The sequence below is a fragment of the Eleutherodactylus coqui genome, chromosome 5 (genome assembly GCF_035609145.1).
Source record: "Eleutherodactylus coqui strain aEleCoq1 chromosome 5, aEleCoq1.hap1, whole genome shotgun sequence".
NCBI classification, from domain to species: Eukaryota; Metazoa; Chordata; class Amphibia; order Anura; family Eleutherodactylidae; genus Eleutherodactylus; species Eleutherodactylus coqui.
The window spans coordinates 256041347-256093635 of record NC_089841.1 but is presented as its reverse complement, the minus strand read 5'-3'; the positions used below and the strand labels follow the sequence as shown (position 1 = coordinate 256093635).

Here is a 52289-nt window from a genome sequence, read left to right as displayed (position 1 = left end):
CCAGGTACTTAAGGCGAACTGGTCAACTATGAGCACCATAAACTAAGTTATAGAGTCACCATGCGCACAGCAAGCTCAACTCTTCAGAAGGCTAGGTGCATCCTAATTTTCCCAGGGGACACCGCGGGAAAGGGGGAAATATGAAAAGAGGCTCCCCGGACTCTTTGTCACCTACACTACAACGTCTTATTTTATGATGCTTAGGTTGTTGATGATCGGTTCCAATTAGAAGTACGCAGGCTTTGTTAGAAGATATCCAAGTATACTCTAACCGACACCGTAAACAGACAACCCTGGAGTCTTCAATGGATATTGGGCTGTCCGCCTGTACAAGGTATAGGTAAAGATCCCAAAACACATAACACTTATTTCCATATACTTACCCCGGTTTAGCGTGAAGGTTTTCAGGGGCTCCGGCTGACCGTGAGTCAAATGGCTTGAATAGCAACAACAAAGCAGAAAAGCGGCTCCTTAAAAACACTTCCTTATTCTTTTAATACAAAAAAAAAAAAAAATCATAAAATTATAAATAGGTAATTTTATTAATTTTTTGTAATAAGAGAAGTGTCAAGGAGCCGGCTTTTCGCCTTTGTTACAGGTAAAGATCGCATCACAGTGAAGCCCGTCTTTACATTGTATGTACCCCAAAAGTGATGCCATTAATATACAAAGACAAGCCCTCATATTGTCAGGTTGATCTAAAGTGATGGCTCCCTCAATGTGATGCTAGGAAATACATTTTATAGATTAACAGCCCAGCTTTATAGGCCGCACCTCATTATATGTGTGTATATATATAGTAAATGTGTCGGACTACGTATATCAGATACAATTAGTGGAAACTAAGAGTGAAAGAACAAACAGAAAATAAGAAATGTTTTATTGGGAATGTCCATTCTAAACTAAAATGAACACTAGTTGGTGACATATGAACATATTACAACAAATAAGTCATGGAAAAACTGGCAATCCAAGACTGACTGAAACCAGTACATGACATGCCGGAGGCATCGCCCCCCCCCCCCCCCCCCGTCCTGCAGCGCTTGCATCAACTTCACTGGTGGGATTTGCCATTCTGCTGAACTTCAATCACATGTATTTCATTGTAGGAGCTATAACTTGTACTTTTAGAGTAGAATATAAGTTAATGCCGTCCAGGTCACGCGCTGGGAGCGTACTGCAGTACAAGGCGGTCAAATTCATTCTCCTGGAAGAAACAGGAGACCATTAGTAAAGTGGTGAAAGGGACAGGTCTTACAAAAGAGACAATATTCCTCATCTGGCAGACTGGAGAGAATACCCTCATTTTTCCTAAATCCAAAATTACACTAGGTAGGTCCCAAGAATTTAAAGGGAACCTCTCATGACATTTGAGCCCCTTTAAACTATGTTATTGGGTCAAAGATGAGGGAACAGGAAGTGTGGGCACACAGCCGGCTGAGAAGAGTCATGCAGTGTGCGTACGCCAACTTCACGGGGACATGGCGCTGCAAAAGATGCCCCAATGAGCAAACACCACTCTCCGTTCCCTGATGTAGTTTATAAGGTTCAAAGGTCATGACAGGTCCCATTTAACACTAGTTTTGTCTTGCCTGGTCACATGTTCCTGCTGATTTAACTCAATAAAAGCTCATTACCAGTTACATTAGTTGTGTACTTTGAAACCACCCGAAATATTATGTATTAACCCCATAACCACTATAGATCAATAGGAAATACCCCTAACCCCACCTCATTGTTCATGAGGTGCGGTTGGTGGGCATCCAGTAGTCATGGGTTTAAAATGCTCTAAGTTACTTAATGCTGAAATACAGAAAGTATTTGAGCCCTTTTACACCCAGTGATTATCATTCAGATTCTCGTCGGATCGTAAGACTCGGGATAATCATTCAGTGTAAACGCCGCCAGCAACTGAACAACAAATGATAATTCATCTAGTTTGCGCTGGCAGCTGTTAATCTAGGTTTACTGTGATTGGTGGCAAGCAGCCAGAAGCGATCTCCAGCCCGCTCCACCTCCATTCACCGACCAATCAGTGCTTTTGTATGAAGGCGCAGAAACAATCATCGCTGGGATAACGGTCAGCGCTTAAGTGCCCCACAATCGTCCCATCTACAATGCCTTTATTCAGAGCTAATCAGGTGTCCATTCCCATTCTTCCCAGGGTATATGTTGACATTGTTTCATGACACTTGGGACTGAATTTGCATATTATCCATTTGTGAAATATTACAATTATGCTTTTCAATCAGATGAGTCATTAAAGCAGGTGTCTCCAGACTAATCCCTTCAGAATGTGACTGCTATGGCAGTGAGATAATCGTGGCAGGTCGTACTTCTGCAGCCGGAAGCATTGAGATGAGTGGCCGTCCATATAATACAAGGATGGTTGGAGTCCACTAGAAGGGGTTTCCTTTCTGGCTTGTAGAGGGGGGTCCCAAGCATCATGAAACAACCTCTACAATGGAGCTTACTACCACTCTGCAAAACCATACAGGTTGTAATATTCACATTTATATTCTAAGAGCTGCTCATCCCATATAATGTTTCAGAAGCAGATATGAACACCTTGAAACAAAACAGATGATGCAACTTGCAACAACTATAAAAGTATATATGTCTATCTTGTTCTATCTGTGTTTATTTTGCATTGTTTTGTAAATTGTGACCAAACGGTTAATTTTTTTCTAAAACTGTAAGGCCTCATGTCCACGGGGAAAATCAGGCCCGCTACGGATTCTCCATAGAGGATCCGTAGCGGGTTCTTCCTGCCCCGCGGACATGAGCGCTTAAAATAAGAATAAACTTACCTCTCGCACGCTCCGGATCTTCCCCTCGCCGCGGCTTCATCTTCTCTCCGTTGCGGCCGAATTTTCTTTCTTCGGCTCGGCGGATGCGCAGGGCACGTCTGTTGCGTGCCCCGCGCATGCGCCAGCCCGAAGAAAAAAGATCCGGCCGCAACGGAGAGAAGATGAAGCTGCGGCAAAGGGAAGATCCGGAGCAGGTGAGTAAATTCGGATTTTGGTCTCCCGCGGATCCGGACGGCTTCCATAGGCTTCAATAGAAGCCCGCGGGAGACCCGCACGAAAATGGAGCATGGTCGAGATTTTTTCACTTTTTTAGTGAAAAATCACTAAAAAAAAAAAAAAAAAAAAAATCACTTTTATTGACCATCCGCGGGTATTTATCCACCCGTGGGTGGTCAATGCATCCCTATGGGGTGCGGATCCGCGGGCAGGAGAAGAGTTAAAATCCGCTGCGGATTTTAATTCTTTTGCCCGTGGACATGAGGCCTAAATACAGTGATTTTGCTGCAGTTACCAAAGTTGTGAACGCACGTGTGATAGCGCTAATTGCTGGGCTGAGAGGGTTATTGAAAAAATAAGAAATACACATGTGCAAATAATTGCTACATGGTAAGAATGAAAGGCACTTTGGAATATACATAGCACCAAAAGAACTGTGTGTAAAATTGTACAAACAAAGGGTTAAGTCTTATTTATCATCCCAGTTTCCTTGACATTTTGTTGCAAACTACAAAACAAGAAAGAAAGGAAAACAAACAAACAAAAGGATTCCCAACCAGGGATAGACAAAGGGATAACATTATAAAGAACTCAGCATGACTATGGAAATTAGGAAGGATAACAATCCACATAGTGGAATCTCATGCATACTAGGTCGGGCGTCTGCCATCGCCAGACAATCTGTCCAACGCCCCCATACTTTATCAAACTCATCAGAGCAACCCTGAGCCAGGTAAGCGTGATTTCACATCTGCGTTTGGGGTTCCACAGTCCTACCCCAGTCGATGGACCCTACTGACTATATAATGGGGTCCATCTGCTTTCCGCCCAGCTGCCTGGCTTTTGGACATAAGAAAGAGTGCTACATGCAGCGCTTGTTCTTCCTGTCTTTTGAGCCAAATCTGTAACAGAACCTGTGGCAAATTTCATAACATTTATTTATTTTTTTATTTAAACGCTAACAAGTTTATACAAGGTATGGGTATCCACATCCAGCCGGATATCACTCTCCAGTGCAGAGAGGCAGACTTTTGGATGCATAATTCTTGGAGCCTCCAATTAAGACTCCATGATCTCTCCAATAATCTTGCAAAACGCTGTGCTCCCAACACATGTGCATAACTGTGTGGTCAAGCATTGAGGGCGATTCACTGAGGAGGACAGACCCATTGCATGCAAACGAGAGACGGTATAATAAATTCTGTGCATAACTTTGGTTTGAATTAATTTATTTTGAGCACTGACCGGAGGAGGGCCAGACCCAGCCAGTATGCCCCCATTATCCTCAGAGTCTAGGTCTGGTAACATACGGAAGGAAGCCCTCCAGAAATGCAACGGAGCAAAGTGCCATGTTAAGTGGCTGTAAAAACTAGACAGCGGCTTCACTAGATGAGACATTTGGGCCAGACCTTCCAAGAGTCAGAGAGAGGGATGGTCAGGCCATAGGACTGGATCCTGACAGCATGGTGCAGCAGGTAATATCGGAAATAGGAGTTTGCTGGTATGTAAAAATGTACAAAAGGACCATCACTCATCATATCTGAGAAAGTAATAACACCATGAAGACTCCAGAATGCAGATTCTACAAAGTGCTTTCATTGGGGCAAGTGCGGATTGCATCGTAGGGGAATATTTGGTGACCATTCCAGCCTCTTCCTTTGGAGACAGATGGAGGACAATAGACCATAGTATAAGAGTCAGCATCATAGGGGCAGGCAAGACAATCTTAGGAGAAGTAGGACCCCTCAACAATAGCCCCTTCAAACTGTGATCACTGCACATAATTATTAAGAGCTCGTTCACATCTGTGCTATGGATCCCAATTTCCAGTTCCGTCACAGGGACAGGAAAACAAAATGCCTGACCAAAACGGATCCGTCCTATGTCAGAACCAAAAGGTGCTGAACGGACCCCAGTTGGCTTTAATGAGAATATCACCAAGAAAGCATATACTGCTATAAGGCGATACTTCCCCTTTAAATAGCCATTTTGTAAAACTGATGCTTTGCCATTACCTTTGCTTGGAATTCCCTAATGAACGGGTGATTTCGATGTCCGTCCTTCAACTGTGAGAGATAGCGGTTTGTAACCTTTAGAAAGATATGAAAAATCATGAAAATGACCCAAACAACGTCATCCTGTTCTTACAGAATCCCCTTCAGACTACCTGAGTGTCATTAGAGCCGCATTGTTTAGTAGTGATGTGCAGCCGCTACACAAATCTACCCTTGAATAACGGAGCTTGTCCCATTTTATTTCGCGTTGCCCATATAGCACCACCATATCCCACAGACCTGTGCAGAGGTGGGCATCTCTCAGTCTCCAGCCCTGCTCTCCGCTGAACGACTTACAAGGTGATTTAGAACCAAATAAAAGTTAATTTTTGAGTTGGCCATAAATCAGCTAATGTGGTTGTTCAGGAGGGACAGCGGGCCTGCAGACTGACAGTACAGCCGGCATTCTTGGCAGATAGCTTGGGTATAGCACAAAAATTCAGTTTATGGGAAGGCGCCACTAAAATGGATGTACAGTTATGATGAAAAAACAAGAAGCTATTAAATAGCTTCCCGTTTGTAACAGTTTCCCAATTTATACTTATGAGGAGATGCTGACTAGCTGTCCGTAAATGTTTGCTCTTCGACAGACATTGTTGCAGGGCCACTCTGGCGATTTTTTTCTTGTCAATCATTATGTAGCTATTCCCCAATATTTATTAGTGTGCTAGTATCTCCATTAGTTATTCTTTTCTATCTGAATCTCCCAGCCTCTTTCTCCTCAGATGGTCATGTGATCCCACTTCTGGTCGGCTCAGATCTGCTTGGGGTTATGGATTCACTTTCTGATCAAACACTCAGTTTGTGTGAAGGTATTGCATGATCCCTACCACATGAACTTCCTGGAGGGGAACACAGGCACTCCTATCACAGTTATGAATAATGATCACACAGCTCCTGTCACACAGTTATAATAGAGGAGATTTACAGCTCATCCTCCTGGCTGTATACTTATGGGCTGTAGCTTATTTAGATGAATACAGCAGATAATGATAAACCAGCAGGCAGAAATAGTATAGCCCCTAGCTAATGCTGTGTTGATGCATCATGGGATTGATCTGGAACTGAAAGTAAAGAATGTCACCATCATGTTGCTATCAGACAGGGGGCTGCACTGCATGGAAGTGGCTGCAATACACAGAGGAGACCTCCAGAGTGGGACGGGTAATCAGGTGAGGGGTGCAGGGATTGAAAAATGTATTTTTGCTGGAGTAGCCCTTTAAATTCCCATTGGTATATGTGTGAGCTGACTTTCTGTGGTATGTTTTACTCTTTATTACACTGTTAGCTGTGGCGAATCTCTTTTTCTGCTCCCCTGTATTATTTGAATCGCTCTCATTTGATAAGGGAAATATGTATATGCCATGAATACACATAGTGAACCGAAACGCAGGTCACATGTATGCAGTCGATTCAGCGACAAGGTACAGGTGTCTGATGTAGGAAATGTAATGCATATGGACGGTATTTTGCAAAATCTCATTCACATGCTGCGGAAGAATTAAATCAGTGTGGACTTTAGGACTCGTTACGGATTTCTCCATCCGCAGATTTCACTAAATGTAAATGTTAAACTATAAGCTGCATAATTACGTCACAGATTTTGCGGTATATTTTTCTAATTACAATATGCAATGTCTAAACATGACCTAGTGGCCCTTTTACACGGGCCGACAGTTGTTTAAAAACGACTACATGAGGCTGATGTCACCGCCAAGATAGTCAGCACTCATGCACAGCGTGTACACTGAAAGACTTCATCGCTGGATCCTGGGCTTCACCCCCTATGTAAAGCGCTGAGCGGGGAGGGTTTAGACAGGGTGAGAAGCCGGCGATGGTTTTTAAGCTGACCGAAAAGTCATCATAACAACATGTGAACAAAAAGTGACCTTTTTTTTTTGTGCATTCACACTGAACAATTATCGCTCAATTTCATTTGTTTGAATGAAATTTGAGCGATAATCGTTACGTGTCAATGGGCCATAAGGCTGCCTGAGAATAACAAAAAGATCAAACAACTCCTCTCTCACCTCCGGAGGTTTTCCAATATGTTGAGTTAATACAATGAAGTTGATCAGCGTTTCTGGGTGGCTGCTGTCCTGTAGATGAAGGAGAAACACGTGTCATGTGACCAACGTTTTTATTAAAATCAGGAAAAAGTGGCAATTATCAAAACGAACACAGCGACAGCTCTTTGGGACAACCAGCCAACATTTCATTGAAAATTGGTCTTCTGAAGGGGGTGGTCTTCACAGAGAAGATGGTCAGTATGTATAGGATATGGTGAAACTGAACATCTGTCACAAGAAATCTGGTCTGAGTAAAGGAAGTGGACTTTAGGAGAGGTTTCCCTGTACTATCCTTTATACAAAAATGGGAAGCATTCAGCAAGACTTCTGCAAGTTCATTCCCACAAACATATATTAACAATAGATAGTGGAGGGCCTCACTGATCACTAGTCCAGGGGTCACAAGTTCCATACAACTCAGAAGCAGCCCAGTGAGAGCCGCAGTCTCCCCACCCCGACACGTTTATTAGAAGAAAGGGGGGACTGAGGACCCCAAACTAGTGATCGTGGGGCTACCACCAATGTGTAACATTTATTGCCTGGCCATGTGGTTAAGAGATACATGTTTGTGGTAAAATAGGTAAACCATGAGTGAACTGATTTTTTTTTAATGTTCAATAGTTTTAGTTAATAAGGCTAACAAATTATAGTTAGTGCTGTAATTGTAATGTACATAAAGTCTGTATAGCATTAGTATGGACTCTCTTACACACACACTCATCCAAATAGGCTGATCTATGGATACAATACATATATACAGATATTTCAAAGGCAACCTGTATGTGTACATTTAAACAAATGATGTCTTTACCCCTGTGGTCCCAGTCTCCCAAGTCAGAGTAGTCTGTATTACAACATTAGATCCATTGTGTCCCATTCATCACATGTGCCCCATGTTTTAACAAGACCCCTTAAGCATAAAGATACATTCAAGAGAACACAGAGTTGCCAGAATTTTTTTAAATGGCGGTTCGGCCCCAATAAGTGACCGCACACCCTACTAATGTATTTGGTCATATGAACAAACCTGACTTTTGTCTCATCAGCAAATACTGGCGACTTCCAAGTCCTAATATACAAACAAAAAGTAACACCGACAGTCATAATAATTGGGCTAGCACAAGACCTCTACCTTGTCTAGCGCCTCCTGTAGGACTCCTTCAGCATCTTCCCACTTGCCCTGGCCCATGTAGCACGTAGCTTGCCCGTTTAGCAGCAGGACGGTGGAAGAGTACTTGTCAGACATCTCGTGGAAGATGTAGAAGGCATCCTGCAGTTTATCCCCACCCTGTTGGAATAAGACTCAAGTAAAGGAAAACTGAGCAGAGAGACACAGCGGCAACAGATACAACACAGAGTGTAAGAAGGTAAGAAGGGATCTTGGTCTATGAAATATTCATGAATTATCACATTACCTCAGTATATATAGACAGCGTCTCCAGTTATGTGATATGCACAAAGGTAGAGGGTAAGTGCCGCAGGTGGAAGAGTCTGCTTACCGGGTGGAGGGAAGGTAAAAGTAACTTTACGTTACACGTAGAAAGCAAAGAATACGATCCGGCGTCATGAGAGGATATTAATAAGGTCAGACATAAGGAAACCATTAGATCAAAACACAGGATTCTACTAGTCAACAAGGATTTAAGCCAAGTACAGCCGGTATTGGTGATCCTATAGAGCATATGATAGCATGCAATAATCTCCTCTGTGCGTATTCTTAAAAGGGCTCGTCTCATCAAACAGTTGGTTTGTCAGGCGAAAGCTGTGGCCAATCGGGCATTTCACCTGAAATGGCGTCTCGTCTTACATGTTGGCCAGTCAGGCAGCCATAGAGCGGCTTTCTGTTTTGCCTCATAGAGGTGGTAGACCCTAAAAGTGCATATGAGACAACCCCTTTAACACTTTCCAATCCAGTGTTGGACATCATCCGACTTTTAGATTTGCCTGCATAGCTCCCATGTCGAGCGAGGCCCGACACGTTTCTAAAACTATGCAGAAGAGTGCTCCGACATGGAGTTCTCTTCTGCACAGCTTTAGACCCAATGCCCACAACCGGATTTGAATTGTGGAATCCGCAATTCAAGCCACCCATAGGGATTCATGGGCGTCCGCACTACAATTAAAGCAGTATGCTCCACTTCATTGCGGTTCCCGCATAGACAGCTTCCACTTAAGTCAATGGAAGCCATCTGATCCGCGGCCTGTCCGCAGCCGACACTGTGGACGGGCCACTGATCCTGCAGGAAAGCAGGAGTGTAAAAAACCCACTGCGGTTCTGCACACATCGCAGTGAAGAAAATAGAGGACCCACACAGGCATGCAGAAGACCCGGACGGGTAAGCAGTGGCAACGGACAGGGTCGGATACGCTGCGGCCTCCCACAAGTGCAATCCGATCCGCCCAATTGACATTAGGCCTTAAAAGGCATATGCTATACACCTTGTATGCAGTTATAGGATGCCTCTGCATGGCACTATATTGCAGAGATAGATAGGATAGATTTAGAGAAATTAGAAATGGAGTCTTATATGTTATATCAATATACATATAATTACAGGGTTATTACAAATGATCTTCCCGATGTGAAACACTCAGAACTCACTTTAGTTTTCAAAAAAATTGCTAATAAAATCATGACGAAGTTCATTTTTGTACATCTATGTTGAATAATTTCAGAGAATCTACAACTCACTTTCCCACCCAAAATAAATGAAAAATGGGGAGCGTGCAGGCAGGAGAGAAACTGGACCATAAAGGGTTAGAAAAACCGAATACCTGTCTACATACAGCTAATAGCACATACTGACCATAGCAATGTTAACCCATGCTGTCGCCAGCTGGGTCAGTGTTGCATCCTCATCTGTATCCACCATCTTCTTCAGTTCCTTGCTGGAATGAGAACAGGAAAAGCAACAGAATATTAACAGGTAGTATTTAAGGAAGGCTTCTTACTCCCCCCCCAAGGGGACGTGGCATAATACTGGAACACTTCCTACTGTATATGCCTTCAACAGAACTGATATATTGTTTAAAAATGTTGCTGCCGTATTACTTGTGTACGGCTATAAGAAGAGAGCGGCCTACAGTTAATCACGGCACGTTGGCAAGTACTGCCACCCTCTTCACGGCAGCCGCTGACAGTAATCCAACATTCACACTATATTAGAAGGAGGGAGCACTATATAGTTTCCCATACTATTTAAAGTCCATTATTACAATTAGATCCCGTTAACGATACCGCTGTTTATGGATTCTATACTGCACACACAGACCACCACTGTTATCCCCTGACAGATTACCTTCTTAAAGTCTGGCTCTCCTATTAACAACATATTGGGCAGCAGTTGAAAGTGCAAAGTGCACTCAGGAGGCCCTATGTCTCCAATGGAAGGCTGCATCATTTGTAAAGGCGTATATTAATATTAGCAAAGGTCAAACTAGAACTATTCTAAGAGATCTGATAAGAGTTTTCCTGACATTTTTAGGTAAATGTGTTGTTGCTTCATGCTGAGACTATGAACAGTTCAGCTAGCAGATCCTATAGGATTGTACTATGTATTGTATAATATAGCCATTGGAGGTTGCTCAGGATTATAAAAACTTTGCAGTTTACTTCCAAAAATAGTATTCCACCTGTCAACAGACTGCATCTGGTATTGCAGCCAGGTCCCCTTTCACATCAGTGGAGTTACACTGCAATACCTGACAGAGCATGGACAGGTGTGGTGAAGAAAGCAGTTATGTACATACAAGCCTGGACAAACCCTTTACAACCACCTTACTGACATTGTGTAGATTCCATTTTGTACCATCAAAATAGCATTCATCCATAAGGATCATTCATACGGGGTTTTGTCACTGCATATTATGCACATGTACAGTATTTCCCGTGTGTAACAAGTGGTGAATGGCGGCAATGAAAGTCTATGGACTTCCATTCACACCTGCATTTGGACTGCGAGTGGAAACTGCATATAAGACGCAGGAGATATAAGAATCGTAGCGTGCTCCGTTTCTCCGTGTTTCATATGTAGCCCTTGAAGGGCGTTATGAAATGCTGTCCATTCGCAGGCATTGCGAACAGGCAGCGTTTCGATACAGAGCGGGGAATTTGAAAAAAAAAGTCACACTATGCATGTCCGTGACGTCAGAATTCTGGGCATGCTAGTGCCTATCGCAGCGCGTATGCAATCTCGTCTCGCAGAGTAAATGGTCCTTGTCCGTCACTCAGATCCTCAGGATTGCCCATATTTTGTGCATTATGTTCACAAACTGGCTGCTCACTTGCCGGCTAATATATCCCACCCACAGGTGGCACTGTCACAAGGTAATGTGATTTACTACACCTGTCTATATGGCTGATCAATGGACATTACTACTCACAGACAGACGTTTTTTACCTATAAACAAATACTGAAAAAGTTAATGTACAAATAAAAGTGCGCTTACCGAGCGAGATCAAGTCTGTCTATTTTCAGAAGGATCTGGATAATCGTTGCCATGCTGTAATGGGTAAAGTGATAGTGTTAATTTATTACTTACTCCTAATGCTATATTTACACATAGATGATGATCCCGTTCATGTGTGCACCCAAGGCTACTTGCACACAGACGATATTTAGGTCTAATTTTCGAACTGAATATTCCATTTGAATATTGGATGGATGGAGATGATGATGGGGGTGGTGGTGGTGGTGGCGATGGCGACGACGACGACTGATGATGATGGACGATGATGATGATGGTGGTGATGGTGGTGATGAATAATCTGAACTCAGAATTGTTCATAAAGCAGGCAGTTTGTATGTTACCGCCACCAGATGTCATTGTTGCTTTTGCCCAAGGCCCAACACACAATAAACAATAAACAGTTGATCTGGATTGTGCTCATTTAGCATAGCTTCAGTGGGAATTAACAGATGCTGAAATATCACACATACTTATGGGCAACTTGTCAGCGTGAACTTGGGAGTCCAAACTGCAGGCATGATGTTACAGAGCAGGAGTAGCTGAACAGATTGATATATAGTTTTATGGGGAAAGAGCCAGTAGAATTGTGTTTTATTCATGTAATCATCTGCACATTCTGAGCTGAACAGTCCAATGGGCGGAACTATAAGTGATCGACAGCTATCCCGTATGTGGTCATACACAGATAACAGTTAATGGGCATCAGGAGACCAAATATCCTCCATCCAAGTGCCTGGAAGTGGTGCCGACAGACCCATAAGTCTGTAATGATGGCGCCATCTGTCTCTGGATGGCAGACAACAATACATTTGGTGCTGCTGGTGCTTGTCAGACACTCCTCTCTACTGGTGGTCTGTAGGGGGCTTCCTAAGCCTGGTCACCTTGTGTGCTCTCATGCATCCACTGGTCCCAACACTCTCTAATAGTCTGGTCAGAGCGGCCAGTGGGGGGCAATTCATCAATACGACCATCCAGCTTCTCACATCCCAATAATGCGCCCCCCACAGACTCTGGTAAAGAGATTAAAATCTCTTCTTTGTGTCGTAGAGGTGTCTAGTGGTCAACAAGCTCTATACAAGTGGAAGAAGAGGTCACTACACACAAGGAGCCTCCAAGAGCAGTTTATAGATCAAGGGGGGGAACCACTTTTAGGGCCTCCGGTGACAAGACCGTTCATCTAATCAGCACAACTCTCAGCATTAACAGATCTGCCTGAAATGGATCTGCAGGACGAGTTTTGCAGAAAAACGACAAGTTCTAGGTTCTCTCTGATACACGGACTGCCCACACACCGACGTACATTTGCATGCCCTAATTCTCGTCTATTATACAGACTAGAACACGACACGCAATGAGCTTTTCACACAGGTCATGTCTGTGTGCAAATACCTGGGTAGTGTGTGCTGCCTCACTGAATATTATAGGTCCAGGTGTCATCCATTTTTTTCATGTCCAACATATGGATTAAAAAAAGAAAACAAAAATGCCATGTGTCAAGAGGCCTTGGGGTGATCAGTCCCTATTTGCATATAGAGGGCTCCTCTTTATTCCCGATTCATTTTTAAATTACTGCTCCCCTGAAACAGCAACTAAAATATAGTGATTTGTAACAAAGGAACTTGTCAGAAAGTCATGCTGGCCATTGTTCGCACAACATGAATCTCCCATTTATAGTCACTTGTACCGCAGAGCTGTCTGCAGAGGCACCGGACACTGGGACTCAGCTGTAGCCTTGCAAGCAGCTGTGTGGTCATCTGTAGAGAACACCAGAAAAGTTTTGTTCTTCAATATGACATGATGTGGTGGATGGCTGGCCACTTACCATTCCAGGCTGTCTCCTTGGTGAAGAGTACGCAGGGCAGCATCCGCATTGCCGTCATGGAAATAAATTGCAGCTGCCATTAACAGGAAAGTTGTGTTGGTGACATCAACGCTTTTAGCCATTTTCTTATCAAGCTCCGAGACGATCGCATCCCTAGAAAAGGACAACACATTAGAATATAAAGACGGTTGAATCATGAGAACACGGTAAGATGGGGCAAGCTGCCAACACATACAAATACTCTGCTAATTTCCAACCAAGCTGCCAAAGTTCAAGCAATACAGCCATTACCGGGAACAAGTGTGGAGATTTAATCAGAAGCTTTTATCCAATCAATTCATCACACAAATGTGAAAAGTGACAGTAGGCAGTCAAGGAGCAAATGAGACGGGATCTGAGAAAATATGTCCTCTTTCTGATGGGAATAAACCTATCACTAGAGACCCTCTTCGTGAGACGGAACGGGCTGTCACTGCGCTTTAGTGCTGCATCTACAAAACAGCTGAGCCTTGCAAAGTGGCGCTCCTGGCCATTCAACGCAACTTTTGTTTAGTTTGTCCCTGATAACACAAAAGGAAAATAAAGCTACGAAGGCCATTTCACAGCTGCACTGGAGCCTCTGGCGTAGATCCAGCACGAAATCCTGGATGAAACCGTGCAGCACACTACGCTATTTCACCGAGAAAGCCAGATACTCCACATTATAGTTAGTGGGATTTATCCGGCATGTGTCGGATTCAGCACTTCCGGTATTTTGATGTTCGGCTCCATTGATGGAGCGGAGCAATAGAAGCATGAAAGGGGCCTAATGACCAATGGCATAAAATAAACTCCCAGGAAAAAAAAAAAGAGGATTTAAGAACCAGAAGAGAGGAAGAAAAGCCAAAACACTTTATAGTTTTAATACCTATAAAGGTAATAAAAACGTAGCGTTTCACGAATCCATAAGCTGTAGTAGTTTAACCCTTTCCAATCCACTGTCTGATGTCTGAAGACTTTATGATTTAAGGCTGTACAGCTCCGATGTTGAAAGACGTCCGCTGGGGCTCTCTTACTGTATATTGCCAGCCTCTCCGCTGTTGGAGCCTATCCAACGTATCACCTCATGCAGTACTGGCTTTAGCCAGCAGATAGCGCCGTTGTATAACGGCAGAAAAAGAGTAAGCCCCCTAGGAAAACCAGGATACAAATTGGATTGTAAAGGGTTAAATGTAGTCAAAATAAGCATACCTTCTTTTGTAGCATTGAAAATTGTACCCTGCTACAATTTTCCGTCCCGCAAAATAAATAAATAATACACGCGTACGTTTTTTTTCCCCTCTTAACATCGCAGCCAATGAAAAATATATGGAAACGTACGGCTGTATGTTACCATACACTTAATGTATATTTTTTTGTGATTGGGGAGGGGGGGGGGGGTGTGTGAGTGATTGAATTGCAAAACTCTAGTAGAAAAAACAAAGTTTGCAGTGAAAATGTCCATGTTTTCTCATGAAAATACGGACCGCAACAAACTATGCAAACGATGTTAAAAACCTAAAATGTATGCTTAAAATCACATAAGTGAAAAGTGCATAAAGTGCAGTGTGGACGAGCGCCGACATACCTGGTAACCTCCTGCATGGAAAATAGCTGCCAGATTCTCAAACTACCCCACACAGAGAGCTTAAGTAGTCTGAGACCCTCCCCCTCCGGCTCTCAGGGACTTAGGTGGAAGATAGTCATCAGCACTGGTCCATCTGATAGCAGAAGGGAGGGGTCTCAGACTACAGAATCATACTGTGCATAGGGTAGTCTGAGAATCTGGGGTTTGGGATGAGGTGTACCAGCACTGAAAAAAAGTAAGTATATATTCTGCACATATAATGAAATAGTTAAAGGGGTTTTCCAGGCAGCGGTGGCTGTCAGTGCTGGGCTATACAAGGGAAGCCACTCTGACCCCTCTGTAGTGGCCGGCTCTCGCAAATGCATGCTGGGGTCCCATTGATTTGAATGGGAGCTACACCTGCAGTTACAAGCGCCGGCCACTACACAGAGATCGGAGCAGCAGCTTCCGCTCCGGCCCCGATGTATCCCGCACTGCCTGCAAAGCCACTTTAATAAAAAAGAAACAAAACCTTTAAAAAAAAAATTTAAAAAATCATTTCCAAAGCGCCTCCTCGAGGGTGAAGCACGTACCTGCGGCTTTCGCTGGACAAATACTCAGCAAACATGCGGACGGCCTGCAGCTCTGCGCTGGCATTGGGGCGGATTTCATCCAGAACTACTCCGTACTTCCTCTGTTACCAAGTAATGACGAGAATTGTTAACGAGGACGCGGCAACGAGCGCTGCGAGCGTGGAGAACGGAGGGAGCGAATCACATTACCTGTGCGATGTAGGCCTGGTAGAGAAACACGTCGCGTTCCACCTCCTTCTCGGGGCTTGAAGTCTATATAGACAAAGAGAAGAATAATAACAACAAGTGTGAGGAGCCGAGGGAAGACGGACGTCACTGAAGTACCAAGAAGTTATCTCCTGACCTGCAGTACCTGGGGCCGCCTGTAACTGTAGGGGGCGACAGCTGCAGGGCGATTACCCGAAAACCCACAATAACACCCTTTAGTTTTGAATGAATAAGAGGTGAGACGAGGGGAAGCGGAACACATCGGGCGCCGTTCGTGTCAGACGTGTAAACACACCCAACCCGTTTCCCCGCCGATTGTTGACCGGATGTGCCAATCACATCGCTATAGCAGCGTCCGTCAGATTCAGCAGGGAGCGCCATTCATTTACGTCACTATGTACAGGATGTCATGTCTTCCATCGCCCCTCACACTGTCCCCAGGGGTCATGTGTCACATGCATGCGCCAGGTCTCAGGACGTGAGCCGCCGTCCACCAGCAGACTAATGCTCCCCCTCCTGCCTACATGCCAGTCACGGCCCCAGCCGCCTCCTCACCTTCACCTTCTGCGCCTCATTGATGCTCTGCTGGTAGCTGCCGATATAAAACCAGTTTTTGACATCAAACAGCTCATCGACTTCTCCCTGCGCGGCCATGTTTACAGCAGACACGTCAGCCGGCCCCACTTCCGCCTGCGTACAAATCCTCTGCGCGCATGCGCGGGCCTGGTACGACCAATGCAAGCGCGGCGCACCGCTGTGACGTCAGCGACTGTACCGGAAGTGCTGTCAGTCTCACGTGTGGTCGGAGGAGATGGATGGGTTTACGAAGTTGGGGCTCTCCTCATGGCTTATCGAACAGTGCAAGCAACTGGGGATCCGCAAGCCGAGCCCGGTGCAAGAGAGCTGCATCCCGCCGATCATGGAGGGTGCGTGGGGCTGTGCTAGGGGTTAGTGGGGTGATGGCCCCCAGCTGTAGGCTGCGCTGGGGGGAAGTGGGGTGATGGCCCCCGGCTGTCGGGTGTTCGGGGGGGAAGTGGGGTGATGGCTCCCGGCTGTCGGCTGTTCGGGGGGGAAGTGGGGTGATGGCCCCCGGCTGTCGGCTGTTCGGGGGGTTAGTGGGGTGATGGCCCCCGGCTGTAGGCTGTTCGGGGGGTTAGTGAGGTGATGGCCCCCGGCTGTAGGCTGTTCGGGGGGTTAGTGGGGTGATGGCCCCCGGCTGTCGGCTGCGCTGGTGGGAAGTGGGGTGATGGCCCCCGGCTGTCGGCTGCGCTGGGGGAAAGTGGGGTGATGGCCCCCGGCTGTCGGCTGCGCTGGGGGGAAGTGGGGTGATGGCCCCCGGCTGTCGGCTGCGCTGGGGGGAAGTGGGGTGATGGCCCCCGGCTGTCGGCTGCGCTGGGGGGAAGTGGGGTGATGGCCCCCGGCTGTCGGCTGCGCTGGGGGGAAGTGGGGTGATGGCCCCCGGCTGTCGGCTGCGCTGGGGGGAAGTGGGGTGATGGCCCCCGGCTGTCGGCTGCGCTGGGGGGAAGTGGGGTGATGGCCCCCGGCTGTCGGCTGCGCTGGGGGGAAGTGGGGTGATGGCCCCCGGCTGTCGGCTGCGCTGGGGGGAAGTGGGGTGATGGCCCCCGGCTGTCGGCTGCGCTGGGGGGAAGTGGGGTGATGGCCCCCGGCTGTCGGCTGCGCTGGGGGGAAGTGGGGTGATGGCCCCCGGCTGTCGGCTGCGCTGGGGGGAAGTGGGGTGATGGCCCCCGGCTGTCGGCTGCGCTGGGGGGAAGTGGGGTGATGGCCCCCGGCTGTCGGCTGCGCTGGGGGGAAGTGGGGTGATGGCCCCCGGCTGTCGGCTGCGCTGGGGGGAAGTGGGGTGATGGCCCCCGGCTGTCGGCTGCGCTGGGGGGAAGTGGGGTGATGGCCCCCGGCTGTCGGCTGCGCTGGGGGGAAGTGGGGTGATGGCCCCCGGCTGTCGGCTGCGCTGGGGGGAAGTGGGGTGATGGCCCCCGGCTGTCGGCTGCGCTGGGGGGAAGTGGGGTGATGGCCCCCGGCTGTCGGCTGCGCTGGGGGGAAGTGGGGTGATGGCCCCCGGCTGTCGGCTGCGCGGGGGGGTTAGTAGGGTGATGGCCCCCGGCTGTCGGCTGCGCGGGGGGGTTAGTAGGGTGATGGCCCCCGGCTGTCGGCTGCGCGGGGGGGTTAGTGGGGTGATGGCCCCCGGCTGTCGGCTGCGCGGGGGGGTTAGTGGGGTGATGGCCCCCGGCTGTCGGCTGCGCGGGGGGGTTAGTGGGGTGATGGCCCCCGGCTGTCGGCTGCGCGGGGGGGTTAGTGGGGTGATGGCCCCCAGCTGTCGGCTGCGCTGGGGGTTAGTGGGGTGATGGCCCCCGGCTGTCGGCTGCGCGGGGGGGTTAGTGGGGTGATGGCCCCCGGCTGTCGGCTGCGCTGGGGGTTAGTGGGGTGATGGCCCCCGGCTGTCGGCTGCGCTGGGGGTTAGTGGGGTGATGGCCCCCGGCTGTCGGCTGCGCGGGGGGGTTAGTGGGGTGATGGCTGTCGGCTGCGCGGGGGGGTTAGTGGGGTGATGGCCCCCGGCTGTCGGCTGCGCGGGGGGGTTAGTGGGGTGATGGCCCCCGGCTGTCGGCTGCGCGGGGGGGTTAGTGGGGTGATGGCCCCCGGCTGTCGGCTGCGCGGGGGGGTTAGTGGGGTGATGGCCCCCGGCTGTCGGCTGCGCGGGGGGGTTAGTGGGGTGATGGCCCCCGGCTGTCGGCTGCGCGGGGGGGTTAGTGGGGTGATGGCCCCCGGCTGTCGGCTGCGCGGGGGGGTTAGTGGGGTGATGGCCCCCGGCTGTCGGCTGCGCGGGGGGGTTAGTGGGGTGATGGCCCCCGGCTGTCGGCTGCGCTGGGGGTTAGTGGGGTGATGGCCCCCGGGTGTAGGCTGTTCTGGGCAGCGACTCTCTGGCCTTACTTATCAGTGTGACTTGTGTCTATAACGGCGCCTGAATCATGGCTCGCGGGGTTTTATGTGAAGTTACAAATAGTTCAAGTTCACTAATTCCTTTTTTCCCCTGTGGTTAGAGTCTGTCCGACACGTTTATGAAGCGTTAGCGCAAGAAAGCGCCAGTGAGGACGGGCGCTAATGGCCTAATGACCGCTGGCATAAAGGAAGAGGCGTATGGCACATATTGCTGTGTTTCTAAGCGTTTGGCGCCAATCCCACGCCGCGGGCGGCTTTTCTTCTGTCTTCTGTTTTATTATCATTTTGACCGTTATTTTATATTATTAGATAATGCGGACTAAAACTTTTTTTGTGAAATACACTTCAAAATGCAAACTGGTACAGTTTTTTTGTTGCATGCAGTAGTACATTGATGTGTTTTGTGGCGCCAAATAACCTGCACGGATTGGGCGCTTTACCTCATTTTTTGCCCCTGTTTTATGTGTTAAAATCCCTAATTAGTCTTGATTAGTACATGAAGCAGAATTAGGTTTGTCATGCAAAATACATTCTGCAATACAAATTTGCGCTTTTTTTCCACACAGCGCCCGAACGTGACTATGTGCGTTTTTGGCGCCTCTTTCCTAATTTTCTTGCCGTGTAAGCCGTAACACCCTTACAGATCCGTGCCCCTGTGCCGTACATTGGGCAGTTCAAGTCCTAAAAACAATCGGAGCGACACAAACCATCCATGTAGTGACACTCACACAAAAAATATGCCGACACCAAAATGTGCCAAATACCTCTTTATTTACACCAATTGTCAGCAGTTTTTCTTTTTTTTTACCAACTCTTTATGATAACGCTGTAAACGTGTCGGGGAGGCATGTTTTCTAAAACCTTTATAAACAATGTAGGCCTCTGATGAATATTAAAGGGGTTGTCCCGCGATAGCAAGTGGGGTTAAGCACTTTTGTATGGCCATATTAATGCACTTTGTAATATACATCGTGCATTAAATATGAGCCATACAGAAGTTATACACTTACCCCCTCCGATGCTGGCGTCCCCGTCTCCATGGCGCCGACTAAAGCTGCCTTCTCCCTGGATTAGTCTGCAGCCTGCTCTTCTATTCATGCGCAGAAGACCTGTGCGGCGCGAAAACGCCGGAGCGGCCCCATTCAACAGAATAGAAGAGCGGACTGCGCAAGCGCGTCTAAACCTGCGAGCGAACTGAGCGCTGGTCGTCCCGTGTAAACGGGCCGTTAGCCCTGCTGCTTCTGTATACAGTATAATCGCTGTGATCGCGTCTGTCTGCTGATTTGTTGAACTGCTTGTATTTTTGCACAGGCCGCGACTGCATGGGTTGTGCTAAAACCGGTAGTGGCAAGACTGCGGCGTTTGTTCTCCCCGTACTGCAGAAGTTGTCGGAGGATCCTTTTGGGATATACTGCTTGGTGCTCACTCCTACTCGGTAAGAACTATCACCAGCCCTGCTACTGTGTGTGTGTGTGTGTGTGTGTGTGTGTGTGTGTGTGTGTGTGTGTGTGTGTGTGTGTATATATATATATATATATATATATATATATATATATATATATATATATATATATATATATATATATACCTACCTTGTATCTGCCTTGTTCTGAGCGCCCCAAATAGTGAAGGGGGGCACCTAATGAAAAATAACTATCTCTATCACACACGCAATGCTCACCTCCTGCTGTTGCTGCTTCAGTTTACTCACATGGGTTGTTCATGCGTCATCAGTAACATCCCATAAACCTACCTTAGGGCTTCTACTATAGAAGCCCACGTGGGAGGTGTATAGGATGTCACCAGTCCTTCTAGCTGAAGCTGCAGTCAGGTGCCACAGGGACTATTATATAGTTTTGGGCACCGGGGGGATCCCCTTTAAGTGTTTGCATTTTTAATTGTGTCTTATAGAATTTAGGCTCACTGAAAATATTCCTGCCATATTGTAAGGCTCTGTTCATATGCTGCAGTTGTGACCCGAGTGGGCAGCTAGTTACTGGGGGGGGGGGGGATGTCCTAAATAATAATCTTTATATCTCGCTTGTGTCATTGGGGGACACAGCAAAGACCGTAGGATATAGCTTCTGCGACTAGGAGGCGACACTAAACGCAAAAAAGTTATCTCCGCCCTCTGGCTATATCCCTCCTGCCGACACCAGGCTAATTAGTTTTTAGCTTAGGGCTACGCCCCACGTTACGCAGGGGGCGTTGCTTTGTGGCAATAACTCTGTGGGGGCGTGGCCTTGTGGTGTGGCCACGCCCCCACGTGACTCGGGGGTGGCGTGGGTGCGGCAGAATGCTGCCCTCATTGACTCCATGCAGGGGGCGTGGCCTCATCAGCAATGCACGCCGCCCTGTCCCTCCCCCTTCCTCCCTCAGCACAGGGGAAGGGGGATGAAGTCAGAGAAGCAGCCTATTGGGGACAGCGCGCCAGGAATTAAAAACCGCCCTGCTGCTCCACTCCTTGCTGCCCTTTTCTGCTCAGCTTATATGCTGTACAGCTCAAGCTCCAGGGAAAAAAAGCCCTTCAGCACCTGCAGTCTCCCGACCCAGCGGCTCCCTGGACCTCTTCGGACCTCGGCAAGGACCTGGGTAAGCTCTGCCTGGCGGCTAGCTCCCCTCTTTCGCTGCGTATCCCTCCTGCCGGTGGTTGGCATAGCAGAGGATAGCTCGCAGTTTTCTTTGCCGGTGAAATCCCAGCACCATGTCTGACCCCAGAGCCCTGGAGGCTGGACCAGGGACAGCAAGAGTAACGCACTTGCTTGCTCACGCTGTAACCTAAAGTTCGCATGCGGACAGGCTGAGCCCTTTTGTAGAGATTGTCATCGTGTGTGTGTGTCCCCCCCCCCCCCCCCTCCGTTCAGCCCCCATCTATGGCCGAGCCGGAGTGGGCCCGCTCCTTGTCACTGGCGGTGTCTGACCTCTCTCGGGCATCTGGCGCAATTTTGGAAAAATTAGCACAGGACGCCTCCGGTTCACATGAGGAGCGCGGCCGTAGACGAAAACGGGTCAAGCCTTTGGACTCCCGGTCACCATCCTCCTCGTCGCTTTTGCGCTCTTTTGGTACTAGGTCGCGGCGCTTGTCTGCAGAAGAGGATGGTTCGGACAAGGAATGGTCTGAATCCTCCTCAGACTCTGTCGTGGAGGAGGATCAGGTCCCAAAATTTTCGGCAATGGTGGAGAGCTTAGTGGTTGCGGTGCGTGACACTTTTCAGCTCACTGAACAGGAACCACAGGCATCTGGGATATCGTTTTCTTTCAGGCAGCCTAGACGCTCTCCGAAAACCTTTCCTCCTCATGAGGACTTTGACAAGGTCCTATCTAAGGAATGGAAGGCACCAAATAAGCGTCTTTCCAAGATAGGTTACTTGGACGGGAAATACCCCTTCCCGCAGGACTTAGTGGAGAAGTGGTCGGTCCCACCGCTAGTGGATCCACCTATTTCGCGCCTGGCTAAGCATACCATGCTACCCACGGCAGAGTCCTCCTCCCTCAGGATCGAGGAGTCGAGGCCTTGGCAAAGACCGTTTTTGAGGTGGCAGGGTTAGCTTTTAGGCCTGTGTTTGCCTCGTCCTGGGTCAGTAAGGCTCTTACTGACTGGGTAAAGCGGTTACGGAAAGGAGTCCTCGAAGGGGCGGCGCCCGAGGATCTGGTGGGCATTACACACCAGATTGAACAAGCGGGCATGTTTCTTTGTGAGGCCCCTATGGATACAGCCAGGCTCGCGGCCCGAGCCTCCGTGGCATCGGTGGCAACTCGCTGGACCCTATGGTTAAAATCGTGGGATGCGGATGCTTCCTCCAAGGGGTTGTTAATCAGTATGCCCTTTGTAGGATCTCGTCTTTTTGGCGCCAAGCTAGACGAGCTCATCTCAGAGGCTACGGGTGGAAAAAGCTCACTTTTGCCGCAGAACCGTCCAAAGCGGTCATCTCCGCAGCACAGACGTTTTCGTTCCTATCGCCGGATGAGTCCTCATAGGGTGGAGAGAGTGGGTCCACAGGAGCGGGAACAAAGGAAGGTTCCTTCCTTTAAACCAAGCTCCTCTTAGCAGGGGCCCCAGCCCACGAAGGGTACCGAAGGCAAGCCCCCCGCATGAGGGACTGCCCCCACCTGTTTCGGACAAGGTAGGGGGGATGGCTTCTCCAATTCAGCCAGGTCTGGTTGTCTCAGGTCACAGACACCTGGGGACAGGAGGTCGTGTCCAGGGGCTATGCGATGGCGTTCCCCTCACAACCGCACGACCGCTTCTTTCGGTCCAGAACCCCAAAAAAGGGACGGCTCTGTCCATCCGGTTCTGGACCTAAAGAAGCTGAACAAGTTCGTAGTGGTCCGTCATTTCCGCATGGAGTCGGTACAAGCGGTCATCGCATCCTTGGAGGCAGGGGAGTTCTGTCCTCGATAGACATCCAGGATGCATATTTACATATCCCCATTTGTCAGGCGCACCAGCGCTTCCTCCGGTTCGTGGCACGGTGTCGAGTGACCCTCCTGGAAGCAAAACGTCAGCTGCTTCAGAGGCAGGTGCGGTCCCTTCTATCGCGGCGACCAGTGGCGATCCGCCATGCGATGAAGGTTCTGGGACTGATGGTATCGTCTTTCGAGGCAATTCCTTTTGCCCTGTTCCACTCCCGCCCCTTGCAGTGGGCGATACTCTCAAGGTGGGACCGGTTAGCGCGCGATCCCTTATCGAAGATAAGGTTTCCACCAGGAGTTCAGCTGTCACTCCAGTGGTGGTTGGACTCGCCACGCATCCAGCAGAGCAGGTCGTTCCTGCCCCTGCAGTGGCAGGTGCTGGCTACAGTCGCCAGCATGACGGGCTCGGGGTGCACCAATTCCTCTCTTTCCTCGGATGCTCAGGAGGATCAGGAAGGAAGGGCTACCAGTGATTCTCATAGCCCCAGATTGGCCGCAAAGAACGTGGTATGCTGAGCTCATGGACATGGTAGCAAACACGCCCTGGCGATTACCCCTACGAAAGGATCTACTCTCTCAGGGTCCCCTCTACCACCAGAGTTTGGCTACACTGCGTTTGACGGCGTGGCAGTTGAGACCGCGGTACTAAGAGCAAAGGGCTTCTCAGACCCGGTTATCCAGACAATGATTAGGGTTAGGAAGCCGTCGTCATTGAAGGTATGTCACCGGGTGTGGAGAACATTCTTTCGCTGGTGTGAACAGAAAGGCACGCACCCGATCCTTTTTTCGTTGGCCCGTCTCCTGTCATTTTTCCTAGACGGGTTGGACTTGGGCCTGAGCCTCAACTCCCTTAAGGGACAGGTTTTGGCTTTGTCAGTTTTGTTTCAGCGACCTTTGGCTTCAAGGTCGGCGGTGCGCACCTTTTTACAGGGAGTCGCTCATACCGCACCCCCTTTCCGGTCTCCCGTGCCACCTTGGGACCTTAACCTGGTTCTGGATGCCTTGCAGGCCCATCCGTTTGAACCATTAGCGGAAGTACTGTGGTGCTTGCTGTCCTGGAAGGTCGCTTTCCTGGTGGCGGTTACCTCCCTTCGTAGGGTTTCGGAGATTGCGGCGCTGTCGGCAAAACCACCCTTTACGTTTTTTTCACCAAGATAAGGTGGTGGTGCGACCGGTGCGGTCTTTTCTCCCAAAGGTGGTGTCTACCTTCCACATTAATGAGGATATTGTACTGCCATCATTTTGTCCAAGGGCGGTTTACCCTAGGGAACGGGCTCTGCACACCTTAGACCTAGTCCGCGTCCTGAGGACATATTTGGACCAGACCGCGTCTTTCCGGCGCTCGGATTCCCTATTCGTGATACTGGAGGGTCCGAGACGTGGCCTTGCGGCATCAAAGGTGACAATTGCTCGCTGGATCCGTTCGGCAGTGGTGGAGGCCTACTGGGCTAAGGGTGAGACACCGCCATTCCAGGTGAAGGCACATTCCGCTAGAACGGTGGGGGGCTTCAGGGGCGGTCTATCACGGTGCCTCAGTATCACAGGTGTGTAGGGCGGCTACCTGGGCATCCCTGCACACCTTTTCTAAATCTTAGCAGGTACATACGTTTGCGTCAGCCGACGCTGCGCTGGGTCGAAAAATTTTACAGACGGCTGTAAACTGACCGCATCCGTTTGATTTATTTGTACCCACCCTCGGGGACAGCTGTGGGGCATTCTACGGTCTTTACTGTGTCCCCCAATGACACGAGCGAGAAAAGAGGATTTTTTACTCACTGTAAAATCTTTTTCTCGTCTCGTCATTGGGGGATACAGCACCCGCCCCTCTTTCTTTATATGACACAGTGGTGGTCCTGGTCGGACTCCGGATTCTGTAAGTCGCACATGGTGCTGCGTGTTTTTCGTTACAGTGACATTTTTTTGTTAACGTGTCATATGACTAACTATTGTTGTGTCTCTGTTCCTGCATGGCTACTCCAACTGCTGGCATGACAAACTAATTAGCCTGCTGGCGGCAGGAGGGATATAGCCAGAGGGCAGAGCTAACTTTTTGTGCTTAGTGTCGCCTCCTAGTGGCAGAAGCTATATCCCACGGTCTTTGCTGTGTCCCCCAATGACGAGACGAGAAAGAGATTTTACGGTGAGTAAAAAATCCTCTTTTGTATAGCACCAACTTATTCCGCAGCGCTTTCAGGCATGGGTGGAGGGAGGAGCAAGACATGGGGAACACAGGCAATGGGGGATTTCATGTGGAGATGTATTGTGCTGTCTAATAACCACGTGATGCGTACAGATAATGTGCTGTTTGTTAAAAAAACAAAACAATCTCCCCAGTAGAGAGGAGTGTCTGATCGTACGAGTAGCTTGAACTGTTCCACCGTCCATGAGACAGGGGGCGCCATCGTTACAACCCTGTGTCTGTCTGAACCATTTGCAGGGACTTGGCGGAAGGACATTTGGCCTCACAACCTTCATTACATGTACGGCCTTTTGCACCCACTCGCAGTCTCCTCCATTTACAGGGGTGTCGTGAGCAGCACACTGCCCTCTGCTGGCATGATGGTTTAAGGGGCCATCACATATGACAGTCGGTCACCCCTAGTAGTGGTACGAGGGACAGTGGCAGCTCAGCAATATGTTCAGGACATCCTACAGCCACATGTGTTCCTCTCATGGCGGCTACCATTTTTGGTGAGGGGCCATTCCAAGTCTTAGGGCGCCCACCCACTGGCGTTTTTTTTCACTGCGAAATTCGCAGGTTTTTTTTTTTCTGCAGGGGGTCTATGGGACTTGTAATGTAAAAATCGCGATCGCGATTTTAGCTTTGCATGTCCCATAGCCCAAAGACCCCTGCAGAGAAAAAAAACACTGCGAATTTCGCAGTAAAAAAACGCTAGTGGGTGGGCGCCCTAAATGTGTTTTGTTCTAACTCTGTCTCCAGTTTATACCATCCACAACCTGGAACCTTGTAGATTCTTCTTGTTGGCCATAACAATAAATACCCGTATAGTCCTCATCTTGTGGGTCGGTGGTGGGTTGTTCCCGTGACACATACATGACTGCTGTGATTCTCCTCTTGTCTATAGTGAGCTGGCGTATCAGATCGCAGAGCAGTTCCGAGTTCTCGGCAAGCCGTTGGGTCTGAAGGACTGTATAATAGTCGGTGGGATGGGTACGTATTGTCCGCTGCATGAAGGATGTGCGGACGGTTCTCACTTTGCACTTACACTTTATTCCTCTGCACAGATATGATTGCCCAAGCATTGGAGCTGGCCAGGAAGCCACATGTTGTCATAGCCACACCCGGTCGGCTGGCAGACCACATCCGCAGTTCAAACACCTTCAGCATGAAAAGGATTAAGTTCTTGGTAAGATATCAGACAAATGGGAGGTATTACAGGAGGGCAGGTATCTAAAGCATGCAGCAGAACTAAAGGTTCTACACGTAAGTTAAAGGGGTTATCCAGGCTGCGCCGGCTGTCAGTGCGGGGTACATCGGTGCAGCAGCCGGCACTCGTAACTGCAGGTGCAGGTCTCGCTGAAATTAGTGGGACCCCGGCCTGCAATTACCAACACCGGCCACTACACAGGTCAGAGCAGCGGCTTCCACTCCTCCGACCCCCGGTGTATCCCCGTTGTGACAGTGGGCACTGCGTAGATAAAGGTTTACTGGTTTGTAGTCATGAAGTCTATTGACCTGTCTGGTCTCGGCCCTTCCGCAATGCAGGGAGTACCCCCTCCCCCACCATAAACCTGAGATATACCAAGCTTGTCTTCTATCCTGTGTCCGTCAGCGGTCACATGACTGTAGATCTCAAGTGCAGGAATGCAAATGCTGATGGGTTTTCAGAGGGTGAAGTGTTGGAACCGCGTGCCAGTCGGGGGACCTTTATTGTAGGAGCATGGGGGCTCTATCCCTCCTTCCTGCAGGACTATGAGCGTACTGTTCCTGGGACGTGATCTGAATGGGTAGTGGAGCTACCGAGGGAGGGCTGGAGGCAGTGAGAGGGAGCCGCAGGAACCAATCCTGGGTACTGTAGTGTTGGACGTGCCTGCTGAGCATCTTGCCTGTCCAGATCACAAAGTGAGAGTCCCTGGCAAACCAGTCCTTTTTGTTTGCATAATAGCGACTGCCGACGTTTCTTCAGCTAATTTTAGCTAGGGGTTTATCTTTTTACTTGTCAAGAAACCCCTTATTAATTAAAAATAAATAAATAGGCCTTAAATGGCATTAGGAGATAAAGTGGTGCAAGGAAGGTCCTGCCTAACTTCCCTTTCCCAATTAGGCCATGTTTTTGCACATAGGTTGTTGTATACTTACTCGCACAACAGTGGCTTTTACTGTACTTTTCACGTGTGTAATTACATGTGCAAAAAACTGCATCAACGCTCTGCCATGGAAATGGCCAATTAGTTTAATCGGATCATGATTATCTTTTCATTCACAAATGTGTCACCAACTATAGCATTCTGATGCAAATTCCGTGTTTCTGAAGGGACCTTCTAAAATCAATGGGTTTTATTTATGTATTGCTCTTGCAAATTTTTTGTTCGTAAATACGCCCATGTGACATGGGCCTTAAGGGGCGATACTGATGGAGTTGGTGCCCTTTGATCTACGTAGTGTGAGAGGCACTGATTGCTAGCGATAAGCTGCCTGCCATCCCTATGGGGGGATCTGAGGCAGAGTATCCCCAGGATCCGGACTGTTCAACATGATGATGCCCTTCAGCTCAAAATGTATGGGTGCTGCAGCAAGAAGCTGCTGGACTGCAGGCCGTTCTTTAACCCCTTAATGACATGCCCCCCCCCCCCTTTTTTTCCCCTCCCATTTTTGTTTTTCCTCTCCCCCCCCCCCCCTCCCCCGTTCCTTTAAAAAAATAACAAAAAAACACGTAACTCCTTTATCTATCGACGTCGCTGTATACGGGCTTGTTGTTTTTTTGCGGGACGAGTTGTAGTTTTCAATGGTGCTATTTAATGTACCATATAATGTACTGAAAAAGGTTTACTAAATTCAAAGCGGAGTAAAATGAAAGAAAAAGGCATTCCACCATCTTTCAGTGCGTCTTGTTTCTACAGCGCACAAACTGCGACAAACATGACATAACGTTATTCTATGGGTCAGTATGTTTACTACGATACCAAACTTGTATAGGCATTTTTTTTCTTTACTACTTGTATTTTTTTTTTCAAAGACATTTCATTTTTTTTAAAATTATTTTCTGCCGCCATATTCTGCATGTAATAACTTTTATTTTTCCGTCAACGTAGTTGTGCGAGGGCTCATTTTATGCAGGATGTCCTGCAGTTTGCGTTTTTTTTCTGGGAGACAGGGTTTCTTTATATTTTTTCGGACGACATTCACCATGCGGGGTAAATGCGATACTTTTGATAGATCGGACTTTTATGGACAGACGTGGCGATATGGAACAAATATGTATTTTTCTTTTATGATTTAGATTTTTTTTTTATTATAGATATAGCAAAAGGGGGGTGATTTTAAACTTATTACTTTTTTTTCAAATTAATAAAACTTTATTAATCTTATTTTTCCTTTTTTCTTTAGCCCTCCTAGGGGACCACAACTAGAGATGCTTTGATCGCTCCTCCAGTATGACTAAATGCTATAGCATTACGTCATACTGCAATTTGATAGGCAGTCTATCAAGCCACCCCCACGGGAACGGCTTGATAGGCAGTCTGCTAAGGCAGCCCTGGGGTCTTTCAGAAGGACCCCGGCTGCCGTGACACTTTTATGGCTCTCTGCAATTGTTCGGGGGATTTAAATGCTACTGTCAGAATTGAATAATTAAAAACAACTTAGAAAAATGTAATGTTTCCTTTTGTGATTGTAATTACTAACAATATTGGCGATACATTTCCTTTAAAGGGGTGGTCTCGCGAAACCAAGTGGGGTTATACACTTCCGTATGGCCATATTAATGCACTTTGTAATGTACATCGTGCATTAAATATGAGCCATACAGAAGTTATTCCACTTACCTGCTCCGTTGCTAGCGTTCTCGTCTCCATGGTTCCGTCTAAATTCGCTGGCAGCTTGCTTTTTTAGACGCGCTTGCGCAGTCCGGTCTTCTCCTTCCAGCACGAGCCGCTTCAGTGTGCTCCCCGCTACAGCTCTTCTGCGCATGCGCAGACGAGCTGTCGCTGCTCGGGAGCGCGCTGGAGCGGCCATTCTGTACCTTCCTCTGTTAGAGGAAGGTGCAGAAACTGGAGCTGCCGTCCTGAGAAGCCGCCCAGGTGTCCAGCTGTCCTGAGAAGCCGCCCAGGTAAGTGATGGGTCGGGGGTGATGTTCACTGACAGGTTAAGGCCCCGGAGCCCAGCGCTGGGCTCCGGGGCCTTCACCTGGGCTCCGGGGCCTTCACCTGGGCTCCGGGGCCTTCACCTGGGCTCCGGAACCTAGCGCTGGGCTCCGGAACCTAGCGCTGGGCTCCGGAACCTAGCGCTGGGCTCCGGAACCTAGCGCTGGGCTCCGGAACCTAGCGCTGGGCTCCGGAACCTAGCGCTGGGCTCCGGAACCTAGCGCTGGGCTCCGGGGCCTTCACCTGGGCTGAGGGTCTAGCGCTGGTGAGCCGGGAGCGTAGCGCTGGCGAGCCGGGGGCTAGCGCCGGTTACCTGCTGCCTGGCGGTGGGTGACTGGTCGGCGGCTGCGGTGGGTCTGGTCGGCGGCTGCGGGGCGTCGTGTTGTCATGGAGACACAGCTGGCAGCGTCTCGGGAGCGCGCACGTCGGGCTGCAGCGAGCGACGGGAAAAGAGCCGGCGGCCATCTTGGGGAAACTTTTATAAGTTGCTGAAACGCTGGAACGGTAAGTACAAACCAGCTAGAAATGTCATTTACAGGGGGGCTTAGTAATGTATGCTTAATGGGGGGGACTGGGCAAAAAAAAAAAAATCACTGCTTCCTCGAGACATCTCCTTTAAGTATCTTTCCCAATTTGGACCCCCCTCAGGTTCTGGATGAGGCGGATCGCCTTTTGGAACAGGGTTGTACTGATTTCACACAAGACTTGAAGGTAATTCTTGGAGCAATTCCTGCCCAGAGACAGACTCTCCTTTTCAGTGCCACCTTGACCGACACCCTGCAGGAGCTGAAATCCATTGCAATGAACAAGCCTTTCTTCTGGGAATCCACGTCAGAGTAAGGAGCTGAATCTACGTGATGAGGCGGAAGCTTCACAACTCTTGATAGTTGGGGTTCTGCTTGGAGAAGGGCTGTATAAATACAAAGGAGATGAACACACTGAGAATTGGGATGTGAATTTGGTTCATCAAGGAGGTCCAGACGGGGCGGCTTTGCTGTGGAATTTCTGTGCGGACCCTCGATGTTTACAGTAGCAGAAAAAGGGATGAGATTTTGAAAATCATGTCCACAAGCTGCGGGAATAAACCGTACAGAACGCGTGCAGAAATTGACTTACAGTGCAGAAATTCACCTCTTCTCAATGAGAGGGTGATCTCCGCACAGAAATGCACAATAAAACCCTCTGCAAAATCCGCACCAAATGCTGCAGCTATGGAGGCAAGCGTTCTGCTGCAAATAAGCCCCCCATGTTGACCCAGCCTTATGGCTTTCCATTTATGGTGAAGTATTTAGTATAAGCTCTAAGATGATGCGTCTGCAGGCCTTTTCTCATATTTAAATGGCCGTAAGAATAGGAAGCAGAATTGTATACTTGTCTGCATAGCTGTGTAAAGAAAATGCGTTAGTTGTCCTTCTACAGCGTGTGGCTTGTTAACCTGCTTTGGAACTTGTCTGTCTCGTTTATTGATCTAGTTATGAGGAGTCTGAATATAACTGCACCGACTTACATAATATACCATTCCTACAGTAAAGCAGTTCCACAGCACTTTATGAAGATAGTACTTCGCGCCTGTTAATTCTTGAAAATTAAATTGCTGGAAATTGGGTTTCAGAATGTAAAAAAGGGAAAAAAATAATCTGTGGCCTTTTAATATTTACTGTTCTGTTTTATTAAAGTGACTTTCCAGTTCTGGGACAAAATTTCAGTTCCACGACCAGAGGGGTTATGTTACTTATTGCTGTTTTTCGGACATTTACCTTACAATCCACTGGTACCGGCCCACACCCTAATGCTTACTATGCACTGTTCCCTGATTGGCCAGCACTGCTCACGTGATCAGCATAGGCCAATGAGAGAGTGGGTATAGTGTGTCTGTAGTCTAGCAATGCACTGTGGGGGTGAGTTAGTCTGAAGTCAGCCATCTTAGATAACTGAAAATTGGGCCTGTTATTGTCAGATCAGGGAGGTGGCAGATGATGAACTGTTCTCTCCAGTTCCAGAGCACATCTTGTCCGGGGACAGGTGGGGCACTTTAAAATGAAAGTTAGCAAGCCATAAAGTCTGCAATTACAGCATGTTTTTCTCCTTCAGGGTGCGGACAGTGGAGGAGTTGGACCAGAGATATATCTTAGTACCTGAGAAAGTCAAAGATGCTTATCTGGTGCATTTGATCCAGACATTTCAGGATGAGCACGAAGATTGGTCCATTATAATCTTCACCAACACTTGCAAGTAAGCGCTGAGATATTTCATGGCAGAACATGATTTTCTGTAATGGGCTCCCAACCAAAGCAGTAAACATGGAGATCACAGTTTATCATGTTCTTTACAGATCTGTATATATTCTCCTTTTTGGTGTTTCAGGAACTGCCAAATCCTCAACATGATGCTGCGTGAGTTCAGCTTCCCTTCTATACCTTTGCACTCCATGATGAAGCAGGTAAGTTGGCAAGTTCCAATTCAAAGAGTTTTTATTACACAGCAATGGGCAACTGATTTCCTTCCACTAAACTCCTCACCATGTAGTACATCACATCTGCTGAAATTGTAGATTTCCTTTTTGAAGCAACTTTAATATATAAAAAACTGTAAACTGCAGACCCCGCCAGCCTTGTGTTTGATATGTGTGCTGTACGGGATTAATTTGAACAGGCAATGTGTAATTCAGCCAAAGGCCTAAAAGTCTTGGTATTACAGGCAAAGTCCCCATTAAAGTGAATGGAAATGTTGCCTGTAATTCCAACCCTGGCCACTACAGTGGGAACAGAGCTGTCACCTTCCTGCAGAAATTGGCTCTGTGCATGAACACAAACAGCTCTTCATTGGGGGTCCGAGGTCACTTATCTACCATCGATGGCACATCCTAAGGACAGGTCATCAATAGTTTACAATTGGAAAACCTTTTTATAGCATTCTTCTGGACTGCAGCAGTCACTTATTAAAGCTGGGGAGCCACAAATAAAGATTGAAAAGATTCCTCCAGCTTCTCAAACTACTTTTTTCTCTCGCTCATGTCTTTGGGGGACACAGCAAAGACCATGAGATATAGCTACTGCCACTAGGAGGCGACCCTAAGCACAAAAAGTGTTAGCTCCACCTGCTGGCTATATCCCTCCCTGCCGACACCCAGGTAATCAGTTTTAGCTTAGTGTCCGTAGGAGGCGGACAGTCTCGCCCGCAAGAGCTGAATGGATTTTCCAGGATGGGCCAGGGAGTAATGGCTCTTCCTTTTAACCCAACCGAGGAGGGCGACCAGAAGTTGAGTGCTCCTTCTGTTGTCTGCCCGGTCCCCTCACAAGAAAGAGGACCACACGGGTAGTCCTGTGTGTGTCCCGCCAGCCATGGTGCCCCCCCCTTCCCGTTGGTCTGGGTCAGCATCCTCTTTCCTGCGCAGGGCAGGAGATGTTTGCGGTGAGTGCCCTGCTGGAAGTGATGGCTGGCTGACCCCAAAGGCACTAGGACCCGCCAGCCATAAAGCTCCCCGTTTTTCTTCCGGACGGTCCACATCCCCTCCCCGTGAAAGGGCAGGCGATGGTGAGGGTTGAGCTCTGCGGGAGTTGAACCGTCTTAAGAAAAAAGAGAAGACAGGTGAGTAGAAAGAAGCAGGTAAGAAGAAAATGGCTTCCCTTGCTGTCCTGGCCTGTTCAGGGTTCCCTCCTGTGTCACTCTGTCTGACAGGCTGTGTATGTGTCGCATGGGGTATTTGCCGCCATACAGTGTATTGTGTTATGCCTTCACTGGCTGCTTTGGGGCCATATTAGAGCTTGCTGATGGAATCTGCAGTTTTTTAGAGGCTCAGCTTCACAGGTGGGGTTGATTGTGCTGGCTGACGCGCAGCTTTTGATGTATAGATGGCTTCAAGGTATAGACCAGCCGCCGTGCGGCTGGGTGGGTGGCTTTCAAGGTATGGCCCGGCCACTGGTTGAGGTAGCCGCTGCGCGGCGGTTTCTGTGTAGACAGGCATGTTCTGCATGCGGTCACATGGCTTGGTTGGTGCCGCCATGGGCATATATGTATTGGCTGCCGCGCGTTGTATTGTGTTTGCGCAATTCGTGTTCCCCACCCCACCAATGGCTGTGCCCCATTTTCTAGGCGCCATAGCTCCACCTCCTCCTGCAGGTTGATGGAGTAGTATTACTCTCCAATCTACCCCTATTCAGAAGGGCAAACACAGTGAACCTTAGTGTGATTCTGGTCCTACTGAGACCTGTGGTTCCTCCCATATGGGGAAGAGTACCTGCACACAGTATGAGATTTACACCGAGCTACAGGTTATCTCGTGTGGTGAACAACGGTGTTCGAGTTATTTGACCTGTGGTACCTTCTATGCCTGCTCCAGACCGGGTTGAGCCTACCATATTGGTAGCTTCCCTATTGCCCCTCCTGCAGTTCCCTGCAGCCAGCCGTAGCGCAGTGTTGAAGTCCAGGATGACACACGGACAGGGGCCGGCCAGAGCCACATACCAAGTGCGCTCTCGCCACACGATTTGCATCCAATAGAGAATACAGGTGAGCCCCGTCTGTTGCCCCTCCTGCAGTTCCCTGCAGGGATTCTTAGCGCAGTGTCCGTATCCAGGATGACATGCGGTCGGGGCTGGCCAGAGCCACATATTATTGTGTTCTCTCGCTACAGTCCAGATTACATCCGGACGGAGAATATCTTGTCTTTAGGAACGAAATAAATTGTACTTGAATAAATTGCCAGCATGACTCTCAGCATGGGTACTCTCCACTTGGAATGAGTACCCGCACAGGGAGTCCCCGGACTTATCGCTCACCGGGTGGAGTCTTGCCTGTTGGTACCTCTCCAGTTGCCCCTCCTGCAGTTCCCTGCAGGCGGCCTTGGCTCAGTGTCCGTGTGCACAATGACACGTGGAGAGGAGCCGGCCAGAGCTATGTATTTGCGCTCTCGCTACAGGCATCCAGCCGGAGAAGATCTCGTTTTGCAAACTAATTGCAGCATGGCTCCGGCCGTGCTGACACCTGTGGTATCCTTCATGTGGAAGGAGTACTTGCACAGGAAGCCTCTGGACTCAGCGCCCCTCAGGTCTGTTATAGACCAGGTTGTGGGCCTTGCCTAGCGGCTAGTTCGTTGAGGGGTGCTGCCTGCGGTTCTCGACAGGCAGCTTTAACACAGTGTCCGTGTCTGACTGCAGGCAAGAAGCACGTGCCATGTGTGCTCTCGATGCAGTACAAGAGTGCATTCAGCCATGTTCAGACTGGTTATCAGCAGTACTCTGGACTTGCTGACATCGGTAGTAACTTCCTTAGGGAAGGTGTACGGGGCATAAGAAGTCCACAAACATATATTTTTTCCCCCCTACACTCCGCAATGGGGGAGCCGTACCGGACGGCTAGCTTCCCTATGGTGGCCGTCTGCACTATCTTTGCAGGCAGCTTTAGCACTTCTCACATACAGGAGTAGACGTGGGCTGGGGCCGCCCGGAGCTGCATACTATGTGCACTCACGCCGCTATGTGGGATGGACATCCAGTTCGGATATCTCGCTTTATCTAGGTATAGTGGTAGGCTGGGGGGGTTCCTCCTCCAACAAGGAGCCTGGGGGCAGTAGATCCATCTACTAGGTCCCCTCACGTCAGCTCTGACATGCTAAACCACTATGGGTCCTTCTCTTGGCAGCCTCGGAACCAAACCAGCATCCGTTGCTTTCTGGGACTGGGGCGGCAGGCTCAGTCAGCCGTGTCAATGTGGACATGGGTCATCATGTCGAACAGGCCTCACATTCTCCCCTATTATGGATGTCTCTATAGTACCCTATAGTCAGAGCGGTCTGCGACTTCACTCCTACAGCATTTCTCCATGAAGCTTTCCTACGCAGGTAAGAGCACAGTCAGGGAGACAAAGCATTTAATCAGACTGTGTTAGTAGCGCGCTGCGATCGTCCTGTGCAACTTCTTCCTGCAGGATTGTTAGCAGGAGACTGTGCGATGGTATACACTAATACTGTTTTCAATTCTTAGTGCTCACCCTCCCGAATCCGGAGGATTTTGTGAAAAAACCAGCGCGGCTCACTACTGGCAACTCGGTCGCCTGTCAAGAGGCCCCAGCTCTTTAGTTTCATCCCCTCTTTCTAATGGTGCTAATGTCACATTCAGCTTGCCCGGTCTACTCATCTCTACTAAGCGGGATGCGCTATTGGGCGGAGGTTCTTCAGTCTCCCTGCTCTCTGCTGTTACTCCTGTCAACACTTGTGGAGCCTTGGTGTTCTGTGGTGTTTTCCTCGCATTGGCGTCGTTTCGCCGCAGTGCAGGGTTAGGTCTCCCTCACACAGGGCGTTTTCAGCAGCGTTTTCAGCCCTGTGCTAAACGCTGTACAACACTCCCATTCATTTCAATGGGGCTGCTTACACAGGGCTGAAAACGCTGCTTTGAAAAACGCTGCGTTTTGAAAGCGCTGCATGTTCTATTCTTGGGCGTTTTCAGCTGAGTCTCCCATTGAAATGAATGGGCAGCCTCTTCAGCTGGGCTGAAAAGGCAGCTGAAAGCTCGGCTGAAAAGGCAGTGTTTTGCAAACGCCCAGTGTGAGGGAGGCCTTAGGCTTCCCTCACACAGGGCGTTTTCAGCCCTGTGCTAAACTCTGTACAAGGCTCCCATTCATTTCAATGGGGCTGCTCCCACAGGGCTGAAAACGCTGCTTTGAAAAACGCTGCGTTTTGAAAGCGCTGCATGTTCTATTCTTGGGCGTTTTCAGCTGAGTCTCCCATTGAAATGAATGGGCAGCCTCTTCAGCTGGGCTGAAAAGGCAGCTGAAAGCTCGGCTGAAAAGGCAGTGTTTTGCAAACGCCCAGTGTGAGGGAGGCCTTAGGCTTCCCTCACACAGGGCGTTTTCAGCCCTGTGCTAAACTCTGTACAAGGCTCCCATTCATTTCAATGGGGCTGCTCCCACAGGGCTGAAAACGCTGCTTTGAAAAACGCTGCGTTTTGAAAGCGTTGCATGTTCTATTCTTGGGCGTTTTCAGCTGAGTCTCCCATTGAAATGAATGGGCAGCCTCTTCAGCTGGGCTGAAAAGGCAGCTGAAAGCTCGGCTGAAAACTCTGCTGAAAAGGCAGAGATTTCCGCCGGGAGAACCGCTGCGGTTTAAGCCGCGGCGGCTTTGAAGCGGCTCGGCCGCATGCTTTTCCGTTGCGGCTGGCGCTCCCATAGAGAAGAGCGCGGCTGCGATGCAAATAAACAAAAAAAAAAAAAAGTAAGCAGACATGCTCAATCTTTTGAAACCGCGGCTGCGGTGGCCCAGCCGCGGTTTCAACCAGATTTACCGCAGTGGATTAGCCGTCTCGTGTGGACGAGGTTTCTGAGAAATCTCATCCACATGGCTGGCTAATCCCGAGATTAGCGGCCGCGGGCGGATCTGCTGCGGCAAAACCGCGGCAAATCCGCCCTGTGTGAATCCAGCCTTACTGTGCCAGAGACGCAATATGTTCAGGCAGTGTTATGGCACATATTTCTAGAATGGGTCTCTCATCGGAAGCTCCTTATCGAGAGCTCCCTTTTTTCTCAGTGGTGGGCTGGTTCTCGGATGCCCTTTTTGCTCTGTCTCTGAGCATGCGGGATGCCTAGGCACCTATTTGTGGTTGCAGAGTTGATTTCCCTTCTTTACATGTGGCTGCTTGTATATTCCCACCCCTTGGGTACTGTTCTTGAACGTCTCAAGGTCGAAGCCGTGCCCCCCAATGATATGGGCGAGAGACATTTTAGGTAAGGTCATTACAAAATCTAGGTTTTTTTTTTCTGACCCGGTCATCCAAACGATGTTTATGGCTAGGAAGCTGTCCTCATTGAGGGTGTATGGGGAGGGTTCGTTCTTTGGTGCCAGGATGGGCTGGAGATGGGGTTCAGCCTCAGTTCCCTCAAGGGACAGATTTCCGCCTTGTCTGTACCTTTTCAGCGCCCCTTGGCATCCAGGTTGGCTTTGCGCACTTTCCTGCTGGGAGTCGCTCACACCGCACCCCCATTTCGCTCCCCGTTACCACCTTGGGATTTAAATCTGGTCTTGGACGCCCTACAGGCTCATCCATTTGAACCATTAGCAGGGGTACCATGGTAGTTATTATCCTGGAAGGTAGCCTTAATGGTGGCGGTTACTTCCCTCCGAAGGGTGTCCGAGGTTACCCTTTACAGTGTACCACCAGGATGGGGTTGTATTGCGTCCGATTCCTTCTTTCCTCTCCAAGGCGGTGTCCTCTTTCCATATCAATGAGGATATTGTGCTGCCGTTGCTCTGTCTGGTGGCAGTTCACCCAAGATGACGGGCTCTGCACGCTTTAGACCTAGTGCGAGCTCTGAAGATCTATTTGGAACAGACTTTGTCATTCCGACTCTCTGATTCTCTATTCGTGATACCGGAGTGTCTGCGGCGTGGTCTCGCAGCCTCCAAAAGTCGTCCTCTCACGCCGGATTCACTCATTGCTGCTTGAGGCCTACAGTTAGAACCTTTGTGTCATATTGCTTACTATTGTTTTTTTCCGTTCCCGCATGGCTGCTCCTACTGCTGGCATACAAACTGATTAGCCGGGTGTCTGCAGGGAGGGATATAGCCAGCGGGCGGAGCTAACACTTTTTGTGCTTAGTGTTGCCTCCTAGGGGCAGTAGCTATATCCCAAGGTCTTTGCTGTGTCCCCCAATGACGAGAAGGAGATTTTACGGTGAGTAAAAAATCCTCTTTTTTTTTTTTTTTTTTTCTTGCCTTGCCGTTAAACAAACCGATGCCTCCCGGGCCTTCCTGAAGTCAAGATGCGACTTAACTTTTATAATTAATGATAAATTGACATCCATTTTAGTGGATCATGTCAGCAAGTTTCTGACTCTGGCCCTTATTTTAAAGCAATCTCAGCGCAGTGCAGTCTGTGACCTCTGACCTTTGTGCCAAGGTGAGAGGTCAGAGGCTGCCATCGGATTGGAGCTGCAGGCAGAGTGAGTGTAGGGGTGGGGGGTGGGGGGGTTGTGCTATTGGCCAGTGGTTGGGCATCATTCCCTGGACTACTATGTGGGGGTCACTATTACTACTGGGGGCCCCTATGGGAGTCACTATTACTACTGGGGGCCTCTATTGGGGCTTGTTCACACAGACATAAGTGCATATGGGTCGTAAAGATATGATGCATACTTGTGTGACCAAAAATTGCGCTGGCGTTCATTTTGTCTGTTGCTCCAGCCTGTATTTATGTGTGCTAATATACTGCATATTTGTGCTGGCAAAAAAGAGAAAGACCGCCGGCTCATTGAAATGGTGCGCAAACATGCTGGGAATACACAGGTTTCGTGCCCATTTGCACCAGTCCATTCACTTCAGTGGCCTATTGCAGTGCATAATACGCACCAAGATGGGTCAAGAAGTATGTTGTTGTTTTTTTTAATTTCCCACGCAAGTGCACGTTGTGTCAAAAAGTACGCTAATGTGAACAAACCCAATTAATTGCTTCTCTTTACTGTGTATTACGCGGCGCAAATATGCTCATATGAACAAGCCCTTATGATGCAATTACAATCTGCACTTTGACACAACTGGCTGATATGGCCCTCGGTGACAAGGCGGTTGACACCCCTGCTGTCCAGGAAGGTTTATAATGACCGGTGTCCATTCTAGTAATTGGTGTGACTCTCTGAGTGCGGTCTCACAGCCTGGTGCTCCCGGGACGTACGTGGAAGTACTGGTGCTGTAGAGCCCACAACATAACAACCTTCATTTAGAAGTATCATTACTCTAATCCAGGGGGGTTTAAATTGTAGTTTAAGGCAATGGCTACTGATGTCCCTGTATTTGTTTTGTTTTTTTCCCCCCGTAGAAACAGAGATTTGCCGCTCTTGCCAGATTCAAATCCAGCAATTACAAGATCCTCATTGCAACTGATGTGGCGGCCAGGTGAGAAGATGTGCATAGCGCCTTTAATTGTTCGCTCTCATCTTGTTTTGCTGATATGAAGGGTTTAGTCAGTTTTTCTGCTTCTGTGCCACGCTCTTGGCTCTGTCCATGTAATAAGTGGGGCTGTCCTCACTGTCAGTAGGTGACCTCGGATTTGATTGAGAGTCCAACATCAGCCATTGACAGGGAATAGTGGAGACCGGCCACGTAACACATTGACATAATTGGGAACCGGATCTGCAAATAAAGGGAGGCGAGTGCGAAAGGGGGTAAAAACTGTGATAGACAGTGGAGCCATAGCCATGCAGCCAGGACCAATGACTTTACACCATGATGGGTGCTCTTTAACTAGAAGAACTGATTAAATGTGAAGTAGTGATTTCTATAGATGTAAAAGCTGATTGTAAGGAATTGGTCTCCTAAGGCCCTTTTACACACAAAGAATCTTTAAAACGACTGAAAGATTTAGCGATCTTTGTATGGTGTTAATGGCCATTAACACTTCATCTTCATTTGCATATAGAAGGACTTCAAGGAGTTGTTTGCAGAGCCCAGCGTGTGTTTAAACACCCTTCCAGCTGTGTAAACAGCTGCCGTCACATTCCATTTTTCTCCTTAAGGGTAAATGCACACGGGCGGAAATTCAACAGCGGGATTTCCTGCAGAATTTTCACCTGTGTCCACTGCCATAGAATTACACTAGATAATGCAAACCTTTGCAGACAGCCGCGATTTGACCGCATTAAAATATTGCGCGGTAAACAAATCGCGGCATGTCCTATTTCTGTGCAGGCCTTGCAGAGTGGGGAGACGCAGGGAGCAGGTAAGCCGCAGTGGTCACTGCAGGGGCACGGCATGCATCCCGCTGCGAAAATCGACCCGGCTGCCTGCAGGAGGCTTTAGGCTAGTGTAAACGAGCTGCGGGGAGAACATCCTGCAGTTTTTTGAAAGATGATTCAAATGGAATGTATTTACTCAGTCTTTCAGCGGCTGAACAGTGGATTTCAAGTGAACTGAAATCCATCATTCAAATGAAAACTGCACGATGCCCACATTGACAAGTAACGATTATCACTCATTTTCAGCCGTTTGGACGAATTTTGAGCGAAATCGTTGTGTGTAAAAGGGCCCTCTACTTGTTAACTACCTCTATTGTGTGGTTTCCTTTACAAGAGAACGGGCTCCCTATTTGTGATCATCCATTTACATTATTCTGCACTAACCTTGAAGCAGAATAGAGCCGGGTATCCATCGATTAGGACAGTGCTGGACAATCTTGTGATCTCATCGACTACAATAACTGCACAGTTCCTGAGAGACAGAAGCCTAGAGGGACATGGCGCTTTATCCCAGAGCTGGATGGGGAGGAGGAGATTCACGGTTTTATTTAATGTTTCAGGGGGCTGGATATTCCCACGGTGCAGGTTGTGATCAATCACAATACCCCAGGCCTGCCAAAGATCTACATCCATCGTGTCGGCCGCACAGCGAGGGCAGGTACGCTTCTGTCAGCTCCAAAAGTTATATTCCTATTACTTTACCAAATTAACAGAATAAAATATGATTATTTGGGCTCGCTTGCTGAAAATGCTCAGGGCTTCTGTTTTCTCCTGCTTTTTCTGTGTAGTAATTACATTCTCTATCCCCTGCTGTTCTTGTTCTTAGATTAGGTTTATTATGTACCGTCTGATATGAAGTATCGCTGCGCATGTAAGCAATAAAGCCTCCAGCTTGGAACACTTACCGTATATACCGGCGTATAAGACTACTTTCGAACCCCGAAAAATCTGCTTTGAAGTCGGGGGTCGTCTTATACGCCGGTAATACAAAAAAAAGAAAGTGTAAAAAAAAAAAATTACTCACCTCCCCCGGCGTTCGGCGGCGCTGCTGCAGGCTGTCGCTCCCTCGTGGTCCCCGGCAGAGCATTGCTTTCTGGACACAGGGCTTGAAATCCCAGCCTCCAGAAAGCTAATACTGTGATTGGCTAACACACGCTGTCAGCCAATCACAGCCATTCAATGACATCATTGAATGACTGTGATTGGCTGAAGGCACGTGTGTTTTAGCCAATCACAGCCATTCAATGATGTCATTGAATGGCTGTGATTGACTGACAGCCCTGCGTCCAGAAAGCAATGCTCTGCCGGGGACCAGGAGGGAGCGACATCCTGCAGCAGAGCCGCAGAACGCTGGGGGAGGTGAGTAATGCTTTTTTTTTTTTTTTTTTTCCCACTGTATTCCTGGCGTATAAGGTGACAGTTGGGGGGGTCGTCTTATACGCCCCGTCGCCTTATACGCCGGATTATACGGTAATTTCTGAGATGACCGATTTGAAGATGCTGCTGAAAAACGTTTAGCTTTTTAGATCTGCCACATGTACAGCGCAGGCGGTGAAGATGATGGCAGACTACATTGTATAATGTATCAACTTCCTTGCACTCAGCTTTCTTTTCTGCTACAAATTGGGCAGTGCTCTAAATTTCAGATTTCGCCTTTTTCTCTACCCATGACGTCTCCTCACATCAGCACTTTTATTTTTGTGATGTTACATTTGTCAATTGGCAGAGGGCTCTAAATCTGGCTATATGACCAAAAAGGAAAATTATTTTTTGTGTGTGTGTGTGATAACCCTTTCTGGCCATTGTACAACTTGTATATTGCATTTTTCACCAGTTTTCTTCTCTGCTGAATGCATCCTCTATTTTCTGTTGTCCCCAAGTTGGTGGGTGGAGACTGCTGCTGTCGTGTGACTGACACTGGGCACAGGAGTGGATTGTCTTCTCTTTCTATAATATAAATATATATTGTTACTGATCAGTAAAGTTTGTGGTTATAATTTTTCTCCACTTCTTTTTGCTCCTCAATTTTTGTTTGTATTCCTTTGTTTTACAACTATGTACTGATGTGGTAGGAACAGTAATTTTTGTTGTACTTTGTTGAAAACTTGGTTTATTGAAGCTGAAGAATATTGGTTGACTCCACCAGAAGCTAGCGGTTTGACAGGAAGATCGCCTCTCTCACACCCCTAGCTACCGATGGGGTCAAGGCAGGAAGGTCCTAGTAGCGTGTGGATTGATTTGTGCCAGCGATGCAGGCTTAGGCTGAAGGTTTCTTTTCTTCTTAGGCTTACATTAGTAGCTTCTGCTGTAACATGGCAGCATTAACATCTAATAATGTAAGGCTAAGTAGAAAGGTTTCCTTCAGCCTAAGGCTGCAGCACAGGCTGCACACATCAATCCACACTGTGCTGCAGCCAGCGCTGTCAGTGGAGCAGCCATCCTGTTCGTCTTGGGTAACACGGCCGCCCCCTGTGCTGTGTTCCGCACGGCTGCGTCCTGGCAGGCGGCTATCAGGTCCGTGCCGGCCGCCGCCTCTATGCTCCCTCACGGCCGTTCGCCCGTTGACCGCTTCCAAAACTGCAAACTTTGGCCATGAAGTAGGAAGGGGAAGGCACGCTTGTGCCCCACAGCCACTGGGAAAGACGGTTCTAGGCAATTTTGCATCCCAGTTGCCGACTTGCTGCTCTGTGCTGTCGTTCCACTGTTGCCAAGGTAGCCCCTTGCTGCTCTTAATCCTCAGTGGCCTTCCAGGATCTGCAGGCCAAGCAGCTCAGCAGCCAATCACGTTCAGGGGGTGTTGCCCCCCCTCCTCCCCCCTGCCAATCTTGGCGCCACCAGAAAGTCCTGGTGGAGTCAAGATACAATAATACCGAACTGTGATCTATGCTATCTTCTTTGTAATGGAAGACATAGGTTAAAGGGAACCTGCGCCCCTTATGAGCACCATAAACTAAAGTTGTGGTGCCCAGGTTAAAGGGAGTCTTGGGATGTTTGTTTTTCTACTCGCCTAGCTCTTCATTCCCACCCTGCCACCCATGGAAGTCAGCGCCAGAGGACTCCTCTCTGGGTGGCAGCGTGGGAAGGAGGAGCTGGGGGAGTAGAAAAACTACATCCCCAGACTCCTTGGAACTTAGCCTATGAGCTTCAAAACTACGTTTATGTGGCTCATAGGTGGTGTGACGGGGTTCCCTTTTTAAACTTTTTTTCTTTTTCTCGCATTTGATGATTTTGTGGTCTTTCTGTTTTCAGGGCGCCATGGCATGGCAATAACATTGGTTACTCAGTATGACATTCATCTGGTGCATGCCGTAGAAGAACAGATCAGTGAGTCTATGGTTATTTGTTTCTTTTTTGCTCTTTTTAAATGTGTGTTCTTTGATTTTAGCTCATTGTTTACTAATCTAAAGAAACATTCTGACTATTTGTATATATTTTTTTTTTTCTTTTGACGCCAACTTCTTGTTAGCACACGAGATTAGGGCTAGGTGATTTGGGCTTGAAATTTAAAGTTAGCATTTTTTACTAGTTTAGCAACAAACGAAATTAGATTTTTATTTTTTTTCACATAAGGGAATCTCATGCACAGCAATGTTTTTAACATTTACTGACTATCGGCATTGAAAAGGAAAATCCTGCAAATTATTTTTTTTACACGGAATTCACTTTAGTTCTATACACATGAAGGATTGGTTTCCACACCCCTTTTTACAGCCTGTTCCTGCAGTTCCCAGCAAGAGATAAGTCCAGTTTATCTATGGTCACCCTACCTGGTCGCCCGTCCATCCTCCGTGATCAGCAGTTTTCTCAGTATGCAGTGTAATAACTAGAAGACTTTCGCTCACAAAGGGTTGGCGGGCTACTAGGTCCTCGTTAAATAGCTTGACTCATCTCTTGGTGGGAGCTGCAAGAACAAGCTGTAAGTTCTTAAGAACCAATGCACATTACCTTGTAAGTGATGGATCACTGAAATCAACGTATCTGTCACTATTTTATGCTGCCAACCATGACAACGCGCGAAGACGTGACAGGTTCACTTAAAACAAGATTCATGTTTGCTAGAAGTTATCATCTTACTGTAAAACTCGGCATGCAGTTCCATCTCAGGCAGATATGTACAGATATTATACAGAATACAACTGTCACTGACTGGAAAAAAATGTATATTGAACCTTTTTGTTTTGGGGAATATATATTTATGTAAATTATAAACACAGACTTTGTAAAAAAAAATAAAATAAAATAAATCGTGCCTCCTAGAAATTGTCGTCATTTTGCTGCAAAACCCGGCATGCAGTTCCATCTACAATCTATACATAAATGACCCAAAACTGTTGCCGTATGCACCCTGTAATTGAAAACTACACATTATATATCAAAACGTCCAAAAAAAAATGAGGAAGCCATTCCCATACTTTATTTTAGCATAAATAAAGTTTATTTAAAAAAAACTATAGATGTAAAAAAGACAGGAAAAATAAGTGAAATAACATGTAAAAATAGCCCTGTATGTCACGGGGGGGAAACGCAGCAAAAATATATTTGGTAGCTTCAGTAAACTAGGACAGTAAAATCCCTAAAAAGTGCCTGGTCCTCAAGGGGTTAAAAGTCCTGCTGTTTCTGGTAATGGTCAGATATCCCAACTATCAGCTGATGTTGCAGATTACTTCATTCCTATAAGTATTCGGACATGGCGGCGTACCGGATGTGTAGTAGTAACATCGGGTTGTGGGTGAGAGACGTGGCGGCATACCGGATGTGTAGTAGTAACATCAGGTTGTGGGCGAGGGACGTGGCGGCATACCGGACGTGTAGTAGTAACATCAGGTTGTGGGTGAGGGACGTGGTGGCGTACCGGACGTGTAGTGGTAACATCGGGTTGTGGGTGAGGGACGTGGCGGCGTACCGGATGTGTAGTAGTAACATCGGGTTGTGGGTGAGGGACGTGGCGGCGTACCGGATGTGTAGTAGTAACATCGGGTTGTGGATGAGGGACGTGGCGGCGTACCGGACGTGTAGTAGTAACATCGGGTTGTGGGTGAGAGACGTGGCGGCGTACCAGACGTGTAGTAGTAACACTCTGCCTCTACTTCTCCCAATGGTCAGACATGAAGCTACAAGAATATCCAGTGAAGGAGAAGGACGTCCTGCAGATCCTCACGCAAGTGAACGTCACCCGGCGGGAGTGCGAGATTGTAAGCATAAAACCTCTGAAGCGCGCCGTATGTTACAGTTGGTCGCACGGATTGTGATGGCTATTCTCTCGCTTCTAGAAGCTGGAATGTACGGACTTTGATGAGAAAAAGGAGATAAACAAGAGGAAGCAGCTCATTCTAGAAGGGAAGGTAAGGGGCAACCAGGTGACCTCTTGGCATGACTCTGAAACTGATTTATATAGGCGTGTTAACAATGTAACGTGTTCTTGTGGATGTGTTTAATGTCTGGTTGGGGTCATTGTCTTGCTTGTGAACTCCCTTAAGGGCTCAGTCAGAAGAGCGTCTTTTGGCGAGCACCTATGCACGCCAAACAAAAAAACCCGCTCCAAGGATAAGCAAAATGTGCGTGACCGAAGGTCCGTGCATATGCTGCGTTCCCTGGAGCAGCTGTGCTTGTGCTTTCTGGAAGCGGGGATTTTTAAATCGTTGGCCACCAGAATACAAAACTACTGCCAGTGAGCTGCAGAAAGAAGTCGTGCCGGAGCGCTAGGTGATGTATTACAGTTTTTTGTTTTGTTTTGTTTTTTTTTTTGTCAGCAAGGGCTTCTACTTCAAGCCCTTCACCGAAAATCACTGTGGGGGTTGCCTGCAGCTTATTGCTTTCAAGGGGCCAGCTGCAGCGCCCATACCATTGAAAGCAATGCAGGAGCATTGCGGTCCTCTGCCACAGCTGGTGACAGCTGTGGCAGGGGATTCTTTAACCCCTGCGAGGTGTCCCTCTCATCACTGAACACTGACAGTGCTGTTACAGTGTTCAGTGATAAGAGGGACTCCCTGCGGGTATTCTTTTTGCGTGCCCCGGTTAGGTTCGTGCTGCGCATTAGAGGCACGGATGTCCTATCTTTTGCAGGGGCGCATATTTTACGCCTGTAAAAGACTCACATCTGACCAGTGACATAAGGAACCAATGCTTCTAATGCACACTTTTTTTTTTTTTGCGTACATAGTTGTGCGCAAAAATACCGCTTGTCTCACTGAGCCCTAAGGATGCAAAAATTTTTTTTTTTCCTTCACGTTCAAAAACCATAAGCTTTTATTTTTCCCGGGCAGTTTGTACTGGTGTCCTTTTGTTATCCTTTTTTGGAGTTTACATGACTTTTTAATCAACTTGATTGTTTTCTTAGAGACGGTGACAAAATCTATTTTTTTTGTTTTTTTTTTTTGTTTTTCCTTCAGATATCTCGCACCTTGCAGGACAACTAATATGTTACTTTGATAGGACAAACTTTTTATGGTCACGACGATGCCAAGTATGAGTTTGGGGCTTTATTTTGTTTTTGTCTTGAATTTTTTTACTTACAAATTATGGGGGGAAAAGTGTGGTTGTGTTTTTGTTCATGAAAAATTTTTTATTTTTTGTAAATAAATTACAGATATTTTTGTAATTTTATATTCTATAAGTCCCCTGAAGAATTGTGCTGTATGCCATTTCTGATGGCATTGTGTTAAAACAGACCACGGGCCCATCTTAGTAGACAGAAATGTACAGCAGCCTCTAGAAGGCCCTAGGCTGCCATCACAACCAAATGGCACCTTTTGTGAACTTATAGTGAAGGAGCCGATTGGGGAAATTAAAGGGTTAACTGTGAACGCTGCTGGCCGGGTTACGCAGGTATGGAGCAGAATGTACGTCCTGCTGCGCTAGGGGGTCATCTAACCTGTTCATGTGTCCTGCAGACTGTCCAGTTGTGCACTTAAAAAAAAAAATGTACTTGGGGCTGCCGATGGCTTATACAGTCACTATTCACTTTCTTCAGTGGCTACATTTTAGTCCAGCTCCATTCAAGCAGAGCCGGGATCGGTGCCTGCAGTTAAGCTAATGTGCCTGCTGGGAATATAAAGTATTCTTAAAGAGAACCTGACGGCCATGATTGTAATTGAAAACATCCATTTGTGGGTAACTGTCCACTGAGCCAAAAAATCGTCTGTGAGGTCAGGGCTGATTTGGTTGGAGGGGTCTGGCTCAGTCACGTCATGTCTGTGCCTTTTTGTTTGTGTATGTATGTATGTTAGCGTCAATTAGAAAGCTCACTATTACATCATGTACTTTTGTTGGCCATTTAAAAGGTCTCATATCTACAAGATCACTTGGTTTCTCTTGCTGAGAACAATCACATCTGGCTCTCAGTCTCCGTTCCAATTCATCCCAAAGGTGTTTGCTGGTGTTGAGGTCAAGACTCTGTGCAGACCCCTTCAGGCTCCTTATTACTACCTTATGGTCTCTGTTTTTGTGTAGAAGTGCAGGGAAAAAACTTGTTTCTAGTGAAAGACAGGATGACTCACAATCCCCTTAAAACAACCCATCTTTTCATTCCATTTTTATGGTGGATTGCATCGACACAATTTTGATAAGTTGTGTTTTTGTCCCCCCCCGCCTTCCTCCTTCCCCTTGTCTTCCTACACATATTCTTGATTGAGCACAACCCAGACACTAGACCCGGTTACCTTCATGGCAAGCTTGTTTTCCTTCTCCTTGTTGTGCACAGGGAGTCATGCTGGTGCAATAAAGGGTTTCCCCCCAAACAGTTGCCACAAAGTTGGAAGCAGACAGTTGTGTAAATGTCTGTATGCTGTAGCATTAATGTTACTCTTTACTGGGAAAAAGAGGCCTAGCCTAACCATGAAAAACTGTCCCTCCATATTCCCCTCCTCCACCAGCCATGTATTACAGTAGGTCATGATCTTAGACTTGTTGATCGGATTGCTAGATGATAAACTATGATTCCCCGCTTCCGGGTCCAATGGAGGAATGCTTTCCAGCCAATGCTTGGCATTACACAAGGTTAAAGGTAGAGTTGTGTGCTGCTTGGCAATAGAAAGCCGTTTCATGCTCCAGATGACGTACGCTGTGGAGGCTGTAGGCAAACGTATTTTCATGGCACTGTGTGGGAAGGTGTTAAAGGGATTGTCCGGTTATCAGACATTTGCTCTACGGGTCCAACTGTGCCAAAATAACAAAAGGCGCTATCTTTTCTCGGCCCTCTCATCCAGCACTGCAACCCCACCAGCGTTTGCTGTGGCCGATGACGTCACTGGATGTCCGCTAACCGCTGCAGCATCATTGTTCTGAACTCCTGGCATCAGCGCTCACATCCGGGGTGCCATGACACCAGGAGTTTAGATCGATAATGTTGCAGCCTCTGATTTGCTGCAGCGGTCAAGTGACGACGTCCTCCCACAACAAACACTAGGAGGACTGCAGGACATGCACCAACCTTTGGTTGTTTAAGCACAGCTGGACCTATAGAAGAAATGTCTGGTAACCGGACAATCCCTTTAATAGTGAAATGCTGATTAATTTGTTTACTTTATTTTACTGTAAGGATCCGGATCTGGAGGCCAAAAGAAGAGCTGAGCTGGAGAAAATCAGGAAGCAAAAAAAGAAATTCAAGGAGCACATTCAGGAGGCGATTGAGAAAAAACACGATGCTCAAATGCGCAGGAGGCTGAAGAAGAAACAACTGAGACAAGAGAAGAAGGCTGCCAAAGCTCAGCTGACCAGTGACTGAATCTGTAGCTACCTACCTGCTGCATTCACTTACCAGGACAGACCCCACACGAAGGATGGGAGGAGCTTCTAGATCTACTTGCATGCATGGCATCAGTATGTATATATTATCCCAATAAGTGTCTGCCGGATTACGAACTCTGAGACTAACTTGGGTGGGTTCATCTACTTTGTGGTAGTGCAGGTCTCCCATAAGAATGCACTCACGTCTACAAGTCAGAATCTTGACTGTGGACTTATTGCTTAATACTAGAAGGCATGTCCACATCTGACAATCTGCTTTATATCATTGTCCCATGTGGAAGATATTTGAAAGACACCTCAGTCCCCCTCAAGCTTCTTCCTCTGCGAGTCAGCTGGAACCAGAGAGATGCGCGGTATGGGTCAAGACAGGCAGGTGCTGCACAAAATCTCTTCAATTCTTGTCATACTGTTTGAATTCCAAGACCTAGACTTCCAAAGTGCATTGACTTACTAAGAGAGGCCTAAGAGGGCGATATCATTGGAAATATCTACATATCTTTCTATATCTATTTTCCATGAATGTGTAATTATTGTAATATATTTCCTGTTGATAAAAGATGCATATTTTCAAATCAAGGAGTTGCTATAAATGTGGACACTGAGATTTGTTATTGGGTGCAAAACGTGGGTCACACTTGTGTTTTGGGGATTTTCTCCTGGAAAGGAAGATTTCCTATTCTACAATCTTTCATCCAACGCAGGTATGAATTGTACCGGTTGTATCTGCCTAGTGCTTACTGAAACTCCGACTTTATATACTAGACCAAATCTGGCGACAGTATGTCACATGTGGGGGGAGTTCACTGTCCTACACCATTGGCTAAAAAGACTGATGATTCATGGTACTTTATACTCTATATCAATAGCTTATTTAATACAGATGAGCGAGCATACTCGCTAAGGCTAACTACTTGAGCAAGTAGTGCCTTAGTCAAGTATCTGCCCGCTCGTCTCTAAAGATTCGGCTGCCGGCGCGGGTGACAGGTGAGTTGTGGCGGTGAGCAGGGGGCAGCGGGAGGGAGAGAGGGATCTCCCCTCCGTTCCTCCCCACTCTCCCCGCCGGCACCCGAATCTTTAGAGATGAGCGGACAGATACTCTACTAAGGCACTACTCGCTCATCTCTATTATTTAACCCATTTAGAGCCAAGCACTGTAAATTTACGGCACTTGGTCCTGGGCTTTAAACCCAGACGATTATAAAAATACAGGGAAGGGGGTTTAAAGACCCTGCTTCTGCAATCAAGCAGGAGCTTGTCGGGTTGTCAGCTGTTAGTCACAGCTGATAACCCGGAGGAGAAGGCAGAAGGTTTTGTGTTTTTTGTTTTGTTTTTTTAAACCCCTCTGCCTTCTCCTTTCCCAAGTACACAGTGCTCAATGAGCGCGATGTACTAAAAAGTTACCAGGGGTCATGTGACCACCAGGATCCCCTGGCACAGCAGAGCTACAGGGTCGTAGCACATCCTAATCGGCTCTGCCAGTGACTATTGTCACTACAGGGGATGTTTTTCCCTGTGACTGAGGCTCCTATGGAAGCCCCAGCTACAGTGGAAAAAGTTCCAAATGAAAGAAAAAAAAAATACTTTATTTTAGCGTAAAAATACTGATTTAAAATAAATAACTATAAAACCCCTTCCCTTTGCTGAGCTCCCGCCCCATCCTGCCTCCTCCCCTTGCAGAGAGTCAGCAAGGGGGAGGGAAAGGGGAAGACAGCGTAGTTCTGCTAAGCGGTCTCCCCCTGCCCGACGGCGTATATGCCGCCACGTGCCTCACGCGGTAGCTTATATCGGCCGGCTGTTTTCACGGCTAGCCGATATACGCGCGCGTGAATAAGCCCTGTAGCTGGAATTTTCAATGGTACTAAATAAGGCTTGTGTACTTGGGGGATTTCCATAACCGTAAACCTAGTGACCCGCTGGGCCTGCAGAAATGTAGATGGCCGAATCGCTTCTGTCTGCCTGATACACTGTACATAGTATGCACTGGTAGTCTAAAGGCCCTTTATATGGGACGATTATCGTTCTGGTTAATCGGGCTCCTGTGTGCCTGCTGGGTTTTGAAAGATAATCGCCCTGTGTAAAAGCATGTAGAAACTGAATGACTGGACGAGAATCGGTTAGTTTTAAGCAGCTTGAAATCCTGAATGGTGATCATTCAATGTAAACAGCAGCTGTGTAGTACCGACCGCTACTTACAGTGAATAGGGATGGGTGGGGAGAGAAATCTCCAGCCTCCTAGCCGGCCATGCTGTCAGCGATGCGCTCTCCTGTGCAACAGCATAGTTTGCTCAAAATCGTCCCGTGTAAAAGGGCCTTTAGTTGCTGCATGCTGCTCGGGCTGGCCTTCACTATTCATGTGAGCAGTACGGTGTATGAGTATACATCATTAGTCTTTCAGGTAGTCTGAGAAGCTGATGTGGCCATCTATGTTTCTCAAGGCCTAGTGTGTTGATTTAACTGGAGCAGCCTGTGTCAGGCAGCTGCTGCCAAGGCAAATGGCATTATGGGGTGCATCAAAAGAGGTCTAGAGGTGCATGATGAGAACACTGGTCATACCACACATGGAATATTGTGGGCAATGGAACTCAAGATGAACATATCAGAGCTTGAGCTGGTATAAAGGTCGGTAAATAAAGTAATACATGGAATGGGCAGACTACGATACCCAGAGACGTTACCAAAATTGGGGTTATTTAGTTTGGAACAAAGACGGCTGGGGGTGACCCAATACCTATGTATAAATATATCCAGCGACAGTACAGAGATTTTGCACATCTATTTATACACAGGATGGTAACAACGCATGCACGTCTGAGACTCATGCAGCTCCTGCACACGTTGATCGGTCCCTGGTCATGTGACCCTGGAATCCTTCCACACAGGTGACTGATCACATAGTAACATAGTAACATAGTATGTAAGGCCGAATGAAGACATTGTCCATCTAATCCAGCCTGTCTATCCTACTGTGTTGATCCAGGGGAAGGCAAAAAACCCCAAGGCCAGAAGTCAATTAGCCCTTTTGGGGAAAAAATTCCTTCCCGACTCCCTAATGGCAATCAGACTGTTCCCTGGATCAACCCCTAATAGTTCCTACCTGCCTGTATACCCGGATTGACACTTAACCTAAAATTTATATCCTGTAATATCCTTCTTCAGAAAGACATCAAGTCCCCTTTTAAACTCCTCTATGGATTTTGCCATCACCACTTCCTCCGGTAGAGAGTTCCACAGTCTAACTGCTCTTACAGTAAAGAACCCCTTTCTGTGTTGGTGATGAAACCTACTTTCCTCTAATCGTAGCGGATGTCCT

The 52289-nt window shown here is 48.0% G+C and overlaps 2 protein-coding genes across 2 annotated transcripts; one reads left to right on the top strand and one right to left on the bottom strand.

Moving 5' to 3' along the window:
- Positions 1 to 863: 863 nt before the first annotated feature.
- On the bottom strand, positions 864 to 16540 carry COPE (COPI coat complex subunit epsilon). The gene is made up of 10 exons (XM_066604549.1): positions 16382 to 16540; positions 15809 to 15871; positions 15620 to 15720; positions 13442 to 13594; positions 11599 to 11652; positions 9957 to 10038; positions 8282 to 8437; positions 7111 to 7179; positions 5042 to 5116; positions 864 to 1207 (listed from the first exon to the last, which is right to left on the bottom strand). The coding sequence occupies exons 1-10, from the start codon at positions 16478 to 16480 to the stop codon at positions 1160 to 1162; spliced, it is 900 nt and encodes a 299-aa protein (XP_066460646.1). The 5' UTR covers positions 16481 to 16540; the 3' UTR covers positions 864 to 1159.
- A 46-nt stretch (positions 16541 to 16586) lies between these two features.
- Positions 16587 to 49555, top strand: DDX49 (DEAD-box helicase 49). Its single transcript, XM_066604548.1, has 13 exons — positions 16587 to 16752; positions 20090 to 20213; positions 26278 to 26363; positions 26438 to 26559; positions 30164 to 30351; positions 31607 to 31747; positions 31880 to 31955; positions 39319 to 39395; positions 40795 to 40892; positions 43484 to 43558; positions 45338 to 45426; positions 45505 to 45576; positions 48771 to 49555. The coding sequence occupies exons 1-13, from the start codon at positions 16638 to 16640 to the stop codon at positions 48954 to 48956; spliced, it is 1449 nt and encodes a 482-aa protein (XP_066460645.1). The 5' UTR covers positions 16587 to 16637; the 3' UTR covers positions 48957 to 49555.
- Positions 49556 to 52289: the final 2734 nt, after the last annotated feature.

What these genes read in the sequence shown, in the direction of transcription:
- DDX49 (XM_066604548.1), top strand. Translation starts at nt 16,638, where the DNA reads ATGGATGGGTTTACGAAGTTGGGGCTCTCCTCATGGCTTATCGAACAG. An exon ending in TTGGTGCTCACTCCTACTCG is followed by an intron (nt 20,214 to 26,277) that starts GTAAGAACTATC and finishes TCTTGTCTATAG; the next exon opens with TGAGCTGGCGTATCAGATCG. An exon ending in TGAAAAGGATTAAGTTCTTG is followed by an intron (nt 26,560 to 30,163) that starts GTAAGATATCAG and finishes GACCCCCCTCAG; the next exon opens with GTTCTGGATGAGGCGGATCG.
- COPE (XM_066604549.1), bottom strand. Translation starts at nt 16,480, where the DNA reads ATGGCCGCGCAGGGAGAAGTCGATGAGCTGTTTGATGTCAAAAACTGG. An exon ending in GACAGACTTGATCTCGCTCG is followed by an intron (nt 10,039 to 11,598) that starts GTAAGCGCACTT and finishes TTCTCATTCCAG; the next exon opens with CAAGGAACTGAAGAAGATGG. An exon ending in ATATTGGAAAACCTCCGGAG is followed by an intron (nt 5,117 to 7,110) that starts GTGAGAGAGGAG and finishes ATCTTTCTAAAG; the next exon opens with GTTACAAACCGCTATCTCTC.